Consider the following 72,089-nt stretch of genomic DNA (forward strand, 5'->3'; position numbering starts at 1 on the left):
TTTCAGATCAAGATTAAAGCAATGTATTAATTTATACTAAATATTTAGTAAATCTATGTGAAGAGCATTAAATAACCTTCACATCTGTCTTATTTTTTTGTTCTTCTCCATGACACTCTTGACCCTTTCCACTCACCAGATAATAGTCAATATTACACACCCACAATAAGAAGTCCCATTAGGTCATGGTGACCCACTTCTTATAATTCTATGAATATCCTATGAATAGGAAAATCAGACCTTTCTTCTAGTTGCATAAATATGTTTATTTATTGTCCCTGATGCTACTGCCTAAAATAGGCTCCCAGTCCAGTGTACAAATGGAGGCAATGCCTTTCCTAAACTGAACTGGCCACGTGGTGCTATGAAGTTCACAGCAGGTGACCACGGCTTCCCAAGATTGTTGATAAATATAAATCAAAATGAGACAAGTGATTAGTCAAAATAATTACTATGGAGTGTTACAATTATACTGACAGTAATAGCAACATGCTGTAATTACTACAGTGGCAATGGTATCATGGAAACCCTGTGATAGTGCTGACTATTCATTGAACATTTGGTATGTGCCAGGCCCTAGGCTAAATGTGTTTCGAGCAATATCTCACTGAATCCTCACCAAAACCTGATCACTCAATTGTGATGGAGAAGTAGGCAAATTGACATGAATTTTTAAGATAAAAATAAATTCAGGATGAAGTAAGCTACCTCAAATTCTTATTGGAAAAAAGAATTCCTTCTTCCCCATTCCCTCCCCCATCTACAGCACAATGAAGGCATAAAAAATGATGACTCACTCAACAATGTCTGAATGAAACTGATTGTATTAATCAGAAATGTAAGTGGTTAACTTTAAACGTCTGACTGCTTTTTCCAAGAAGCAAGTGGTATTGCCTTCATAATAGTCTATGATTGTTATGACTTAGTGTATTTATAAGATCACAATTCATGTCTAATAAGCAAGAATGAAACAAATCTGGAATATGTTTGCTCCAGTTTGTGTGCCTTAAAGAATGATTAAACTAGTTAATCCAAAAAATGTGATTTATCAAGACAGCGGAAGACAAACCACAGACTAAGAGAAAATATTTGCTAAAGACATGTCTAACAAAGACCCACTATCTAAAATACACAAAGCACTCTTAAAGATCACCAGTAAGAAAATAAACAACGCAATATTACAATAGGCAAAAGGCCAAGGCAGATGCTTCACCAAAGAAGATACACAGGTAGCAAATAAAGACATGAAAAGATGTTCCACATCTGAGGTCATTAGGAAATTGCAAATAAACACAGCAATGAAGTAACACTACACACCTATTAGCATGGCCAGACTCCAAACACTGACAACACCAAATGCTGACAAGGATGTGGAGCAACAGGAATTCTCATTCATTGCTGGTAAGGGTGCAAAATGGTACGACCACTTGGAAGACAGTTTGGTACTTTCTTGCAAAAGCAAACGTACTCCCAACACACGAACCAGCAATTTGCTCCTGGGTATTTACCCAAAGGAGTTGGAAATTTGTGTCCATACAAAAGCCTACACATGGATGTTTATAACAGCTTTATTCATAATCACATTTGTGTTCAAACTGTAGGAGATTTATAGATGTATACAAGAATGGGCACGGTATTAGTAATGTTTCTTAATCCGGGAATCTATGGCGAGCCCCTCTGGATTTAAAGTCATTAATTTCTATTATTGTCACAGTGCCTGACCATGAGCCCTTAATCTGATTATCTCTCCTGCTATTCTAACCAGAGCTGTTCCAGCACCGTCTTATAACAAGTGCAAACTAATACCTAATATAAAACAATACGAGCTAATGTAGAAAGTTCTTTAAGTTTATTGTGCTATTAAATAAACTATGAAGTGCTTCAGTTCTCGGTTAAGAAATCATGCTATTTGCTTTAGTGATTTTCTTTTCCTGAATTCAAATTATAGTATATTAATCCACAATCAACAGTATCAGGACAGCAGAAGGTACAAATAACACCCCAACAAGTCTTTAATTGGAAGGCTTCTGTCTGCATGGAGATTTTATTTCCATCTCATAGTAAGTATTTTCTAAGGAGGTCCCAAATTCAGAGCATCATTAAATTGGTTTTTGATAAATCACAATACGTAAGCTATGCTATCTAAGTATCAATACACTGAATCCTTTACTAAGCAGTTAATACATACAGTGTATTATAGTATCTTTAAGGTACAGAATGCAATCGAATCACCAGAAAGGTTCTACAATTTCCTAACTATAGGAAACCATTTCAGAAGTAAGTTTTAAGCTGTGAATAGAAAACAAGAAGAAAATCATGAATCGTCTTAAATAAGTAATGAACATTTTGTTTCTCTGGGAGGGAAAAATAATCCTTTTTTGGAAATGAACATAAAAAGATTGTGGATCACTTGTATTTAAAAAAAAAAAAAGCCTAGGGCAGTGATTCTTTCTTTTTATGGCTGTGGAAAGAATAACAACCCTGCAAACTACCCAACCCTCCCCGTTTCTACCACTAAATAAATTAAGAAACGAAAATAAAACAATTCTACCAGATCTGAGGGAGAATAAACTTTTAAGGAGATACCAAAAAAAATCAAGCAATTCACATTAAGAAATTATATGAGCTAGACACTGTACTAAATACTTTTTATACATTTTTCTATTTAATTCTTATATATTAACTATTTGAGTTAGATATTATCTATCAACCGTCATGGCATTGCAGTGCTTATGCATAAGTTACTGTTATTTTACTTAATAATGGCCCCAAAGTGCAAGAGTAGTGATGCTGGCAATGTGGAGATTCTATTACTGTGCCCCATTTATAACTTAAACTTTATCATATTTATGTGTGTAGCAAAAAATATAGTATAGATAGGGTTCGGCACATCATGTACATAGGCTTATATGTTGTTTTCAAGCATGCACTGGGGATCTTGGAAGTACCTCCTGCAGATAAGAGGGGGCTACTGTATTTATTAGTGAAAACACAAGAGAGTCATAGGATCAATTCAGGGGCCATAGCAGCCACATAACAGTGTTTTCAGAAAGAAGAACCATAGAAAAATGAAAGGGGCAGGAACTATAGGAATAATAGAAGAGAATTTTTCTCCATCAAGGAGAGACATATTTTTCAAATTAAAAGAGACTTCCAGATGTGTAGCAGAATACATGAAAAAATAACAAAATCTAGACAATTCATTGTGAAATTTCAGAAACCTAAGGACAAAGAAATACTAACAGACAAGGGAAAACAAGTCATTAACAAAGGAATAAAATTCAGACCAGCACTCGATTTTTCCTAAACAATATTATTCATGTGAAGACAATGGATATACTTCCGCCAAGTTTCTAAAGAAAAAATATTGATAATTCAACCTAGGATTCTGCACTCAGCCACTGAGGTTCCATCTAGATAATGCAGGATTATCTTCTCATCTCAAGATCCTCCACTTAATCACATCTACAAAAACCCTTTTTTTCAAATAGGTTCACATTTACAGGTTCCAGGGGTTAGGACCTGGTATCTTTGGAGTCACCATTCAGTGCATTATGTTCTGAAACCTTGCTCATTTTTGTTTATGAGCCCACTGAGCAAACGTGGGGTGGCTAGGAAAAGAGGCTGACTAATATCCATGGAACAAGTCACCCTGTCCTGTGTTTATTGAAAGCCTCTTCTACAGTGGTACCTTCGGTAAGCATTTACATGGAAATGGAGTAACGTCACACTCAGAGCTTCTCAGAACTTCTTGTCATCAGTCCTCAATTTTACTCCATACAGGTTCTTAAACATCTGGCCAAACCATTATCAATTACCCAAAAGCCAATGAAAATTCAGAACTCTGCTAATTTTTCCTTCTAGCAACAGTAGACAACCACGTGCACTGCCCCAGGCTCTTTTGTGGGGAGGATTTTCCTTTCACACATCTTTCAGAGCCACTCTAAGCAAAGCTGTAACACTACCACAGTCCATTTCCAGCTTGTGTTTGCATATTATGTGGAATAGCTTGCAAACCAGGCTCAATCATTTCCCTTTTCAGTTTCTCAGTCAGGGTTCCAGCATAAATTAGAATTTGTCCCAGATGGTTTAAATGAAGAGCCTTTAATAAAGAGATCACTTATAAAGGTGTAGGCAAGGTTGAAGGAGCAAAGGATGGTGAGGTACTTAGACACTAGCAAGAGTGTGATACTACCATCATCCCTAGAAGTGAAGAAACAAGAGAAGAAAACAGTGTTCCTGGAACTTAATGAGAATTGAAACTATAGGTAAGGGGGTGGGAGGGAATAGCTCAGTGGTAGAGGGCACGCTCAGCATGCACAAGGTCTTGGGTCCAATCTCCAGTCCCTCCATTGAAAAATAAATAAATAAACCTGATTACCTACCCTCCCAAATCTTCAGAAACAAAAACAAAAACCAAAACAAACTATAGGTGAGAGGCTTCCCTGTGGGGGCTGTGGTTGTGGAGGAAGCTAGCTGGGTCAGAGATGCAACACTGAAGCAGGGAGAGAGCATGGAACAGATGTTCTACCCACTCTGTTCGTCTACCTGTTGATCTTCTATTGACTGGACCCATCTGGAAGCCAAGTGGCAAAGGAACCAAGGTGATGCAGTGTCCATATGGGTCAGTATCCTTTCATAGGAACTTTCAAGAGGTCAAACCTATGGGTTGAGGAAAAGCGACAGTGCAGCAGGAGTGATGCAGTGGTCGTCTGAGGCACTGCCCGTGACACTTACCTGATGAAGGAATGCTGCTGTGTACGCCCTAGTTCATGACACGGTGAATCAGAGAACGCCCAGTCCATGACAGGCAGCTCAGCTTACATGACCATGTGATAGTCTGTGGTCAGATACACACATTTTTACCATGGTCCAGAAGCAGTCCAGTTATTTGGAGTTATTTGGAGAATAGGTCACGGCTTTGCTCTAAAATCCTAGAGGGCTGCCCTGTAATTCTAAATCAAGCCTTGTCAGAAGCCCCTACAGGATTGTTTTCTGTCAGATTCTTCAAGCATCATTTGATCTATTGGATTTTGAGGCTCAGATATCAAGAGTAACTTGCACTGCTGCAGTCCATAGTAGGAATGAAGCCATCTCTTACTCTGGTCCCATTCAGAACTGGCAGCCTTATGGGGTATTGATACATGGGTCAAAGCAGCACCCCCAAATGTATATATGTTGTTTCAAAAGTCCAGTGAGATTTACCAAGCTAAGAAATTCACCTGTTTAACAGTGATAGGTGACAAAGTATAGCAACTGTCTTTCACGGAGGAAGTAAAACCAACTGCTACAGACCACTGGACTATTATGTCCACCAAACTACTGATGTCATGGCCCTGGAAATTGCATGCTGTTTCTCCTCCCACTCTCAGGAATGCATGTCCTTTACCAAAGAGTCATGGTACTTGCTACCTCCTGCTTGCTACCTCTTACTAACCATATCCAATCAGCATGATCAACCAAAGCCAGGTCTTATGGCATGATGAGACAAACAAGGTTCCTAGATTATTACAGAATGCTGGATCATCGACATTGTCCTGAAGTTAAAACTGCGAAGGAATACAGGTGAACAAAACTACTCATGTTATCTCTTACTAGAGAGTTGAAGAAAAATGTTTAATGGATTGATAGCTAAATATCAGATGCCAAAATTATGTTGATTGGCTTCAGTTAATTGACTACATCTAGGACAGCCATTGCACTTGGAATCACGTGATTAAGTTAACGATAACCCACTGTCATTCTCCAAGACTCTCCAATTTCAGGTCAGGTCAAGTAGGAGAGTTAAATGGGTGTATGATAAGAATCATCACCCCTGAATCTTTCATGCCTTTGGTGCTGGTGTGAACCTCTTAACACCCAGAAACATGGCATTGCTTTTGGTCCACTGTTTCAAGAAAGAGGGGATATTTCAGGGGCTTGGACTTGGGCCTTTAATCCATATTAGCCCTCATTCTATGAGACAGGGAACCAATGTCAAGATTCAGCCAGATTATGTCTAATCCAGCTTATACATTCAGGAACCAGAGAGGCAGGTTTGGGGATCCCCTGGGCCCACTGAGGATGGACTCAGGCCAAAGGTGCGTTTATAGCCTGGCCTCCTTAAGTTCCCATTTCCACTGATGGCCACAGTAGCAATTTGGGTGCCCAATGGTCGGCATCAGCTCAGTGTCCTGGTAATCCCCCCAAAGTCTGCTTATTTCCTTTCCCTTTTGGTGAAAGCTAGGAGGATTTATAGTGTATCTTTGTGACAATGTCATAGGGAATTTTCTCAAGGGGACCCAACATTCCTTTCATTTAGGAAGCTCTGGGTCTATGAACTGACTCAGATATGAAAATTGGTGAGGGGCTGTGTCTCTCTATGGTGGTGATTCAAGCCATGCCTGTGTTCACTAACTTTAGAGTCAGGGATAGACATCAAGTAGGACTTTTGTAGGCTGCCTATCTAATTCAGTCCTAGGGACATTATAATAAATTAGCCACCCCCATAGACACTTATGGACAAAGCTCTTCTAATAACCACTCTGACTCGGTCTCCCATTCCTGTAACCATGTCCACTTTGTCTCTGGCATTTAAGTACTGGCGTTTGGCCCCTGGCCATCCGGAATACCATCATTCCCACTGAAGTGGGGAATGCATTTCAGAGATAGCATCCTCCCTCCCTCATCATCCTGGAGGGGATCAAAATATGTCACCCCAAAATATGCCACTTTGACATAAAGATTATCTTGACCTGAAGGCCACTGAGAAAAAGCAGACACAAGAAGAGCTCTCTGCCTTCCTTCCATCCATCTAAAAGCAGGGCACACATTTCCTTTATGAAGCTGTCCCCTGTTCTGCACCAGGAAAAGGAGAACAACCCTTATCACTGAAAACGGAAAAGGCACTGAGGTGAGTCTGCATAAACAAAACCTTGTGAAATTACCCTTGTCTACCACTAGATTCCCCCATATGTCTCCTAGTTACTTCCACACAATGTATCAGCCTAGAAGCCCAGACTCCCTTTCCTTTGTTGGGTCACTTCTCCACAATTTATTGTCTTTTGTTAATATGGTATATAAGCTCTCAAATCTAACCACTTCATTGGGTTTTTCACTTCTGTCCCATGAAGCATCTATGCATGTAAAATTAAAAACATTAATAGTAATAAAAGTTACAAACCTTTTCTCCTGTCAATCTGTCTTTTGTCAGTTTAATTTGCAGGTCTCAGGCACAAACCTAAGAGGGTAGAGGAAAAGTTTTCCTCCCTGCAATCCCCAGTCTTCAGGAAACAGCCCGCACAGAAATTTTCAAGGACCTATCACCAATGTACATTTACCAATGCATTTCTCTAATAGAGTGAGGTCAGTGGGCCACGCATGATAAACCGTTTCCAACATTCCTAACTCCTAACTCTCTAAGCCTTTGGATCCTCTCCTCCACACTACTGCAATGAATTTCAACCATATGTCTCATTTTGATGTAGGCCACTAATGATTCCAGGTTTTAGTTAAACAGTTGACAAATCATGACAGCTACTTCTCACGGTTGAGCTATGTCCTCAAATTATGAAGTTCTGGTTAAGTGCACTTATAGTAATAATTTCAGTCCAACCTAAAGGTATCTTTCTTTCTGCTTGCTTAGCACTCATAGAATCTATTCTTACACATTTCTACCGGGGAAAATGAGCTAAAGCTGATCGTTGTAGGCTCTCTCTCCCCAGGATAGGTTCTGCACTTGTCTCCCTGGGGCATGCTGTGATCTAATTCTCTGTACAGGTGTGATGACGTTGAAAGAGTAGCAAGCAGACACAAGGAAGATCGGCCTCCCTTTTGAAAGGTAACTAACTACCTTGGTTGAAGTCACGACAGGATCTCAAGCAATGAAGGACTAATACCTGACAAGGAAGACAGTGCTGCTTTTCTTGGCCAGAAATAGTCAATGGGGTTGAGAGATTCAGGCTCTCTCAGACTGATCCAAATCCATCCTAATGTCCTCATTCCAATTCTTTGGGTCCCACTCTTTCCCAATTAATGCCACAGCTTTCACTTACTGAGGGCTGGAAACTTCAGTTGTAACTCGGCAACCCATGTTGGATCAAACTTTGGATCTTGTTTTAAGATGTTTCAGATCTGTAGCTACAAGTTATAAGAGGGCCTCTCAGGGCAGCCAAGAATTTAAAACATGAGCTCATTTTCTTTCTGTAAGCTCTGCAGGGCAATCAGAAACAGGTTTCTCACTCAAGTCTTTATATTCCTCATTTCCAACACAATACCACAATGCAGCAGTCACGTGGTCTGCCAAAGGCTTGGCTTTCTATAATTATTTCATTCTTGGCAACCAAAGGTGAAAACAGCTATTGGCTATGTGGAAAACAGTATCTCGTTTCCCACTGGTCATGATGTTATCGCTGCCTGTAAACTCAACTAGGTCAGATAGCCAATTCCATAGTCTTATCTTTGATAGTCCATTTCCTGACTAAATTTTGGTGCTGAATACTTAACTAGGTAAGGTTCACTGCATGAAACAGATACCACTCAAGGTATTTCAAGCAAAAAGAGCTTTAATTCAAAGGATTCAATGCTTATAAGATTATTGATAGGTTGGAGGACTAAAAGTCAGGAAGCCACCAGCTAGTCCTAGACCTCAAATTCAGATGACCCCCATCTGCCGTGATTACTATCACCAACACCACTCCCTGCGTTCACAAAAACAATGCCAAGACAGCGAAACATGTAATTCAGCTGTTGCTAACACGTCTGTAAGGAGCCTGTTTATATAACTGCATTACTACAGAGGGATGGCATCCACCTCCCTTCTGCCTTCCAAAAATTTCATGAGTGCCTCACATGGACAAAACCTCAGTTTGTGAGGGAGTCTGAGAAACGTTAATTTTTTGTCCTCCAGACTGTAGTACCAGGAGAGGGAAGGAGGGAGAACATATCAAGGGGTTAGGAACGGCTTCACAGAGCCCATAAACACCCAGCACACTAACCTAAACATTCTGCGGGATTTCTGAAGTATACTTTGTAGGGCAGCCTCTAGGATGTAAACTCCAAATCTCAGCTCTAAGGATAAATTAGAAACGTGTTCCCCAAATTCATCTGGCTGCTCTTTTTGCCTAACAAGCTCCCATCCATCTTTTCTTTCTGGCAAAAAGACCCAACACCACTTTTACAAGGGCTGGCAGTAATAATTCAAACATAATGAAAACACGTAAATGTTGTTAAATAAATACAGCTTTGACGAGCAGTTATCTGTTCTTTCCTGATCATGTACCTTCTGTATTAAATTTTCACGACGAGAACTGAACTTGGAAAAGATCTGAAATTCAACCGTGTGTGTACAGCTCATATACCCTCACCACATAATCTGCTTATAAAAATGGGAGAGTTGTCCTTGATTCTCAGATTCAACGATGAAACTGGAACACAAGCCACATTCAAAGGTGAGGTGTGAATGTCCCTAACATAATGCTACCTACCGTGCAAGACTTCCCACCCTCTCATTACCAAACAGCTTGGCAATCGTGGTCATCACAATTCTTGAAAGACTGGTTCTCAGGATTGCTTCCTCACAGGGAGGAGAAACTCAACGGGGATGACAAAGAAGGGATTTCAACTGGATGCTTTCCTTTCTCCCTGTGATAAATTTAAAAAAAAAAAAATTCTAAACTGAGGGAAAGGAGCCCCCTGGCTTCTCTAAAATTGCAGAGAAGGGGTTCCGGGATAACGCAGAGGCGGGCAGAGTGTTTGCAACAGGCACGTAGACCAACAGATACTCTTTACAGCCCACCGCCTTGTATATTAGGTGGGATGCCCAACCATTTCAAGATGCTACCTTTTTAGAAATGGCTGTACTTTCTAAACCTTCCAAGATGTTTTCGTTTTAGAATCGCTTTTGATTTGGACATATTCTTTGTGCAGATGTTCAGTTACAACATGGCCTTCTGATAGGTGCATTCGAATATTATAATTAGGTAGACAGATATCAAGGGGTGTGTTTCAGCGTGCGTTTATTCTTAAAGGAGAAGCTACATTAAGGACACATTCTTGGGGTAAAATCTCACCTAGGAGAATGGGAAAAATAAAAAAATTCCAGTTGCGTTTCAATGTAAGACCAGATAGATCTCCAAGGAATAAAGAGATGAAGGAAAATGTGTTCACACGTGGACACAGAAACATGTCTTTATGTGGTAAAATGAAAAAAATGAAGGAAAAAAGGGACCTAAGTTCTGGGCATTTTTTAAAACAGGTAGGAAAAAAGTTTTATTTCTCAAAGGATACAGCAAAACTCAGACCTATAAGTCTAAAAGAACACCAAGAGATAACTCAGATCACCCTTGCTCACCTAAAATTCCTGTTAATTAACCATCACCTAAACACAGCTATTACCACCTCTCCATACATCACAATGCTCTTTTAGTGATGTATTCTAGAATCTCAGTCTTCATCTGGTGTTTGTTCTTTATGTCAGTTGTAATTTTTAATTTAGACTTCTATATGCCCTTCAGGAATGTATCCATGTAAAATCCTCCTGTTTTAAAAACTTAAAAAAAAAAAAAAAGCTGTGCCTATCAATTCACAGCTGCACCTTCCCCCTGTAATTTATATCAGGAAAACCAACTTCTACTTGTAGGATTTGGAGGGTTTTCAAACAAGGGATCTGTTTCCACTTCTCTCCCGGGCGCAGATGTCCTCTACCTAAGATACCAAAGATTAATTTAAGCGTGGATTCTCAAATAAACTATCAAGGACTTGTGTTCCATGGTTACCTGTCAAAACTGCTTGCATGCCAAGTGGCAGGTGACCAGTCTCCTCCAGCAGGTCTATGGTTGCTGCTCAGAGGCTGTGCTCCTGGGCACGTAGTTTGGCATCTCGGTGCCTCCCAGCTCTGCAACCCTATTTATCATCCAGCAGGACGCTAAGTCTTCGTCACCCAGGTCTGTACTGAGCATGCCTCTTCACATCCTCTACATCCGTAGTCGTCTTTTTCTCAGGAAGGACGGCATTATGAACACGACGGGCCGAGATTAAGGCTCTAACAAGGGAAGAGCTGAGAGACTGTGACCAGCTCAGCGTGATGTAGCACTGAAATGAAGGTGAGAGTCCAAAGTTCTGTCCTAACAGTCAACACGTGATGCCTGTCTTGTCAAACGGATATGATGGCAAAAATCACCTCCACCTCTGGGTTCTCCTTCTTACTCATGGGGTTACATGGAGCAAACCTGGAAATTAAAATATTTCTAATAGACAACAAAACACGGCTGGATTCCATGCTCTAAAATGTGAAGATAATAATCCATATGAAAATGTTTTTTGAATGCATACAGAGTGTGTGTGTGGAAAGAGAGAAAGACAACGAATAAATTAACAATGCTAAAACTGAAACTAGTCACTGGTCAGCGTCCACCAGCAAAGCAGAGCCAGGAGTAACAGAGAAAAGGGGGAAACAAAAAAGAGCGACAGAAGGGAGACCCAAATAAATAAATAAATAATGTAGATGGGGGGGGGGGGAAGAGTGACAGTTACTGATTCTACAAGAAAATGCACTGCTCCACGCCTCAGCTATGGCTAGTCACTGCAAATATTTAACAAATTCCCTGCTTTCTATGTAAGAAGACATTTCTTTAGTGACAAAGTTTTGCCAAAAGAGGCTGCAGTCCTCCTGTACTGATTTTTATGTATGAGGCATGTGTATTCAGTGTGATGATACAGAAATTACCAAAGTTGACAGAAAAGGCTGTATTTACCACATCTTAAAATCATCTTTGGTCAAGAAACTTAAAGTATAGTAAGGACTGAAGGATTTAAGTATCAGAACACGAGAGCTCCCCAACTTTATTTTTGGAATCAAAACAGCACAGCATTAAAAAGTGCTAAAATTTACATTTGAAATGACAAATGTAAGAATAAATCAGAAGAAAATGATATGTTTTATGCCTTGATCCAATAGTTCTTCCAAAGGCAACTAATTTTTAAATTTAATATTCCCATAAGAAAATAAGCTTTTTACCAGCAATTGTTGACATCCAGGTTCTAGTTTCATTTCTTTTCTACTTTAGAAATTGGCAGCAGGGAAGAATTTAAACAATCGAATCAAATAAACATCTAGTAGATAATTTACATGATAACAAACTGATTAACCAAAAAAAAAAATCATTTTTTCCCACAGTTGTAGTATATTTATTGTGCTGAAATCAGGTAGCAGGGAATGAACACCTCTGGGGAACCAGTACAGAATGTTTACAAAGATTTACAAACCTCTGGTCATTACACACTGAGCAGCAAAAACAAAGGTGTCGAATCCACTTAGGCCAAACTCTTACATGTGTTGCAAATTTTCTGTAATTCTCATAACCGCATGCCTTTGGGGAAAAGTGTAATTTTAATGCACAATAAACAGTTTATAGTTTACAAAATATTCTGAGATAGCCTGCACAAACAGCATTACATCCTGCACATGCAGTTTTGACATCTTAAAGATACTTAGAAACATTCATGCTTTTTGGAGGGGTCACATTTTCCCTTTCTCTAATGATTCCTGGGCAATACCCACTAGCAATGTGACCTACTTAATAAGACACTGTACAAGTTCTCTTCCCTAGCGGATTTCCAGTAGTTTTTTTATATTACATAAAATACTTCATTTGGAAACAGCAAATTTCATTTGTTGGTTCTGGCTACTCTCACTTTTATTCATTTTATGTCAGCAATTAACACCTTGTAACAATCAAGCACTGAATTGATCAAGCTTTAGCACCAAGGAGTCAAGAATATTGTACCAAAATGGGTTTACACTTCATATCTAGTTAAAAATAAAACCTTGTAACTTTGTCACAAGGAAAATATCACTCCAAAATTAAATACATTGAAAGAGAAGGATAGTTTCACAGAAAATCTTGGTATATGCTATTAGTTAAAAAAAGAAAAAAGTTAGTGAATTCAAAAGCTAATATTAAAATTTACAGTAGAGGACTCCTTGATTTTTTTCATTAAAATTTATTTAATTTTAAATGTTCTTTCCAACAGAAGAGGTAGGTATATTTCCACATATGAAAAATCGGTAACAGCCACAAATCAAAACAAGGAAAGCCTGATAAGAAATCAACATACTCTTCTAAAAGCCCATAAATGTAACTATTTTATGATGTTACTAATAAAGACATGAGTTGTTTCATTTCCAATCAGACAATAATCTTAATTTTCATAATATATTTCTGGTAGTAACAGGAGTATTGAAAGGCTGCCTTCTCATCACAAAAATTGTTTCCCACAGTGATTTGCGCTGCAAGTCATGGTGACCTCTGAGTCGCCAGACAGGATTTTACTGTAATTCGTATTTTCACCAACACCATCATCATCAAGCCTCTAAGAATCTACAGAAATCATCAGATTTTTAAAATTTAATAACAACCAAAAGGGTATCTTCGGACTAGAGGTGGAGCGATTTGACCATTCCAGTCAGCAAATGAATTCAAATGTGCACATTTCCAGCTCGGGACCAGAAAATGGAAGGTCACTGATTTTCGTCAGTAGGTAATAAGTAATTTAGCAACCAAAAAAAAAAAAAAAATGCATAAAGACCGTGTTTCTGTGATCATCGGATTGAAGAACGAAGGTACCTGAAAAGTCTCATGCGTTAGACAAACACATGTGAACAGAGGGAGGGCCTCTAAAGTCATGTAATGATTGCTTTGGTCTGACAACATCAAGGCTAATAAAAAAAAAATGTTTAAAATAAAAACTTCATAAATAAAACATCTGGATGTTGTATTTAACACTTTACTCAATCTAAAGGTTACTAATACATAGAGCACATTTGTCTTCTCCCCAAAACCCCAAACCCTCATTTGCTGCTCTTTTCCCTGAAATCCTGTATGAAATGGGAGCTTCCTCATTGTCAGCAACCGTTAAGGCCCAGTTCAGTTTACTCTCCTTTCGCTTTTCCGTTTTTCTGCTTTGTTCCGTTTTCCAGCCCTAGGTGCTTGTCTGACTTGCTCACACCGTTTGCTGAGACGCCGTTCACGGCCGGTTTTCCAGGCTTCGCGTTCTTGGGCTCTTTGTAGGTCCGTACATAGAAGTTGAGGAAGAGGAGGATGAAGCTGATGGCGTAGGCGATGAGCGCCCAGTGCATCCACTTGGGGAAGGGGCAGTCCGTGTAGAGGGACAGCGCTGTGTGCCCGATGGTCACGTGGAACTGAACCTGAAAAACAAGGCAACGCGGCGACGTTGGCGCGGGCGGGCGGCACGCAGCCTGCCCCCGCCTGGGGGCCTTCCACCCGCCGGGCCGGGCCCCTCCGTCCTCTGGCTCCTCCTCGCTCAGGCCGCCGCCCAAACGCCGTGTCCTCAGCCAGGGCTTCCCAGCGACTGGGACTCAGGTGCCTCCACCCAATGGGCCCATCAATGCCGGGAACCAGAGGGTCTTGTTTTGGGTGGGTCTTTTCCTTCACAGGAATGATCACTTTTGCTTCTGTTGACTTCTGGGCTGTCCAGCTCTCACCCGGGTACCGCCCCTGAGGGCAGAGCTCTGCGTGGCACCCAGGACCCCCGAGTCCTTGGCACTGTGTCTGGGCCCAGTGAATTATTTTTTGGATAATGTTGAATGATGTTATCTAATGAGAGGGACTATCAGTGGCCTAAGAAAGTAAAGTAATAGCACTGTAGGCTGTTCAGTGTTTGTTTTCCTCCCATATTTTAGACTGATTTTTCTCCACAAAGTTGTCAGCAAGCTGGTACACATACTTGTAGAAATCAGTTCATCAAAATGGTTCATTATTTGTCCTTACAGAATGGCAGACAGGAAGGTAAATATGCATCTGAATTAACACCTTCCTTTAAAAACTAAGATTTTGGGTAAAATTTAGTAGATATTTGATAGTAAGTGTAAAAAGAGAGAATCACTTTCAACTTTAAGAGTGTTTAAAAGGAGAAAAGCCAAAATTAAGATACTTTTAATTAAGATGAGGCAAATCAATGTAAATAATGATCTATCAATAAATGAATGGTTCTCAATGTAAGAATTATGAATTCCATGGTATTAACAAGGGTTAACTTTTTACAAGATTAACTCACATGATGAACTGTTGTGAGAATATCTGGCTTGGAAATACACCACCCTTCACAAAATTAACACCCTATTTGGAACAGGCAATTGTGTCTTCTCTTTTAAGGATAGCATGATCAATATTAATTATTATATTAAATATTAAAATATATACAATTATATTTATAATACAAATAAATGTTATAATTACAATAATTAAAATAATTTATTCCATCGTAAGCCCAAAATTTCTATGAGAGTAAAAAACTTTTCAAGTTTTCCATGGCAAAACCCAGATTTCATGAACTACTGATTTCACAATGATTCTTAAAACCTGCATGCCCAAAAAAAGGGTGTGTGCAGGGGTGTGACTGAGCACAGCAGGGCTCTGGGGAAGTCCGGGGCAGGCTCCAGCAACACACATACAAAGAGTTCACGGGATTTGTCTCATCTCCTCATTTTCTCAGTACCATTGCCTAATTACTAAGAGAAATGAATTACACCGTCTGTATAAACAGCTTACACAAAAAGTGGAGGAAGCTTCCTGTAGCACTGTAGTTCCAGGTGCCTCCTTCACACCCAGCATTCCCCAAAAGTTGTGCTTCCTGTTTGGCTAGCCAGCTGTTTGGCAACTTAAAGCAGAGATGAATAGTATTTCCAAATGTGATTTCACTGATAAAATTATGTACATGCTATGATTAAAGCAAATTATAATCAATTCCAAGGCTTGAAGAATAGCCACCAGGTTGGTTTGCGATTTCCAGTTTGGTGACCGGGCTAGCGCTTAGGTCTGAATGCTACACTGACACACCCAGATGCTACAAGAAGTCCTACTAGGCGTATGTGCTGAAAATCATCTGCTCTGAAGACTGGCATTTGAAAATGCTGAGCTCTGCTCTCTAAGGACTGTGTGTTAGAGAATTAGGGGTTCTCTAGTCCTTGTTCCCTTCCTTGACCCCACCCCTTCCTTGGCTCCGTGCCTTCCTTACAATCTTTAGATTCTAAATGTATGGGATCTACTAACAAGGATGAAAAATGGAACAGAAAACAGAAAATTTAAGCAAGGGCAGGATGAAGAGAGGTAATATTTTTAAGTGAAAAAGAAAAAACGTAGGGGAGCACGTACAGCTCAGTGGTAGAGTGCTTAGCATGCATGAGGTCCTGGGTCCAATCCCCAGTACCTCCATTAAATCAATGAACGAACGAATGAATGAATGAAGAAATACATACATACCTCATTGTCTCCCCCCTAAAAATTTTTTTAAAAATTAAATTAAAAAAAAGAAAGAAGTTAGATTTCTTTTCTAATCATAAATGAGTCTGTGTACTTTGTGGTGTGCTTAGATCTTAACTCACCCATTTCACAGATATTTTTAAGGACTAGTTCTCTTACAGAGACAAGAGCTGCATCTGGTCTTTTAAGGACATGTAAAAAGCAAGTGGCCGTGACCACTAGGTCTACGAACAGGTCGCTCAGAGCCAAACAGCCTCAATTCCTACAGCTGGAGCACAGAGGAAATTGACTTTGTAACAGAAAATTGTCAAAAAAGACTCAGCACTTTACAATCAATCAGACTCAAACAATTTCAGTGTTTCACCAGAAAAACTTTAGAAGCATTTAACTCACCAGCTGCAACATGGTCAGGTATCGTTTCCACCAAAGATACTTCTGAATCCACGGGCCAAAGGCAGTCAACCCATAGTATGAATACATAATCACATGGATGAAGGAATTCAGCTGGGCTCCGAAAAATGCTTTAGAAAAACAGAGGTAATTACAAGACACAGAAACCTTTATTAGGGAATAAACCACTTAGACATAAAGTAAGTGAATCTCCGTTATTTTCCAACATTTAATTTGAGTACAGATTAGGAGTAAGACTTGTAAAATAGTTCTAATGGAAAAGCCTTCTCTTCAGAACATGCTGAGTAATTTCAAAGTTTAGACTCAGGCTTTCACCGTATAAATAAAACGGGTGTTCTTCAAACGCAAAGGACTTTCAGAGTGGCAGGTTTTCAAATGGGCTACTCCAGTGGCGTTAAGTAGACGCTAATGTAGAACTATTGCTAAAGTACTTTTCCTTCTGTTTCTTGGCGGGGGGAAAGTCACGGTACACATAATTGTTTAAGCAGATTTGTAAATGTCTTATTACTGCCTTTAGATGTGATGAAATACGTATCTTCAAGACACTATTTCTCTCTCATGTTTCTAAATAGTTTAAAGAGAAAGTAGTAGGGTGACTGTACTATAGTGACTTGTACCCTGGGTCCCCATTAGAGGAACGGTCTGTTTCCAGCTCAGTGATGGAAACCATCTCCAATCTGCAGGCATCTGCAAAGCTGGAGGCAGACCTTGGCCAAACTGTGAATTCGGATCCTCTTCAACATTTAGAAGGCTACATACAGCCTCCTCTGAGTAAGAACCAGCAGGTTCCCTTGGGCCTGAGAGCAGGAGTGGGCTCTGTGCTTGGACTTGCTTCTGACTGAGCAGTCATATCCTGGCATTCTCTGGATCAGAACCACTAGAACTGCTCCCCATCAAAATTATTATCTGCTACATTTAGGATTAGTTTATGCTTCTCTCTGGGGTAAATCTTTAGGTATGAAAGTCGTCACAGATAAAAAGCTAAATCTTTACTTTCTTTAAATTTCTTTAAAATGGAATTAACAAAGAAAATGATTAACTATGCAAGTAAGTTAAATTATAGACCAAGTCAAATTCTCACTACTTTCTACCTGACACATTTACGTAATTTAATACATGCGGATGTGTTCCTGAAAATACTCACCCTGTCCCCCTGCGACCCACTTAATTCCAATCCACCACAATGTAAACATTGTACAGTGATGATATACGTGAAGGAAAGAGACTTGGTTGTTTTTCTTCCTCAGGATGAAAAACACTGTGTCCAAATACTCAATTCCCTTAGATATGAAGTACCACCACAGAGCAGCAGCTATCTGCAAAAAAGAAAGGAAAAGCGGTTATAAACACAGCAATGACACAATCACATGGCTTCCTACACATTGTAAGTAAGTCCTTATTCATCTTCGTTGCACAAAAGGTACGGGCTACTGTTTGTTTGGATTTGGTTTTATGCTTTTGAAAAACCTAGGCATCTCTTCATGGGGAAAAAAATGGGAAAGAATCTAAATCTGTATCTGTGTAGTGCCAAAGATTCAGAGAAAATTTTCAGTCTGTCCCACAGCTGAATGTCACGAGTACCACGCTGCTGGATGCAGAGCTGTCAACGCTTTCACCCTGACTATGATCTTCCTTTTGGTAGAGAAACGGAGATACTTACTCTGTAAAGGTATTTCAGTGGCCCATGCTTAGCCTGTGTCCTAACTCAGATGTCCTTTCAAGTGTGATTGTATAGCAACTGGTCTCTCTCACTTTAACACGTGCAACAAAGTAAGATCTCATCACAGTAGTTGGTGTTAAGCAGTAACATCTTTCAAATGATAAATTGAAACAAAAACAAACAAACAAAAACAACAAATATTTCCTAGGTCACAAATATAATCCTGCTTACATGAGTCTTTTCTTTTCCTAGGCTCTAATTAAGACGCCAGATGGTGCAGAAAGATTACATTACATGCTGAGATTAAGGATCCAAGGATCCAGTAAGAGGTGACCTCTGTATATATGGTTTAAAATGTATTACAAGAATCTTACTATACTAGTAACCTAAACTCAGCTTTTTTCCTGTCAAGTATTCTCTATGACGCGTGCCCTGCATACACACAGCAAAGGCAGCAGGACCTGACTGCGGTCTGTTCATAAAGCCGTGTGCGTCTGGCTGTGACAGATGCCTTCACAGCCGGCCCCAGGGCTTGCAGAGCTGAGAGAGCCCTTCCTCATTTTATACCTGCATCCTCTGGGGGTCACAGGCTACTGTTTGTTTGGATTTGGTTTTATGCTTTTGAAAAACAAAATGACAATTTTAAAGTGTGGGCAAGGAGGAAAGAGAAAAGCCAAAGAAGCAATAATGTCTTGTATTTTCAAGTGGAGAATTATTTACTGTATTTGCATGAGTCGTAATACTGTTGAAAGTTGGTTGAAAATAGGCTTGGAATGGTTAACTACTTACACCAACACTGTATTTAATATTCACTACTATGCTCACACTTTAAAAGAAAGGACAAACTGGTACGGTAAACTTTATGTGGAAGGTGACAGATAACGTCCTAATTTTCCCCTCATCTGGGCCTCTAAATTAGCCACGATTCATGAATAGTCGTAAATAATCCTTCTCTAAAAAGAAGTCTGTGAACTGAATAGCTACATCAAAATGAGAAGAGACACTTCTTGGTGCACAGCAATGAACACAAAAATGAGTCTCTTGGTAAAACACTCACCCTACCACATCTAACATTAGGAGAAGAGAGAGGGAGGGAATTTTCAAATGCAATCTGTTGCTGACTCTCTGGCTCCTTCCCCTCCTAGATGACAGTCTCACCATAGCTAATTTTTAAAGAACTGACTGTTTATGTATGTCAGGAGGGTAGGTTCACAATGACCAGAGTGGTGTTTTTCAACCTTTAACCTAAAACTGTAAGTATCTTGTTTGGTCAAGGGGGGTTTTCTATGAGCACACCACTTAGGAAGCAAGTCCAGCCCTCTTCCTTTTCCCTCCCCCGAGCCAAGCAACAGCAGAGTCAGTGCTTCGGGGAGAAGGTGCTCTAGCAAGATGGTTATCCCAGCCAACAAATCTAAATAAAGGAGCCCCCTTGTTCTCTCTCTGTCACACCCCGGGTCTTATCTTCTTGTTAACCATTTGTTGCACACAACCAGCGTCTGCCTCTCCTGCCTTCACTAGAATGTCAGCCCCACAAAGGCAGGGATCCTGTCTGCCTTTCCACCTGGGTCCCCAGTGGCCTTCACGCCACCTGCACGGAGCGGATGTTCAATCCACTTTTGTTGAGTGGATAAAACCAACATGACAACCAAAGGGGTGATTTTTCATTAGTGCATTAAGTCTCATAACAGGGAAATGAAGACATGGAACATTAGTACTATGATCAGTACGTTAAAGCAATGTGGTCTTGGGTCTTGATGAATATTGGTATTATATATTGCAACCCAAATGCTGAAGAGCTGTTTTGTTTTTAAAGGAAGCTACTACACATTATTTTATTACTACATCTATTACAGGTAGCATAAAACATATATACATATATAACATATTATATATGTCACATTATATGTTATGTGTATATAACATATTATATATTACATTATGTTACCTATATGTTAATGTAATCTTTAATATAAACCATAGTACACAAGAGGAGTTCAATACTTAACAAAGTAAGATAATTTATTGTTTCTTCACTTGAATAAAATGGTAATTTTACTGATGTAGGTGACTGCAAAGGGAAATATGATAACATTGTATTACTAGTCTATTTTTCTGCAAATATAATAAAAATTGAGTTTATACCTATATAAGTTGTGCTCTGCTTAATTTACTAAACATTACATTGTGTATAAAATGTTTGTTTTCCTTAGACTTTCTTAACAAATGAATTAGACTTTAAGAGTTTCTATTCTTGACCAAAAAACCAAAAATCTAAAATACATCCTTATACTAAACATGGAACTTCTTTTTTTTTTTTTTGAATACTACATTTTAGTAACCCAACATATATTCACCCTCACATCACCAAATGAGAGAAGATTCTGGAGGTATGAAAACAAATTTTCAATTATGTGCTTTTAAAGAAAAGCATAACTTCATTGACTCAAAACAATCCAATACACTCTTACCACTATATTAAAGCATGTTTCTTCACAGACTAGGGACTACCAAATTACACCAACTTCTATGGATTAATAGTATTTTTAACGTACTTACCCTGACTTCATTAACATCATCAGAATAATCCACACCCTGGCAAACATAGCTATATCCTGCATTATACGATCCCATGAATAACTGGAAAAAGGGAACAATATTTGGAGGAAAGTTTTAGTAGGTATAGCATTTTAAAAGACTAAGTACAATATGCAACCTTTCAAAATATTTTTAAAAGCAATATTGTCTAAAAAATTTCAAATGCATTAAATATTTAATATGTTGGAATATCTAAAATTTCCTGTCAATTTATTTTAAAATTGAAATCTAAATTTAAAATGACGTAGCATTTGGACTGAGACAGAGACTCTATCTCATAGTATTAAGAGAAGTTGTGAGTAACCGTGTCACAGATCCAAGAGTTACACTGATTTCTATTCTTGAATCAGAGTGGTTTGCATCTAACAAATTAGGTAAAAGTATCCAAATAAATTATTTTTTTTAATGAAGCTGAGATTCTATAGGCTAAGTTTTCAATTAAAGAAAGATTTTTTAAAAGGAGCATAACTGTTTATCCTCCCAGCATCACCAGCCCAGTTCTCTGGGTTCACACAGAACTTTAATGAAGAGTCTCTGGGGAAACAAATTCCTTTCACTCTGACAACTTAAAAAATGGCTGTGTTAGGATATTCTTTCCAAACGTCATGGAGAATTTGCTGGTGCTCAGAAAAGTACACGATGATTAGCAGCCAAACTTGCATAACAGTTAATTCATTTTAGTTCCAACCTAAAATACAATTACATCATGTAATAGGATTTAAACTTGAAATCGGTATTTTACATTTGCGTATTTTCATCACTTACCAAACCTGAAACTGCTGAATAGTAATTATAAATAAAATAGCTACAACTATTTACTAAGTGCTTAATATGTTCCAAACACTATGCAATAATTATCTCACTTATCTCTGATACCCTAGAAGGTAAGTATTTTGTCTATTTTACTGATGGGAAAAATGAGGGTCAGAAAAGTTAAATAACTTCCAATGTCAGAAAAGCCAATGTGGGTTATTTCAGAATCTAATCTGTCTGCTACAAAATTGCATTTAAAACAACTGTCCTATCCTTGATGTATGATTCATATTATTGTCATCCAAAAATGAAAACTGTTAATAATATAAAATTTATTCTTAGAGGAGCTAACAGCTATCTTAGGGTACAATATTACAATGATAGTTTTATACATTTTCATTTTTTAATTTCCAATAACCTGAGGGAATTATAAAGTGACTTTAGTAAACCTACCTCTCTGAAGATAAAAAGGTTAAGCAAAACCATCCCAAAATTATAGATAATGAGCACTAAACGCATCTGAAAAGGTTCTCTGTCCTTCATCCATTTTGGACCCAGCCACACGAACAGGAGGTAAAGAGTGCTTATACAAAGTGTAGGCAAGGGAGACTGCATCAGAGGCCAATTTTCCACGCGTTTATCTACCGAAAGACAATAAAATTCATTAAATAATAAATGTTTTATACAATGAATTTATTACAAGGTATAACATTTCAACTTAAGTTTTCCTAATTTGACCAAATGCAGATCCCTGTCCTTAGAGTCCCAACAAACACACATGACATAAAAACCAAGGAGACAAGACCACTTCCGGGCAGTAGCTTTTGAAAATGAAGTTTCATTACCAGAGGCACACAATACGTTTTACAGAGAGCCTAGAGCACAAGGAGAAGAAACAGGGCTCCTAAAACTACAGAACAGGCTTGGGATGAAAAGAGAAGCAAAGATTTCACAGACAGAAAATAAATACTTTAAGGGGAAACTAGACTTCAACATCGAATGTGAAATTGATCTGTGCAGTCAGGAAGCTGCTCCCTCCTCTGCCGAAAACAGGAAAAGCTTGGTAAGCTAAAGAGGTCTGGAGCAACAGAAGCCATTCCCTGGAATGTTTCTGGATACTGAAGAGAAGAGTATAGTATGTACTAAGCTGGAGATTAACTTAGAGATCATGCCAGTTCTGTAATTCATTTAAACAGCAACCACCACACTCAAGACATATTTCTAACTTTTTCCTTGAGAACATGAGTCTATTTTTTCCCCACGAATATGACCAACTTAAGTGCTTTTCTCTAAGGCTATAAATCATTGACCTTACATGTGTGTACATGTAAGTATCTATGAAATGTGACACATTATTTCATTTAAAATGAATCAACTGCCGTTAATAGTCAAACATGTAAGCCTGGATCAAGTTTATAAAAGAGTTTTGCCACAAGTAAAACACTTCCGAGAGAAGCATGAAAATGAAATATGAGGCTGACAAAAATTAACTTTCCAATACATTATAAAAAGCACTGAAGTTAATTTTGGTATTTCTAAAAGCTCATCAGCATTTTAAAGGTTGTGAATCTAATGTCTATGTAAATAATGTAGTTTATTTTTGGTAAAACAAAACATTTCTATGTTCTATTTTCAAGAAAATAGTATTTTTTAATAGTAGAAAAAAATTTAACTTCCATCCAGTTCCTGAAAGCTAGCCTAAATGAATTTAACTTAATTGCTCATTACAATGTCCCCCTATTTAAACTGTCAGTTTTATTAAAACTACCTATGCAAAATAGTTCTGGATAAGTTAATTATGTTTCAAAATAGTTTACTTAGACATAGTCTGTTTCTATATACTGTCAACAGAAAATAAGATACAAGAAATAAAACAGAAGTACAAAAATATTTAATCACATAGCTTCCAAAGTCAGGAAGTGACATAACAACTATGGTTTTGCTTTGTTTGGTTTGGTCTTTTCAGTGAATACTGGGGATTGAACCCAGGACCTTGAGCACGCTAAGCATGCTCTGTACCACTGAGCTCTACCCTCCCTACCATTACTATGGTTTTTATGAGAGAAGAGTTGTTAGAAGGGTGGGAGAGTGACTTGAAAGAAAAACACATATAAGAAAAACAACAACAAAAAACCCCAGAAAAACTGATCTTACTTCATAGTTTACAGAGAAGGTCTACCATCTACCTATTCAAGGTTCTGTCATTCAAATCAAAACATATTCCAGAACTAAAAATAAACTACAAGTCTTAAAAGACAGGAGAGACAGTAATCTTCCTAGGAGGAGGGAGTGACTTAGAGATGGGGGCCGACTTCTGTTGAAGGTCCCACCAATGGTTGCTCACTTTTCTTTAATGTTGTTATAATATCCTTCTGTGACTATATCTTTCTATGCTGAAAGTCTCTTTAAAATATGGGGTATTCATCTACTTAGAGCTTTGTTTTTCTATATTATAGGAAAAAAAAAAAAAACACACAAACCCTCTAAATCCTAGGAGCCCGGCTCTACTTCAGGTCACCAGGAAAAGCGCTGCCAGGGTGACCCACCCCGGGCCACAAACCAGAGGGCAGATGCTGCTTTTCCCATGAGATGGACACAAAGAGCGAAAGGCCTCTGCTGTGAGATGATCTATGCAACAGAGAACAGAAGACAATTCATCTGTAAGGAGATTCTAATTTCTAACATCACGGGCCAGTTCTTACCCTCACACACACAGAACTCCCACTGACTTCAAAGGAAGTTCTGAGCAGCAAGCAGGAAAGAATTAGAGAAATGGGTCCAAAGTTTCCCCCAAATCAAAGAGATAGAAATGTTCCTTCTTTTTAATGCACAGTGAAACCTGTACCATTCTCTCACTCAGTGGAGATACTGAAAAAGAGAACTAACAAAGAAGGGAGAGAAAGACCCAGAAGGTCTAAGACTAAATACTGACAGAAGCCAACAGACGAGAGAAGAGGTGGCGGGAGCAGGTGAGGAGTAATGGGGAGGGGGGGTTGGAGGAGTCCGGGAGACTCCATCGGGGACCAGGCAGGCGGAGGTCAAACACTGGCTCTGCCACACAGTCTGTCCTCGCCCTCTTCACCTAGAACACCCAACGGAGAGCAGGGGCACGAAGCACCTGGGGGCATCTTTAAAATGCAAGTTCTGACTCAGCCCGTCAGGGTACTGCCCGTTTTTAGGAAGATTCTGCACTTTCTAGGCAGTTCCAGCTAATGTCATGCCAATATTTCATGCACCATCTGTGAGTATCAGGAAACTAGGTGAAGTCTTAGGATTTTATTTTTTTAACCTCTGAAAACTGTTACTTTTAAAAATAACAGGAAGAAGAATGGAATTTAAGGTGAGGAAAGCAGGCCCAAGGCAGTGTGTGCTGCCCAGGGGGCCCATTTCTCATGGGCAGAGAGCCCGTGCAGACATTTTCCTGTCACTGCACACATCACACTGTCCTGTGACTGCACGCGTCGCACTGTCCTGTGACAGCTTTAACTGCATTCCCCGAGGGCAGAGGCGGGTGTTGCATTCTGGTTATTATTACAAGGCCTGTCATGGTGCCTACACATTTATTTGATGAATAAGTGAGGAGTAGACAATTTTTTTTCATATGGGTCCTTTATTCTCAAGCCCTTCAGTGAAATCCAACGGTACATTCACTGACAGTCCAGGTGTCTTCAGTGTCCAGCATCCCCTACCCTCAGCTCTTCCCGAGCCTCCCGCACGCTGGCCCATCACTCTAACCCAGAGTCCACCACACTTCATGCTGGGGTGTGGTGGGTGCTCATGTGCCCCTGGAGCCTGACGTCTTTCCTTCATGGCTCCCCCCAGGGGGAAAACACAAAGCCCTCACTCCTTTCCCCGACCATGCAAGCCGTGCACTCAGCCACCACTTAGCAGAGCCCTATTTCCAGCCTATGAAGGGCCACATTTCACACAGTGTCCTTCTCAAACTGGCCCCACAGCTCACGAGGACCAGAAGGCACTCAAAAATTCCTCCTCCAATGACCATTATTAGGGAAGGTATAGTAACAGTCAGCAATCTGAATCACAGCATAACAGCAGCTTCCACTTACATTTGCAAATGATAACATTTGCATGAAATTTCTCCATGTCTTTGCAGTTATTTGTGTCTTTCTGAACCGATGTGCATTAATGTTTTTTTAGTACTGTCTGCCAAGACATCCCACACTTCTTCTATATGTTCTCTTTCCCACTAAAGAGAAAGACTGAGTACGTCACAATATCAAACAATGATACAAAAATTCACCATTGGTAACAGTCCCAAGTCTTGAACCAAAAGCAAATGATGGGGGATGAGAGCAGTAAAGAAAAAGCATGAATACTGAAGCTTTAACTATTTATATAAATAATGAATTATTTTATATAAAGTAATGAGTTATCCAGCTTTTCATTAACTCAAATGTATATGTTGCCTTTCTTCTAAGAAAGATGGGTGGATTCCCTTACTTTTTTTCACTTTTTTCCCCCAGTTTTATTGAGAAATAATTGACACACATCCCTAAGTTTAAGGCGTACAGCGTGATGGTTTGATTTACATGTACTGTGAAATGATGACCACAGTAGGTTCAGTTAACATCACCTTCTCATACAGATAAAATAAAAGAAAAAAAGGAAAAAAACTTATCCTTGTGATGAGTGCTCTTGGATTTACTCTCTTAACAGCTTTCCTATATGTCATACGGTGGTATGATGATGTGCATCGTACCCCTAGTACTTACTTATCTTAAAGCTGGAAGTCTGTACCTTTTGACCACCTTCCTCCGATGCTCTGTCCCACAGCCCACCGCCTCTGGTAACAAGTCTGACCTCTCTTTCTGAGTTTGGTGTGTGTTTGTTGTTTTTTTTTTTTTCTTAATAACCTTTTGAAGGTAAACTACATCTCTATTTATTTGAGTTACACTGAATTCAAATACAGATTACGCATATTAGAGTAAAAGAGGATACATATCATATCTGGTATGCTGTCAACACCTCTATCCCTACACAGTTAGGGTGGGATTCCATGCCATGAATTTATTAGAAAAAGAAAAAAAGAGAAAAATTCTATTGAAACCCTATCCCTTCTGCCACCGCTGAAGTCAATCCTGTCATCAAGGAATACCGAGATTCAAATATGTTTTATGTAACATTCTTGGGAATTCTCTCTTTGAAAAGCTTTCTTTCTGGGGAGAGGGGAGCAGGGTCAATATGGCACAAATATAAATTGGACTCTAGTTGACCTGTTTTATTTTTATATTTTATATTATTAATGTTTATTAACATGTTTATGCCCTTCTGTCTTAATGATTTTGTTCTTATTTTGAACCTATTTATTAACAATTTTAAGTCTTTCATGTTGTGTGTAAACGCTGACCTAAACTAGATTTGTAGAATTTTAGACTTAGAAATGATCCCTTCATCTTGGGAATGAGATGCACAGAGGTCAGAGACTTGCTGGAGCAGGGGGAGCCTCCGGCATCCTGACAGCTGCTCCAGGACCACTCAGTCACCACAGCCGCTAACTTTAGGGGAGAAATTTCCCTGTCAATTTCTTCCTAAATTATAGGTGCAAAAAATACTTTCAGATAGAACTGTGACCATCGATCATGTGCCTTCAAGGAAAAGAAAAGAGAGACCTTCTTTGAAGGAAGAAGGACAAGAGATAAACAAACCAAGGGTCACGCTGTCTCAGGTGCTGCATCCGGCAGACCTGGTCTGGGACCACGATGCTCTGGAAGACAAGACACAGAGACCAGTGGCAAAGAACCAAGGATGTCCAGCCTGGCAAAAAGAAGGAGGCCTCATCTAATACTGACAGACCCAGTGAGAGATCAGATTTATGCTCTATTTCCAGAGAACCAATGAGAAGAGTTCTAGAGAAATACATTATACCTAAATTCAGAAAGTTTCTAACCATTAGGTCTTTCTTTAAGTAGAAAAGCTTTCTCCTTTGGTTATGAGTTTTCTATCCTAGTTTTAAATTAAACTTAAGCAAACCTAAGGCTAAATATTACAGTAAATCAAGTTCAGGTGCAAGAAATTTTAATAATCAGAATTACTAAGACATATTACCTTAACGTTCCAGACCTTTAAGGGTTAACTCTTTCTCAGGAAATGGTTTCCATTTAGAACATTTTGACTGTTGCATAAAGTTCAGGCCAAGAGGGACTAATTTATTTACAAACATTAGTTTGGTCAGCAATCAAACAATTGTATCTACATTATAAAAGGCCATGTAATGGTTACACAACTGGATGTGTTTGTCAAAACTCACAACCTGTTCATTAAAAAGTTTTTTTTTTATTCTGTGTAAATTATACTTGTATAAAAAAAATGGGAGGAAAAATGGTCCATCTTAAGTGGGGCTTCCCTTGAACATCCTCCACCAACAGTTTTTTATTCTTAACATGATTTGCCTCTTAAAACCACACAGCACAGTGGACAGAACAGACTTTCAACTAGGCCCCTCGATCCCTTTTGCACTGAGTGATCTGGGGCAGGTTATTTATTCCCTGACCTCTCAAAACTCATTATCTAATAGATAAGACAGACATGAAAAATCAATTACTTTGCAGGATGATGAGGACAAAGTCAGAGGCCAGCCTAAGGACAGTGGAAGGACAGGAGAGAGGGGACAAGGCGAACTTCAAGAGCAGACATTGAAACTGTTCCTTGAAGAAAAGAAGAGCAATTTGCCGAGCAGACAAGGAGGGAGGAAGGCCTTCCTGTGGAGAGAACCATATGTATGAAGAGCCCCAAAGCAAGAAATAAAACACGGATTTTGTAAATTAAGCAGGCCTGAGGTAGAGGATATATACAAGGAAAGACAGCAGGAGATGATTAGAGATTTATAGGTCAGATTGGACCTGGGGAAAATCTCGCAAACGATGCTGAAGAGGCTGGAAATTACCCTATAGATAATTGGGAGATACTTAACTGGTTAGAAAGAGGAGATCACATTTGGCTTTTAACAGATCATGATGGAGGGAGTGAGAGACGGACTAAAGGCTATGTCAAGAGGCAGGGAAACCAGCTGGGTCAGTGGTTCTCAACCTGTCTGTTGCTAGGCTGATTACCTAAGACTCATCTGCTTGTTAAAAATATAGATTCCCAGGCCCCACCCCAGATCTACTGAATTAAAATCTCTGGGTGGGGCCCAGAGCTATGCTCTCCAAGTTGCCCTGGTGATGCCGATGAGCAGCCAGCCTTGCCTGGAGACCGGCCACTATAATGCAAGAATGATGGGAACCTGGATTCAGGGAGCTGCCCTGGGGATGGAAGAGATGGGCAGAAGTGGAAGTCATGAGAGTAAAATCTACAGATGGCTGAAGTGGATGTGAGATGTGAAGAGGATAAGAAAAGTTCAGGATGACTCGCAGATTTCTGGCGTAGCTGGAGACACAGATGGTAAAGTCATGGATCCGGAACTGGGCATCCAAGAAGAGAGCAGATCTGGAAGGAGATGATCAAGTGAGTTTTGAAACAACTTGTGTTTGAAGCCCTCGAGGGACACCGAGGTGGGGGTATCCTGTTGGCAATGGAACTGCAGATGACTGAGTCACTGGCAAGGGAAATCACACCAGAATTTCAGATCATGAAGGAAAGAGCACACAGAAGGAGAGAATAAAATGAACAAGACTGAACCCTGGGGAACACTTAAGGGAAGGGTGGGATCAACGGCAGCGAAGCAACCAGAGAGGAAGGAAGAGAAAAGAGAAAATGACGTTGTAAAGACCAAGATGCTTCTGAAATGATGCAGCAGGCAATGGACTATATTGATGGAGAATCGACTGTTCTTTTCTGTTCTTTTTACTGAGGAACTAGTAACCATCTCACAGCCTTGATGTGTGGTAGTTAAATGGGAAAGTTCCAGCATACAAGGATGATACATCCACCTTCACACTGTACCCCACTCCCCCTTCACGCCACAGCTCCACACAGGTGTGTCTCACGTCAGATATAACCTACACCCCTCCCACTAAAAGTTAAGCACTTGGATGTCTTCCGGATCTTTTCTTCCCGATCCAGAGGCATTCTCTAGGTTCTGAATATGAACACTGAACATCTCAAGTCGGACTAGCAGCCCCAGAACCCAGCTTCCTCAACAACCAGCTGGGTAAGCCAAGCACGGCGCCTGGTCTCTCTGGCCCTGCGGATGATAACAGGCTGTCAAGAGGAAGAAGACACTATGTGCTCAGTGTCTGACACAGAATAAGAGCTTGATAAATGTCGCCATTGTCATTACTACTGACAGCAACCAAACTCCTGAATCCTCCTCTCTCCCAAGGGAAGAGTTAAACCAGATTAAAGAAAAATTATCATGAGTAATTTTAGAAGAGTTTAAACTGAGAAGACAGCACATCTTGTAATTTACTTAGGAGAGCAAATACATAACAAGTCTAACCCTAAATTTTGAATTATTTGGAGAGGTTTTTTGTTGTTGTCGTTGTTTAAAAAAAACTTTTTAAAGAAAATGTAAACCAGATTTTTAACAAATAAAATATTTTTAATCCAACAGTTTTGACATAACCCAAGTCCTTAGAAACTTCTACTTACATACAAACAACTGTAATTAATTCTTACAACAAACTATCACTGTGTATATTAAAGCAACTTCCTTTAAAATCTCTGACAGGCCTCCTCTTTCTTTGAGAGGCTTTTTTCTTTTAAAGCTTTTTAGAATTCAGGGTTTGCATCAGCCAGAATGAACTTTCTTCCCCAGGTATTCTAAGCTGGTCATTATCTCCCAAAAGAAATATTAGCAAAAAATTTAATTTTTAGAACATCCAAATTCCTAGAATTAACAAGAAAGAGCCCAAGATTACAGAAGGAAATGATCCTAGTTGGGTGACGACTTTGGGACGTCCATGAAGCAGAGGGAGTGCACAGCATGGGGCAAGGGACAGGACCTGAATTCAGGACGACTGGACATCAGCTCTGCAGATCATTTTCTAGCCCTGTGACTGTGAACCTGAAGCTTTCTGCACCACAATTTCTTCCTATGTAAAAATAAAAAGGTGGTTTTAATAAGATTGCCCAAATCACAGAGTTGCTTGATTTGGGCCTCTCCAACATTAACTCCTTCTGCATTTAAAAATACTAAATATGTATTTCTTCTGAAACTTTTAAAGCACACCGTGATTACTTCTCTCATGTCATGCAACTGTCCTGTCACTTCTGCTTAATCGTGTCCCACACTAGACGGGGAAGGGGTTACACCTGTGTTCTCTATGTCACAGAGGCTCCCACAGTGGGAGCACCCAGCAGATGGCTGAGGACTAAGTGCACTGAATGAAGGCCACAAAGTATCTAGAAGATAAATACTGTTATTATGGCTACTGCTACCATGAGAATAGACATTCAAGACATTTCTAAATCGCCTTTTTGATTCAGGTAAAATCAGCAACAGTGACTAATTAATATTGTTCTACAAGAAATATAAAGTCCCTGTTGGGGTTAAAAAACAATGAATTGTTCTATAAAAATCCATGCCATTGTTTAGTTTTCATTCTTTTTTTTTTTAATTGAAGTATAATCAGTTACAATGTGTTCATTTCTGGTGTGCAGCATAAGGTTTCCTTCATACGTCTACATGTATACATTCTTTTTCATATTCTTTTTCATTATAGGTTCCACAATATATTGAATATAGTTCCCTGTGCTATAATGAAAAAACTGGCTTATCTATTTTATATACAGTAGTTAGTTACCTGCAAATCTCCAACTCCTAATTGCATTGTTTGGCTTTCTTAAATAAACTTTAAACTCAATAGCTTATGAACATTTAAAAGTTCTCCTTTTTCAATCATAATACACAGTAGCAGATTATCAGAAACATTAGGAAAACTCCACTCCCATGCTAGTCAAAGTGTGGTCCATACCACACCAGCAGAAAAGCACCTCTTGGAAGCTTACTAGAAACACAGAATCTCAGGCCTTTCTCCACACCTATTAAGCCAGAATCTGCATTTTAATTAGATTCCCAGGTGATTTACACATTCAAGTCCAAGAAGAACTTCTTTAGTCTACTCAGAAATGTGGGCTGACTTTATATAATACATAATCAAGTCATGTAAGTTCAATTTATTTGTTCCTAGAGCCTACCTGAATAAGTCAGCCACTTCTTTCTCTTCTAACAACATCTACATCTATTTAACCTGTCATAAACAAAAGAAAAACACAAGTCCAGTAACCAACGAGAAATTCTGAGTAGCTTCACCAGGATATTCAAGACAAGAAACATGTACTACGCTATTCTCTACAACTATTCACTCCTCTTTAACAAGTTAGAACCAACAGTTGCAAATCAACTTCATTTTTTTTTTTATACCTGATGGCTAATCACTATATTCAGGTGATACTGTTATAAGTCCATTTGCCTTTACTGGCTACACAAAAATAACGGTTATTCCCAGTCACACTGTATACTAAAAGCCCCCCAAAGGGAAACTGGGTCTCTTCCATAGGGAGTTAGTCACTGTCTTCCTCCATTTACTATAAGTATCAGGAGGGCCAGGGCTACAGCCCTTGTTCCTTGGTGTATCTCTGTAACAATGCCTTCAAACATCTGTTAAAAGAAATTTTTAAGGAAAAAAATGTAGGTAACAGTTGTCAAGAAGAGTTTGAAGGGGGAGGATATAGCTCAGTAGCAGAATTCGTGCTTAGCATGCATGAGGTCCTGGGTTCCATTAAAATAAATAACTAAACCTAATCACCCCCCACCGCAATACATAAATAAGTATTTTTAAAAAGAAGAGTTTGGGAAAGATCTTATCTCTGTGACAAAGATAAACTAAATAGCACTGTAAGGCCTCTTCCAGGTTCTAGTCTAAAATGTGATGCTTAACATATTCTCCAAGCCAAGTAAGAGCTTGGGTACCAGTGAGGTGGAACAGGCAGACTCAGAGGAGAAAGGACCTGCATACAACTGGATAAAGGGGACAGGTGACGATCGGAGATGTACTCTAGAAATGACACAGGTTCTGAAGGTGGTGGAGGAATGAGGGGTCGGTTTCCTGCTGAATCAGGGTGATGAGGAAGGGGATGTCTGCTTTAACCCTCTACAGACTCAGGAGAAAGGATGATGGTTTGAATTTGGAGAAGTGCCTGGATGAATGGAAAGAGAGGGCAGTTCTTGCAGAATTCAGAGGTGAACCAGGCAGAGGCTGCACTGAAAAAGACCAGAAGGTCAGAGTGTGATGGGCAGGCAGGAGGGAGTGGAGGTCTGCACCAGTAAGGCCGGGGTCAGCTCCAGGGTCTGAGGGTCTGAAGGAGCAGATGGCCAGCATACAGTTTTATGGACTCAAATATGTAACAGTCACCTAAGAGCCTGAAAGAATGGAGAGAGAAGTTAAAAAGCAGAGAAAAAAAGAATTCTTGTGGGGGAGGGTACAGCTCAGTGGTAGAGAGCACACTTAGCCTGCAGGAGGTCCTGGGTTCAAACCAGTAGCTCCATGAAATAAGTGATTAAACCTAATTATCCCTTCTGCCAAAAAAATTAAATATATATATATATATTTAAACCAAAAAAAAAAATTTTTTTTTAATTCTGGTTCTAAGTTTACCTGAACAGAGATCACAATAAAGGTAGAAAGTGAGAGAAATTATAAAATGTCCCACAGAGAGCAGATTAATAGGGATGGAGCCAGAAACTTACAAAGGAGAAAAGACAATGCACAGATGATGTGGGTGAATCAATGTGCGATACAAGCTGAAGACTGATTACTCCGAGGTTTAATTTGGGAGGCTTAGTGCTCGATGGATAAGATTCAGAAAGTCAGCTCACTGACTTGGAAACTGGGGAGAGTAACAGTACTCAACCCAAAGGAACATGAGGATTAAATGTGGCAACACATACAAAGCTCTGGACACAGTGCCTGGCATTTAGTAAGCATTCAATAAATACTCTCTATTAAGACTGGGCAATAAAACAGTATTTGCTGGATGAACAGGGAGGCTGCACCGCTTTATGAAAAGGTCCCTGATGTGAGACAGTGAAAGATCCGGATTCAATCCCAGCTCTGTTACTTTCCAGCTGTACAGTTTTAAGTCGATTTCTTCATCACAGAATGATGGCTAACTAATACTTACCTTATAAGGACACGAAAGACATTAAATAATACAAGTTGTATAAAATTCATACCACAGCATTTTATAGCTCATAATGGTCCTACACTAGAAATTCAATAAACAGCAGTGAGTTTTATACCATGTGCTCTGTATTCACGGTTTAAAAAAATAACATATTCATAAAAGCCAGTGGGGGGGGATGTACAGCATTAAGAGGTCAGGGGGTGGGGTGGATGTGTATGTGTGTGTGTGTGTGTGTGTGTGTGTGTGTGTGCGCGTGCGTGTGTAATATATATATATTTTTAACCATGAATTTAGATATTATCTGCACATGGTGAAACTCACAGCTATTCACTGAGCTACGTACAAGTTCACTGCGGACATAAAATGCTATAATGGGCATTTCATATACTTTATGTTATTTAATGTTCAGAGCATCCCTATACAGTACGTATGAAGAAGAAATAGACAACTACATCTATTTGATAGGGAAGAATGATGCCTTGCACACAGGAAGCCAAGGCAGAATGCAGATAAGTGGTTTCCTTCTCACCTCACCTTCACATTTTGCTGTGCTTCTCAGAAAAAAGTAGTCATAAAACCTCCTCCCTGTGCTAAACTAGGGGTTCAAAGCCCAAACATCCCCCTTGGTGCTGCCAATGTTCTTAAGGCTTTAAGAAAATTGAAATGGTGTTTCCCTTTAGCAAAAAAAGATTGAAGACACTACTGGAGTATCTATGTGTGTTTTAACGGGAACTTTGGCCAGAACCTTCTCTTGCTAACAGTCTATAAGCTGATAACCATGGTCGGTCCTGAATTAATTCCTTTTCACTAATGAACAATAGTTTTCAGTTCCTGTATTATAAAATTTGTCTAACACTTTCATAATTCACTTTGAAAGTACTTTTTTATGGTTCTAGCTAGTCCATAACATGGAAGTCAACTTCATCTTCTCAGGCTAAATGCTACTTTTTATATTTTAGCTATATATTCACACATATGCTATAAATATGTAAATTTACATAAATAATTAACACTTTTAGTTTAATCTCAGACAAAAACCTTATACTACCATTAACATTTCAGATGCTTTTCTTTAGATTACCCCTGGTGGTATTATGACTTTGTTCAGATTTAGTATTTTAAATAGTGATACTATGTTGATGAGAAAGCAGTATATGATAAGGTTAAAATAAGAGAAGATACACAGGTCAAAGGACTTCGCTTTGGTGTGATGGAAGACCAGAGCACTGGGCTAAGAGACAAAACCACCTGCTTAGACCCACTTCCACTACAGTGTTCATCTGCAAATTATTTAACTTCTCTGACTCTCAGGGAATTTAAAACATACGGAAATGTCACCGCTAGCCAGGCCTATTTTCCTGAGCTGTTGTAAGGTTCTTGGTAATACTGTAGAGCAAAACACAAAGGCAAGGTTGTCATCCTTGTTACTTGCTACCTTCTAGCCATTTAGGTATTTTTTTAAAGCAACAGCTCTGCATTCTCTTTATAAAGCCATTTTATGATGAGCTGAAAAAAATAATAGAAGAATCCACTGCTGAATTCTTCAATAGCACTTCACACTGAAGAAAGATCATTTCTAGAGATGCTATATTAATTTTAGAATATATGAAATTCTTTCTTTAATTGTAGTTTAAAAAAACCCACATAAACCTTACTATCTTAACCACTTTAAAGGGTACATTTCATTAGTGTTACCTCACTGGTGTCATCTACATTCACACGCCTGTGCAACCAACCTCCAGAACTTTCTCATCTTGCAAAACTGAAACTCTGTATCCATTAAACAACCCTCTAGCTCCCCCTCTTCCCAACCCCTGGCAACCACCACTCTACTTTCTGTTTCTATGAATCTGACCTCATGAAAGTGAAATCCCCAGGATCTGTCTCTTTGTGACTGGCTTATTTTACTTAGCATAATGTCCTCAAGGTCCATCGATGTTGCAGCTTATGTCAGCATTTCCTTCCGTTTCAAGGTTGAATAATATTCCACTGTCTGTATATATCACGTTTTGTTTATCCACTCAGTCACCAGTGGATACTTGGGTTGCTTCCACCTCTTGGCTATTGTGCACAGTGCTGTTATGAACATGGGTGTGCAAATATACACGAAATTCTTCAACAATACATATCCGTGCCTAAGTTTTCATTTGATAAACAAATAAAAATGAAAACAGAGAAGCTAACTCCTTCAAACACTCCAGTTCAAAATTACAGATGGCTTTATGGGATCACACCTAACTGAACAACGGATTCCTTCAGTGGATTAATGCATTTGCGTTTCAAATTCCAAGACATATTCTAATTAAAATGTGATCACAAATAAAATATTGTATTGAGGTATTTGTTTAAGGATGACAATATTCCATGGAGAAAAATACATGACAAAAGTAAGATTTCTTTTTAGTTAATAGTTTGGTTAAGGAACATACTTCACCAAAACCATTTAATTTCCTCTGTTTTCCCCATATGCTAAGACCTACACATTTGTAGCAATTTTACAAAAATTTTAAGCCATACTTTCAAATTTAAATTAGAAGTGCTCAAAGATAAAGTGCTTATAATTGAAAATCTTTTGTAATGATGTATGATAAAATTTGCATGTTCCATGGAAAAAGCAGAAAATAAGATTAAATCTAGACTATCTAAGCCATTGCTTTAAGAGATATTATGAGGATTCAATAAAATGGCCTTAAGATAACATGTAGTTTCAAACCTTCTCATTATACAGGTAGAAACATGAGCCCCAAGAATCAGGAATAACTTGCCCAAGACCACATAAAAAACTATCCTCAGAATAATAAGCTTATTCTTTAATGTTATTACTATTATTTTTGACAAAATAGTTGGCTCAGGGTTGTTCAGGAATGTCTAGATAATTAAATAGGTACAGTATTATATAGCAACAAACAAAGTGCTATGTCAAAATAGAGGCTTACATATCTGTATCCCTTTGTTTTTCTATTCCTTTACCTATTTCTTACAGAGCCGATAAGAGAAAGTAAAAAGGACTAAATATGAATATGTTATTTTTACGATTTGGGCAGCACTAATAACAGCCTTGTTGGAGAAGATCAGAATTATTTCATAGAATGAGATTTTAAAATTACTTATCAATATCTGTCTTATTGAAATTGCTTTAGCTATTTAAAGAATTTTTAACAGTTGCATCTATAGCCAGAATTTAAGAGCCAGATGACACCTCAGAGATTGCCTAATTCAACTCAAATTGACAGATGAAAAAAGTTGAGTTGGAAAAGCAAAAGGAATTCCCCCAAACTCTCACAGCTAATTAGCGATAGACCCTGAGACTAAAGCCTCCTTGGTCATCTAAATCCCAGTCCATCTCTGAACCACGCTGCCTCCTCGCGTCCACACACCTCACAGTGCTTCTGCACAGACGATGGAGTGAGAGGAAGAATCACATCTGATTTTACATCTCCTGAAAGTAAGTATTTTGGGCTAGCAGATGATTTAGCAGTTTGATTCCTTCATCAGATTTTGTCAACATCAACTGAATTGATGACTTACATGATAAAAACCATTTTTAAAACTTTCTATAATTTACTGTGGCCCAAACCCTGATTAGTGTCAGGGAATCAGAATATATCACTATTTGAAATTATGCTAGATTAAGGGGATTATCTCAAATCAACAAAGGTAAGGGTACTCCCTAGTGCTGGGGAGAAAAACACAAAGAAGTGAAAAAATGGGTAACAGTGAAGGTTAAAACAGCCCAGGACAACAGAGTGCCAGGAGGAATGGCACGAGAGCTACACAAATAATCGCTAAGGGCTTTGGGATTAGATGGAGTAATGACCGCTCGGAGTTCCATGGCCAAGAAAGGCTTCCTGTGGGTGGGAGACAGATCAGGCTCCGGGGAAGGGCATGTGGGGCGGTAGACGGGGGAAAGGGCAGGAAAGGCAAGGGGTACAGCGTGATAAGAAACATCAAGGTGGACGTGCACACGTTTTACTCGAGGGTGAGTTCTCCAAGTTGGCTGGAGCTGTGGGTCTGTGGGCAGGGAAAGACTCACGGACCAGGTTAGAAAGGAAAGCTGGAAACCTGGTTTTGAAAGGCTGTAAATTTCTTCCCTTCTCTTTTCTCAAAGTCAAAACCCTTATGATTTTTTTTTTTAACATATATTCTAACACATTCTCACTGTAGGGGAAAATAAAACAGTGGCACGTTAATTTAACAGGAACAATGTCCTGATAATGAAAAAGAAAAAAAAGAGCCATCGAATGTAAGAAAAGACAGATTCTGTTACCTAACTCTTCTCTATATGCTAATATAGGTCTAATTCAAAATAAGTGACTCAGTAAATCTAAAATCATACTTAGGCTAATAATATTAAATCATTCACTAATGATAGTACCATATGACTTGAGAAAAAATAAAATGTTGGATTTTAAAAGGATGAACAACTTCTTGTGACCCTTAAGATCACAAAAGCACTGTCTAATATAACTATCTATGTAATGCTTAAAACCTGTCTCCCTAAGCCAAAGAAGCTAGCTGTATAAACTGTGTCCTGACACCAGTTTCAGAATTTGCACTGCTTCCCCCCCCTGGAATTCCACGTGGATTGGCTCTTTTGCTGGGGAAGGGACCAGAGCATCAAAGTCCCAGGATTCTACCCCTAAAACCAGTGGTGAAGGAAAAAGCAACAAGGATCAAACAAGCAAACAAACTCCTAAAATAGCCTTTGGGGACCTCTCGGACTGCTTCTGGGGCGTTAGGAGAGAAAGGGAAGTGTAGGACCTCCCTGGGAACACTAGCTAAGGGAGACCCCATGTTAGAAGATGGAAACATTCCATGTATTTGTCTTTCATTAACTATCTAGAATTTAGTATGTCTTTTCTCAAAGAAACACTAAAAATGGTAAGTGGGTCTCCAGCCCTAGGCCAGACAAAACCTATTTAGACAATAACGTAGGTTAAAAATACACATTAACTGTGACAAATAATAAAACTAACACAAATATGAGACAATGTTTGAGACACGTGCTCCTCCGGGGCCTAGCCATCCCTGGCTCAGATCTGCTTTCCCTCCAACCTGTTTCCCTCAGCCACTCTCCCCTCTGAGTGAGATGGCCGCACTCTGTCTATGGGGTGTGTATCTACTTTTACCTTAACCTGAGCACCCAACCCCACACCTCGTGGCCTTTCTCTTGCCTTCTGAAACACCCTACACTCTATGGAGTACGTATCTCTCTAAATAAATCGACCTTTACTTCAAAAAAACCTAAAAAAACAAAACAAATTCCCTCCCACGAGCCCCCAGTTTCAGCAAACCAAGCTGATGTACTGACCCTTAGACATCTTTCCAGTTTTCATGGCTTTTTAGTTATAACACCCCTTTCCTTAGTCCACCTATCAAATGCTCTCCAACTGTATCTGCATCAACTCCACACAGTGAAACAGCTAAAATATTCTAAAAACAGAACCTGTATATCCTCCTCACAAGTCAAGATCGTGGTTTAAGTAGAAGCGTAGACGGGAAGAGTAGAGAAGGACTTTTCTGACCTTCCCGAGGCCCCAGCAAGGCCTGGCTCTGACAGACCACGCTGCCTTCAGACGGTGACACCCAGGAAGGTGGAAATGGCCATGACCCCCTAGACTTCATAAGCGGCATGGGGCAGAGACTGGATGTCCTCATTCACTCCCCAAAGCCCTAGAACTTTTCCTGTACGTGGCAGGTGATGAGATAGGAACGAATGATTATACAAGCCTCGCTTCCAAATTTCATCATCACCTGACAGGAGTCCTCCCTCCTCCTGCACCAGGCAGTGCCTTCTCCCTTCTGCCCCTCCAAAGGAAGTTTAAGGCCAGCTGGACTGGCCTTTCATACCCTAACTTCAGTTCCCAAGTAGACATAAATTTTTCACCCAAGCATGGGGTGCTATATCCATGAACAGAAAGCAATGCCAACACCCCCCCAACACACGCATGTACATCCATACTCTGTGAACAACGGATGTTTAAAAACACATGGTGAAAAAGAAATATGGTAGCTCAAGAGACATCTGGCCTTACTGTGGGCACACTGGCTATTAACTTTGTGGGACGTTTCTATGCTAAATGTCACTTATACAAAATGCTACTAATAAGCATTTATTAAAGCAATAAATGCAATGGATAGTGTAAGTAATTTGGGGATATTAAGGCTCATCCAGTTCTTAAATTTTGCATAAAACGTTTCTTGATTAGAGATATTCTTTGAGCCTAGGATCCCAGTTCTAGTAATTTTAATGTACTCATAAAGTAAAAGAATAGAAAACAACACAGTGACAGCAGAGTACTTCATGCCACCAACTGGTATAAAAAAAAGCCCTGGATCAGTCTCTCTGTTCCTATATATTATAGACCAAGATTCACTGAGTTGTTCAAAATATTTAAAAATATAATAGAGGGAAGGGCAAAATTATTTTTGTGGTTTTTCTAAAAGTACAGCTCTTTCAAAGTTTCAATTCCAATGTATGAAGTGTTAATGATATAGTAAAAGTAACATTTTCTGTGTCAATACACTGTGGGCCATATTCCGTATTTGCTAGATATGTGTCTTTGAAAAGCCCAGTTTTTCATACATTGCTTTGGATATGTTTTATTAAATAGCACCATTTGATACAACAGCACAAAATGATATTTTTCCAGAAACGTTCCTAGGACAAAAGTCTTTTGGATTATCAGGTAAACTCTACAAATTTGTAACTATTCCTGTTACAACAATCAAAGTGGGTACTAGTTAGGCTGAATTCACACTTTACACTAACTTGACACTTAGGCAGAAACCTCGGTGGGGAGAAAGACACATTTAACGAATTAATCAAACAGTTAGAAAGAAGCACAGAACTACAGTCTGGGGATGAAAGCATTCAAGGGCACAGAGCCTTGCTCATTTCCTGTTCTCCCTGAATAGTCTGTATCCTTTCACCATACTCATCACTATTTCTCAAGATCATCTTTCCCTCTACCCATTTTTATTTTCCCCTTTTCAAATGCCTGATTCATTAACTCTGCCTTCAGTCTTATCTAATAAGCTACCTTTCTCCTAGGAAACTCCTTCACCCAGATGTTCGTGAAATTATAGCAAGATCCTCTTGGAATCGGAGCAGTGTGAACTGAGTCAAAGGGAAGGAACCCTGAGAGAAGCAGGCAGAAGGGGGTGGGGGTGAGAGGGCAAAAGGAAATGGGGCATCACAGGGTTCCTCCTTTGCCCAGCAGCAAGGCAGAACAGACTATCTCCCCCTAAGCCTCTGAGTTGGTTAAGAAACACCATCTACCCACACTTGGTAGCTCATTACAGAACAGAGGGAAGCGGTCTCGGGTTTCGTAAGTGGATAGCCAGAGCCTGGGCATGAATACTTTCCCTCCAACCTGCTAGTGAGAGGTCACTTGTCACTTGTGTTCCTGTGGCTACTCTCACTTCTCAGGCTGGGCCCACAGTATGATTTTATATGCTCTTCACAGGCCAGCAGACAGCTTTCACATGGGGCACCCATAAGAAGTTTGCTATTTCATTTGTTTGTTTTTTTTTTTTTTTTTTACACAAGCACCATAAAAAGGAATTAAGCTTTCCAGAAAGGTGTATTCTATCTTTGCTCTCAATTGTTCTCTCTGAGACTCCAGAGGTGGGAAGGCTCTGAGGGAGGAAGGGAAGGCAGGAATGAGAATTCCTGGGTGTGGCTGGCTATATAGAGATTGGAGGACCTTGACAATGCCTAAACTCTAAAACATGCAAAATGTAACCATCTGCCAAAGAGATGCCTGATGCTCAGCTCCGTGCAATTGTGTAATTGGAAACCCTGATGCAATATTTAAATAATCAAAATCACAGATGAAGGGAAGGGCACATCTTTCCCAGTTTTTGTAGGTACAGCATAAGCTCAGTGTACACTACACGCAAGAAAGACTTGAAAAGGAAAGATTCCATTAAAAACTGCCTTTTAACCATTTTCAATCACCACGCGGCTAGTTAAATAGCTTATTTCTTAGTGTCAAACTCGAGATCTTCTGAAAAAAGAAACACTTAAAGAAGTGAAACCCTAATCAATGTCAAAGAATCATTCTGCCTCACACAGAAATAATTCCAGCACACATTTTTCCCACAATAGATATCCCATGTATTGTACAGTATCCATGCTGTAACCACTGGCCCATTTACTCTAACAACAAACACCAAGTTAGAGGAATGCATTTCCATTTCCAGGGAAGGAAGGGACAGTCAGAACACGTCATGTTATCTCCTCCACTGCTGGGATGCAGGGCAATGCTACAAAAGGACTAGAAAACGTGAAATCACAAGATCGTTTCTAAAATCCTATTAGCCTGTAAAAACTTTACAAACTTTCAAACCAAACGTATCTGAAGCAAATGAAGAAAATGCACGGTATAACATAAAAACAACATAATATCACAACTCTTTTTCCGGGAAGGGCTGCATAACTCCGCTAACTGACGATCCCTGTCAAACCGCAACAGCTAAAGCGAAGAGTTTGCCGATTTAAGAAAATTGTATACATGCAGGCTTCCGGGACAACCTCTAGGTGCTGCTGTAGAGACCCCCTTCCTAAAGATTTCCTACTTCTTTCCCAGTGTTTTAGCCTTTCTCCCTCCCCTTGACCGCGCTGCACTGCGCAAAGCCATTATTACAGACAATCACTTCAAACATATTTGCTGTTGAAAGAGCCTCAGAAACTAACCTTCTGCAAGGTTCAAGGGGCCAATAATGGCTTTTTACTTTTCGTTCCAAATGACACTACAGATGGACGAGCTAGACAAGAAAATACTAGCAGGTGTGTCAAAGCAACCAGGAGGCCAAAGAAGCAAAAGGACAGCTATCACCAGGCCCTCTCCCCTTCCCCAGCCACCTCACCCTCTGGAATATTACTAAATGTTAAAACCGACCCCAGTGCGTAAGTTAGAGCTGTCAGAGGAGCTCGGGAGATGTGGGACTACAGGGTGGGGCGGGCCTGGGACGAGCCCGTAGCCGCACAGGCTCCGTCTGAAATGACAGTCCTGCATCCGAGAACCTGACGAGAGATGGTGGAAGCTCAGAGGAAAACCGTGCCAGCGTCGGGGGGAGGGGGAAGCCATAACGTTCGGATCAGATTAACCAGTGCCCGACCGCGGTCCCTGCGCCCGGCTGCTCCTCTGATCCGCAGCATCCCAACAGCCGCAGGGGGCGGAGGGCCGCCGGGCCGGGCGCTCCGAGGCCAGGGTTGGTGTCTCCCGTGGGGCCGGGCGAGGATGGGGAGCCAGCGGCTTTACCTGTGATGGACCAGGTCCAGCGGTAGAACTCCACCGTGTCGTTGAGCGCCGTGGACACCACGTTCAGGACACTGCCAGGCTCCGCGTCCAGGAGCCCCATCGCGGCGGTAAGCGGGCGCCGGGGGCGTTGGGAGGAGAAAGGGGAGACCCCCGCGGAAGGGTTGACCTCGGAGGCGACGGCCGACGGAGCGAGCGGCAGCCGGGGACCCCTCTAACGGCGGCGGCCCAGCTGCGCCTTCTCCTCCTCCTCGGGGCGCCGCGGCGGCGGAGATACGGCGGCGGCTGCGGCGGCGGCGTCGATGAGCCGGGCGGAGGAGAAGGTACCGTCAACGCTCCCAGGAGGAGGAGGAAGAGAAGAAGGAGGAGGAGGAGGTTGAGTAGGAGGAGAAGATCCCGCCGTGAGCGCCGGGCGCTGCACCAGTCTGCCGCCGCGCGCCGCCGCCGCTCCAATCTCCTCGGCCCGCGTCACGTGGCCACGCGCGGGGCGGAGGGGCTGGCGCGCCCCTCCCTCCTCCCGCCCGCGCGCGGGTACTCTTGCGCAGGGATGCTGCGGCGGGGGGCCGGCGGGGGCCAGGGCCGCGCAGGCGCGCATCGCGCCGCACCCCTCGTCCTGACCCCTTCCGGGAGCGCGGGAGCTGGCACCGCGGCCTCTCCTTGCCACCTCCCCGCACGGGTCTCCCTATGCCTCTTCCCCGCCTCCCTCTTCTTTCAGGCCCTTGCGGAGGAGTCCGTCGCCTTCCCACAGGTGACCTCGCAACCGCCCAGGATGCGTCTTAGGAAACAGGACAGGGAAGAATGGACGTTTTGTGGACAAGGATGGAGTGGGCGAGATGCTTTGGTCCTTACCTGTCATTCACTTCGATTTCCCTTGCTTTCTGTTTCCTTCACCTCCGCCAGCACAGGCTTGTTACCATGACACGGGAGACACACAAGGTATCCCTCTAAATTAGTGAAGGGATATTCGTCTTCCAAGCTACAGTGATGGAGAATGGATTTGGGAATCTACTTGTTAACAAATTAATAAATAATTTGAATGAATGCTTGCATGTGTTTGGTAGACCCTTTTTAATATACATGGAATAATCAAAGCAATGTGATTGTTAAATGAGGTTATAATAATTAAATGACGTCATTAGGAGTTCAGAGAAGAGGGAGGACAGAGAGAGCCCTTACAGTTAGAGAAGTCCACTTGGACCCAAAGAATCTAGAAAACAATCTAGGCGAAAGAGAGAAAAGTAGTTTTTCATTTAAAACAATTGTCTAGATAATAATTAGAAGATAATGGAAGGCAACAAGATAATCTTACTCCTGAAGAGTGAACCCCTGAAAAGTAGCAAAAACTACACTACATACAGTTCATAATTTGATAGGTTCTGACATTGAACAAGCCTTTGAGAATAATCCAAAAACCTTTTCACCTACTTGTTATTTAAGCATGTCACCTACTTTTTCTGTAACCTTTTCTCCAATTGTTGGTTTAGGATGCTCCATTTAAAGGCCACTGAGTGCAGTGTTGATTGCTTCTGCTCTTTGATACTGTTAAAATAATGTGAATACTATCTTTTCTCACAGTTACTTGATTTATTTATTTTCGAATTGACACCTTATATGTTCTTTGACTTTATAGTGGAAGTATTTTGGAGGCTAAAAATTATTTTTGGTTCCTCAGTGGTATAAATAATAATTTTAAAATATTTATGATGATGTCAAAATTATAACTTTTTTTTCAGAACATGCTAAGGACTATTATAAGTGGCAGGCACTTTAGGGAAAGAAGAAGTAATTAAAAGTAACTGATTTATTGCATCACTCAAGCAACCACAGCCTTCATTAAATACTCTATGCTTAAGATTAATCAAATAGAATGTAATTTATCAAATGTATTTACCAGATTAAAGTTTTTGGATTAAAATTATGGTTCCTCACATGTCAACCCTAAGTTATGTGTATTAGTCAGATTCTAGTGGCTATTAACTATATAAAAAAATCCAGTCACATCTCTATATTTGGAAAGTGGATAAAGATCAGTCTACTCATGTACTTTGATGGTCTAGCAAGGTTCAGATTAGTTTGGACTTCATCTAGAAAATTAATTACTATTTGTATATTGTGAGATCATGGATGCTTTCTATGGAGAACAGATTCCCCACCCTCACTTCCATTCACATGCTCAGAACATCAGCATCTTTACTTGTTTAATAAAGTGTGAAATTCTTAAAACCATTTCAAATAGCATTTCCCCAGCTTCTCTTTTATAGTGAGGCCAGTTTAAGTCCCTCTATTCACTAGGGGGCACTTGTCACATATAAGAAAATCCTAGACAGGCGATGACTCCTCCACACCCTACCTAGTAGAGGAGTCTATTTGTTATGAACTGTCCAGACACACACCAAGAACCAGAGTTCTAGAACTTACCAGCTTTGGAGCCCTATTACTCAGCAATGGAAGCTGACAGGCCAGTACGCAATTCACAAGTGGTTTACAAGCACCATTGTCTGAGAACAAAAGCCTACCTACTCTGTGCAAAGGAAAGGAGACTTGCATGTCCACTCACCTAGAATGACAGCCACCTAACCAAGATCTTGGTGGCATTGTGGCAGAACAAAGTCAAATACAAGCACCTATAGTATCTGCAAAATTTTCAAAACAGAGAGTTCTTTGTGAGGGATTGAATATAAATACAACACAATTACAAAAACTAAGGGAGAGGATGTGATTATCATAAATATGTTTTTATATAAAATAGCAAAATATTTTAAATGACTTACAGCCCATACAGAATTGACAGCATAAATAGACCTATCCATTTTTCCTCTAGTGTTTCCACCTTCCCATGTTGTCAGTATTGGTGGCAACTTGTGCTTTCAAAGAAAGATGACCCCAGGAATCTGTTGAATCAGGAGTGAAAAGAGGTGGTCTGATAAAGAAGAGCTATAGAAAGACCCTAAATCTTACAGAAGTAAATTTTGCCAAGTGGATAATACAGAGAATGGAGAAAATCAATGGTAATACTATTTGCTGTCTATTAGTTCTGGTCTTTTGTTTTATTCCACTCCCCCTACTACACAAAGAAAAAAACACATAGTACCCATGACAATACAGGTTCTTAACTAATTTAGAATTATAATTTTTGCCTTAAGTCATCTTTCATTTACAAAATTTTAAGATGTTTACTTTTTTGTTAACTTTCATACAGTTATTTTTATTATATTACATGGATATAGATGCTCCTGATAATTCATGAGTATTGAAAAAGTAACAGACAATACAGTGAAGTGAAAAGCCCCCATTATCTTATCTATCATTGTTAATAGAAATCATTTTTCCAGATTTTTACACACCTGTATAAGCTCTTTTTTCTTTACACAAATGGTTATTTATTAGTCAATAATCTCCCTTTTAAAAAATGTAACAAAAGTTCAGGAGCACTTTTCAATGTAAAAATATCAACTCCTTAATATTCCATTATATGATATACCATAATTTATTTAGCCATTAGAATTAGATTGCTTCCAGTTTGAGCTATTATATCAATTTGACTATTAGTGTCCTTGTATATACAATTTTGTGAATTTTCCTAATTATTTTCTTAGCATAAATTTCTCCGAGGGAAATTCCTGGATCAGGGAGTTTTAATTTAGAAATTTTGATACATGATGACTGATTATTCTCCAGAAATGTATCAATTCACAATTCTACCAAAAGTTATTAAATTGTGCTGATTTCCCCACACCCAATTCTTCTTACTGAATTTAATTATGCTCTGTAATCATTACCAATCTGATAGCCAAAGAATGACATTTATTGTTGCTTAACGGTTTATCTTGCTTATTGGCATTTCAGCTTCTTTCTTTTGGGAATTGCCAGTTTGTATTCCTTGCCCACTTTCTAATAGTTGTGTCTATTTTTCATACTGACTTATAAGAGATTTTATGTAATAAAATAATTAAAAGTTTGCTATATATGTTGCAAATGTATTTCCCCAGTTTATTTGTGTTTCACTGGATTTATTACAACAATTTTTAACTGGACATATTGGAGGCCAGGGAAAAATTAGGCTCACCTATCACCACCTCCACCAGAATTACGTCTCAGAATAGTCTTTTCAAACTATGTAATGTCTGGCAGTTCTGATCTACCCTTCTGAGAGCACATGCTACTCCCTTCCCAAGAATCTCATCTACAATTATCTTGTATTGGATATTCGCTATTTTGAGGTCCCTAGTATGTACACCCAGTCTATACTCTTTCTCTTTAATAAGTCAGTGCTATTGGTCCAGTCTCTCTGCACATAGCCAAACTTCAAGTCCATGTAGCCACACTTCAAGTTGCATGTTCAAGGGTGTACGGTTAAGAGTGCCAAACCATGGTGGTGGGTATAGTTCAAGTGGTAGAGTGCATGCTTAGCATGCACAAGGTCCTGAGTTCAGTCCCCAGTACCTCCTCTAAAAAGTAAGTAAATAAATAAACCTAATTCCCTGTCCCCCTCCCTATAAAAAAAAAAAAAGACCAAATCATGGTATTGCTGCCAGTTTTGCCTGGCTTGGTTACACCCAGAAAAGTTCTATCACTCTCAACTGAATAACTCTGGGTTTCCAGTTCCTTCATTTACTATATCTTATAATATCTTCATCTTCACCAATCATACAAACCTTGACCAAGAAACCTGATAACAAATGGGAAGTGATAAGGAGAAAGCCTCCATCCTGCTCTTCTCTCCCCGTGACTAAAAGTCAGTCTGGTTTCATCGTAGAAGACAAAAGGAGCGCCTGAGAGTAAACTAATTCACCCTGACCAAGAAAGAAACTGGCTGTATTTCAAGGACTTAGTATAAAAAACCTGACTCTTGGTTCCAGGTCAGCATTTAGCTGACTCCATCCATATTAGCCATCCTGATAATCTGGGGGTGCCTTCAGGAAAATAGCTATATGTGATTGAATTTAAAGAAAATTGCTAGTAGCGAACTGCAGTGTTGTGGCCCTGAGGCTGTGCAGTGGGACACTCACAAGAGATGAACCCCCACAACAGAAGTGCATGACCTCCCTCAGACCTTGGAGAAGCAGCCTTTGCCCTGAAGAATCCATAAACAAAACCAAAAGGCAACAGCTGAGGGGAAGTATTGGCTTCTACACCATCAATTATATCTGGTCCCTCTTCCTCATTCTTTTTCATCAGCTCCTCTTCTTTCTGACCTTTGAATGTTAAGGTTCTTTCTGGTTGCTTTATAGGCTTTTCTTTTTCTTATATTATACCAGCCACCTAAATTATGTGATCCATTCTCATGGCATTGGTAGCCATCTGTTTATAGCTCCCAAATGTGTATCTTCAGCTTAGAACCTTTCTTCAAGCTTATCTATCTCACGGCTTGTGTAGTATTTTCTTTTTGATGTGCCTCAGGCATCTAAAACTCACCCTATCAGAACCTGTTCCCCTCAACATCCGTTCTTCCTCCTATTCCTCCATTACTACGTATGCCCAGAGTAATCTCTGACACTTTACTCTCCCTTACCTCCCACATCCAATCCATGACCAACTCCTATCAATTCCACTGCAAAACATACCTTGACTCCTTCCTCTTCCTTCAGCTCACTTTAACCTAAGCCTCTGTCACCTCCTCCTCATTTTAATCACCTCAATCAGAGGATGACTGACTACTCTTCAGAAAGGTATCAATTCACAGTTCCACCAAAAACCAATTAAACTGTGCTCATTTCCTCACACACCCCATTCTTCTTAGTCAATTCAGTTATGCTCTGTAATCATTTCCAATCTGATAGACAAATAATGATATTTATTGTTGCTTAATGGTTTATCAACAGAAACTTACCTGGTCTCTCTGCATCTGTTTCTTACCTTCTTCTCACATAGCAGTTTAAGTACTCTTTTAAAATTGCACATCGGATCATGGCACTTCTCAACTTAAAACCCCTTGATGCTTTCACTGCTCTCAGGAAGCTCCAAAGCCTCCACATGTGCCCCTGTCCACCACTCCCTTGCCACTTCTGCCTTTGCTGACCAGTGAAGCTATTCTGGATGTTTTTTGGTTTCTCCAAAGAGCCAGCCACTCCCTGCCTTCAGGCTTTGGCACAGGATTTTTTTCCTTTCTTGGGATGCTTCCCCACAACCTTCTATTAGAACTAACTCCCACCTTACCATTAATACACCACTTCCTTGGAGACGTTCTTCCTGATTCCCATAATTAGGTTGGATCCCTGTTTTATGCACCTTCATGATATCTTGTACTTTTCTATCATACTATTTGTATCATTAACTATTATGTCTGAATATATACTATAGAAAAAATCCAAATAAGAGTTCCTGAAACATAATAGGAGTTTTTTCTTCTGATTTACTTGAAGTTAGAGGTAGACAGATCAAAGCTAGTAGAGAGAAAAGGGTCAGTAAAAGGTAAGCACCTTATAACAACTTCAAAATACATAAAGCAATTTTTTACAGACTAAAGAGAAAGCCAAACAAGTTAAAAATTATTAGTGAATTTAATACCCTTATCTTACAGTTGATAGAATAAATGTGTAAAAATATAGATTTTTATCACAGTGTAAACCATTTGACCTGGTTGAGGTTTATAGTATACTATATCAAATTACTATAGAATACACATTCTTTTTAGTGCACACATAATATTCACAAAGCTCTATCAGTTTTCTGGACCATCAAATAATCAGTAAATTTCAGAGAATTGAAATAATATACACTGTGTTCTCTGGCCTCAGAGAATTAAATGAAAAAAAAATCAATAAAAATCAAATATCCATAAAATTACCAAATACTTGTGTGTTGAACAACATGATTTTAAACGATAACACAAGTCAAAAAAGAACTCAAAGTAGAAATTATAAAATATCTCAAGTCAAATAATAATTAAAACATAACAAGGGGGCAGGTATAGCTCAGTGGTAGAATGCATGCTTAGCATGCACAAGGTCCTAGGTTCAATCCCCAGTACCTCCATTTAAATAAATAAATAAATAAATAAATAAATAAATAAATAAATAAATAAATAAATAAATCCTAATTATTCCCCCAAGACAAAACAAGACAAACATAACATGCTAAAATGTGTGGAAGGCAGCTAAAGCAGCCTTTAGAGGAAAATACGTAACTTAAAATACTTTTATTAGAAAAAAGAAAGATTTACAATCAATGTTCTAAGTTTCTAACTTAAAGAACTGGAGAAAAAAGTAAAATAAAAATAAGCAAAAGAAATAAAATAAGATAACAGCTTAAAAGGAAATAGAAACAATCGAGAAAATCAGCACAGCCAGTGGTAATTCTTTGAAAAGTTTAAGAAAATTGATAAATCTGGAGTTAGTTAATCAAAAAAGTAGAGAATGAAAGAAGGATATTATCACAGGACCTATAGTCAGTAAAAAGTTAATAGGTTAATATAATGAATAACTTTATGCTATAAGAGTTGATAAATTGGATAAAGTTGACTATATCCTTGAAAAACATAACTTATCAAAGTCAAAACAAGAAGAAATATAAAATTTAAATAGCCTTAAAACTATGAAGGAAATTAAGTTTATAATTTAAAAATGTCCCAACAAAAAGTTCCAGGTCTAGAGAGTATCACTGCCAAATTGTATGAAACATTTAAGGTTGAAATAATACCAATCTTACACAATTCATTTTGTAATGTCAGCATAACTCTCTGATATCAAAATCTAACTTGGACTTGTCAGAAATGAAATTTACTGGTCAAAATTCCTGAAGAACATAGGTGTAAAAGTCTTTTTAAAATTGATCAAATCAGGAAATATCATGCTCCCTGATTTCAGACTACAAAACTATAACCAAAATAGTATGGTACTGGCACAAAAACATACACGTTGATCGATGAAACAGAATAGAGAGCCTAGAAATGAGCCTGTGAACCCATGCTTATATGGTCAATTAATCTACAACAAAGGAGGCAAGCATATACAATGGGGGAAAAGACAGGCTCTTCAATAAATGGTATTGTGAAAACTGGACAGCTACATGCAGAAGATTCAAACTGGAATACTTCCCATACCATATACAAAAATAAAATGGATTTAAGACTTAGATGTAAGACCTGAAACCACAAAAATTCCAGAAGAAAACATAGGCAATATGCTCTTTGATATTAGTCTTAGCAATATTTTTTTAGATCTATCTCCTCAGGCAAGGGCAACAAAAGCAAAAATAAACAAATGGGACTACATCAATCTAAAAAGCTTTTGCACAGTAAAGGAAACTATCAACAAAATTAAAAGGCAACCTTTTGAATGGGGGAAGGCATTTGCAAATGATATATCGGAGATAAGAAGTTAATATTCAAAATATACAAAGAACTCGTGCAACTCAATAGCAAAAAACAAACAACCTGATTTAAAAATGGGTGGAGGACCTGAATAGACATTTTTTGGAAGAAGACATACAGGTGGCCAATAGGTACATGAAAAGATTCTCAACATCACAATCATCAGAAAAATGCAGATGAAAACCATAATGAAATATCACCGCATACCTGCCAGAATGGCTGTTATCAAAAAGACAAGAAATGACAGGTGTTGGTGAGGATGTGGGAACCATCTTGTACTATTCTTGAGAATGTAAATTGGTGCAGCCACTATGGAAAACAGTGTGGAGATTTTTCAAAAACTTAAAAATAGAACTACTGTACAATCCAGTAATTACACTTCTGGGTATTAATCTAAAGAAAACAAAAACACTCAGCCAAAAAAGATATATGTTCCCCTATGTTCCTTACAGCATTATATATAATAGCCAAGATATGGAAGCAACACAAGTGCCCACCAAAAGATGAATGGATAAAGGGGATGTGATACACACACACACACACACACACATATATTATACATATGATATATATAATAAGATGTGATATATATACTACTCAGCCATGACAAAGAATGCACTCTTGTCATTTGCAACAACATGGATAGACCTCTAGGTAAGTGAAAGAAGTTAGAGAAAGAAAAATATTGTATGATTTCATTTATATATGGAATATAAGCAACAAAATAAATGAATAAACATAACAAAACAGGAATAGAGTTTCACAGATACAGAGAACAAACAGGTGGTTGCCAGAGGGAAGGGGGGTACAGGGAAGAGAAAAATAGGTGAGGGAGATTAAGAGGCACAAACTTCTGGTTACAAAATAAATAAGTCACAGGGATGAAATATACAGCATAGGGATTATAGTCAATTAATATTGTAATAATTATGTATGGTGACAGATGGTAACTAGATTTAATCATAGTGATCATTTGCATATAGAAATATTGAACCACTATGTTGTACACCTGTAACTAATACAGTGATGTAGGTCAATTATACTTCAATTTTTTAAAAAAAAGACAGAATAGCTAACAATACTGATAAAGAACAAAATTGGAGAATTTACACAACTTGATTTCAGGACTTACTATAAAGCTACAGTAATCAAGACAGTGTGGTATTGGGGAAAGAATGGACACACAGATCAATAAAAAAAAATAGAGAACCCATAAATAGATGCACACATATATAGTCAACTGATCTTTAACAGAGAAACAAAGACAATTCAGTGGAAAAGGGATACTCTTTTCAACAAACCATGCTGGAAAAATTGTATGTCCGTACACAAAACAAAACAAAAACCTAGACAGAGACCATGTATATTTCACCAGAATTAATTCAAATTGGATCATAGACCTAACTGTAAAATCAAAATAATAAAACTTCTGGATGAAAACATAGGATAAATCTAGGTTACCTTGGTTCTGGTGATGCGTTTTTAGACACAACACCAGAGTTGCAATCATGAAAAAAAAATTGATGTCATTAAAATTTAAAACTTCTGCTCTGTTAAAGACTGTTTAGAAATGTTGGAGAAAATATTTGCAAAACATTCATCTGATAGAGGACTTGTATCCAAAACATGTAAAGAAGTCTTAATACTCAACAATAATAAAACAAACAATTCAGTTTTAAAATAAGCAAAAGATCTGGACACCAGGTGAAAGAAAATATACAGCTGGCAAATAAACATGTGGGAGGCTCAGTGTCATTTGCCATTAGAGAAGTGCAGTTTGTACTGGTGTCTCTGACTCCAATCTATTACCACCGTATGGCTTACTCTAGCCTCCTTTTTCCTTGCTTACTGTAAACATCCACTCCAACAGTGAGAAATCTGGCTCACACCGTTTGCGATCCATTTACTTAATCATTCAATTCCAGCATACACATAGAACAATAGCAGAATTGTTGACTTGTCCTCCCTTGGGAAACAACTCTATCAACTAGAGCACATTGTCTACATGCAGTTCCTTTTGCCTTCAGTCTTAACAGACTCTACTCACTTCCAAATCTACCTAGATCAGCAACTTTCATCCTGATCTTCTTCAGTGAGGTCGTCCATCCATTTTGTTATAATACAATTAAATTCTCTTGTTACAGTCTGTATTCCATCCTAGGATATCTTCACCTTCTAAATGATTTTTAAAAATTTCATACTTCAAGATTCACCTTTGCTGTAAAGTTCTATGGATTGTGAGAAAGGCATAGTGATAGTTATCTACCCTTACAGTACCACACAGAATATTTACACTGCCCTACAAAATTTCCTGTACTAAGTCTGTTCAACCCCTTCCCATCTCCCTGAGCCCCTGGAAACCACTGATAATTTTTGCTTTCTCTAGAATTTTGCCTTTCCAGAAATGTCAAGTAATTGGAATTATGTAGTACATAGCCCTTTGGGGCTAGTTTCTTTCACTTAGCAGAAGTAAGACAGAAGTATGATGGGGTGTAAGGGAAACAAGAGGGTCTCTTAACTCAGACTGGGAATGTCAGTGGCTTACTAGAAAAGGTAATGGTTAAGATTTATGCCATGAGTAAATGTTAACTAACTCGTGTGTTCATTCAACATTCATTGAGTTTCTACTATGTTTATCAGGCACTATCCTGTCATTTTTTGAGACTCAAATTACGAGTGATTTCTGCATCACACTTCCGCCTTCCATAACTTTTATTTTTCCTTTAAATCATTTGACATCAGTCAATTTCATATCTGGAGCCAACAGGCATTCTTCAAAGAAAAATGTCTCTGTAAATTGGAGAGTGTTGTCCTTGCCAGAGCATATAAAGAATTAAATTGCAGGGGTTTGGCAGTGAGTAGCATCTAAGTACTACTAAGATTATTCCTAGCCATAAAGTCAAGTTAGAAAGTGAAAGAAATATTATGCTTTCATGCCTTACTGTGAAGATCATTTTACCAAGAAACTAAATCAAGTCTATAATTAATAAGGTCAATGTGGCAGAGCTAATTCAACTGATTTGCAAACTCACAAATTTTAACTGCCAAAGGTGAATTAGATTCAGCAACATTTCTTGTATTACTAGCAAGATTTGGTCCAGAATAATACAAAAGATTTCCAAATAAAATGATATAAGAATAGATAAACAAGTTTATACTGTAAAGCACAGGGAAATATATACAAGATCTTGTGGTAGCTTACGGGGAAAAAAAGAGTATGAAAATGAATATATGTATATTTATGTATGACTGAAAAATTGTGCTATGTGCCAGAAATTGACATAGCATTATAAACCAACTACAACTCAATAAAAAAAGAATTTACACATCAAAAAAATTAAATTACAAAAAGAACTCTAAGAAATACGAAAATGAATATATGTATGTATGTGCATGACTTGGACATTGTGTTGTACACCAGAGATTAACACATTGTAATTGACTGTACTTCAATTTAAAAAAAAAAAAGAACTCTAAAAAAAAAAAAACAATGATATAGGAATTAAGGTTGGGCACAAAATCTTCAAAACTGTGAAATAACTGGCTTGGTAAATTTTTGCTGGTATGCATTTATTTATTTATTTTTGATCTAGAATAAATAATATGACCAAAGGAAAGCAACATACTTTGAGGAGCACATTTTGTTAGATCCTAACTAGTAGGTTGCTTCTTTTGCTGATAGAATTTTCCTTTGGCACTTTTTCTGCAACAGATCATCTATTTTAAGAGCGATTAGGAAGACGGATAGTGTATTACAATGGACAGTATCCTGGTCCAGGAATCACTAGGCCTCAGTTCTATTTTTATTTCTGGCCCTGTGGTGTATGGGCATGCGCAAGTTATTAGTCTCTTTAAGGCTTTCCTTATCTGATAAATGAAGATAATGTATTTCATATCTTCTTCATATAATTGTTGTGTGGGTCAAATGAGATAATAATCATTAAAAGGACAAAGCATAGCACTTTTATTACCACTAAAATTGCTTCAAATAAATTTACTTTAAAGAGAATAAGTTCTTCCATGGAAATTGAAAAGATTTTTTAAAACCCATTGTAATATATCTCTCTTCATTAATATTTGAATTAAGTAACCATCTATAATGTTTTAAAATTTACTTTGTATGTGCAGAAAAAGTAAATAACCATTGCTAGCTATTTCTTCCCATGGGGAAAATTATAGTCCTCTAGACAGTCTATAATATACTTTCATATTGAAAAAAACTGCCTCCTATACCAAGAAATAATATTAAAAGTCTCCACTGTCCTGATAATCATTTGGCAAAAATAAAGAAGCCAAAAGAACCATGACGGTGGTTATTTATAATGCACCAAGCTTTACTAATTTACTAGATAGGAAATAGTAGATTATAACGTGTGATGAATATTTATAAAAACCTATTCACTAATTAATACTTAAGCATTTTATCCAAAATTCTGTAGCATTACTGATGTAAATGAGCAGACATGTCCTCTTAGTTGGAATGTAGGGGCTAAAGAGTAAAGCTGAATAAAAACAAATTCAGTAACAAGGGCTTAACTTCCAGAATATATAAACAGCTCAAACAAGTTGATAGCAAAAAAATAAATAACCAACCCAATCAAAAAATGGTCAGACGACCTAAACAGACATTTCTCCAATGAAGAAACACAGATGGCCTATTGGCACACAAAAAGATGCTCAATATTGCTAGTTATCAGAGAAATGCAAATCAAAAATACAATGAGGAATCACCTCCACCTCACACCAGTCAGAATGGCCATCATTAAAAAGTCCACAAATGATAAATGCTGGAGAGGGTGTGGAGAAAAAGGAACCCTCCTGCACTGTTGATGGGAATGTAAATTGCTGCAACCACTGTTGAAAACAGTATGGAGATTCCTTAAAAGATTGAAAGTAGAGTTACCATATGATCTAGCAATCCCACTCCTGGGCATATATAAAGAGAAAACTCAAATTCGCAAAGATACGTGCACCCCAATGTTTATAGCAGCACTATTTACAATAGACAAGATACGGAAACAACCTAAATGTGGATGATTGGATAAAGAAGTTGTGGTCTATACATACAATAGAATACTACTTCGGACATAAAAAAGAATGAAATAATGTCACTTGTAGCAACATGAATGGACCTAGAGATTATCATACTAAGTGAAGTAAATCAGAGAAAGACAAATATCATATCACGTATATGTGGAATCTAAAAAAAAAAAAAAAGACACAAATAAACTTATTTATAAAACAGAGATAGATTCACAGACATAGAAAACAAACTTCTAGTTACCAAAGTGGAAAGATAGGGGGAGGGATAAATTAGGAGTTTGGGATTAGCAGATACAAAGATATATAAAATAGCTAAACAAGATCCTACTGAGCAGCACAGGGAACTATATTCAGTAGTTTGTAATAACCTATAATGAGAAAGAATATATATATATATATATATATATATATATATATATATATATATACGTATAACTGAATCACTATGCTGTACACCAGAAACTAACACAACATTGTAAATCAACTATACTTCAATTTTTTAAAAAGTCTGTAGGAATAAGAAGGAAAAAAAATTGTGACAGCAAAACAACTAGAACCAAGTAATGATTGCTCAAAATGTGTAAATTCTGAAATATCCTTTATACATCCTGACTGAATATGGATATTATAGCATCTGTTCTCCTGGATATCACGCAGCAGAAATGGTGAGTATCCAGTAAAACTGCAGTTGAGTAGTAAGAAAAAAAGAAGCGAATGCCACCGTCACCACTACTTTGGTATTTCTAATGTAGTGCTTCCTATCCCACAGGCTTCAAATTAAATTACATATGATAAGATATGAGTGGAAGTAGCTTGCATCAGACTTTACATTTTATTGCAAAATAAAATTTCTGTGACTTTCATAAAAGTAATGTAAATGAGGTGTATATTTGTGTCTTCTGACACAAATGCTCACCAATGAATGTAGAAGGAGTGAGAGGAGTAGAAAAGCCATGACTTTCCAGCCACCATAGTAATAATTGCTTCTGGCTAGAATCATCCATGAAGGCTAAAGTTATTGATTGAAGGATTGTTAAGGAACAAGGTAGTCACCTAATCTGAAACATCACATCACAGATCACATTAAGTACAAAGGGGAAAAGGAAGTTTTTCAGGGAAAACTGACAGCACCTTAACAAAATGATTATGTTAACGTGACCAATAATGGGACAGAAGACATCATCTGATTGAGTCATAAATTGAAATGTGGGTGAAAGTTTTGGGAGTTTGAGCAAAATGGACTGACAGCAAGTATTTCTGGGAGATTGTGTGTCCTCTCAGAAAACTGGCATTCATACGGAAACAGTTCTCAGCAGCTGGAGGAGCAGCAGCAGAACATAGCTGTGTGGGGCTAGTAGCAAGAACCTCGTGGGGCTCCGGGGCCAATTCAAACATCTCTGTCTCATTCAGTCCAGAGCCAGTGCCCTGCTCCAAGTGCTCATCCTTCACACCTACCATCAAGAGCTCACTGAGGACTTCCTTCCTGGTGGCTTTGAACGACATCTTTTAACCAAGAAATGTATCCTAGGACAACGTTTCTCAAACTTTAATGAGCACACAAGCCCCTGGGGATCTTGTTAAATTGCAGATTCCAACTCAGTTACATCTTGTCTGGTGCCTAAGATAGTGCATTTCTAACAAGTTCCCGAAGCTGTAGGTAATGCTGATGCTGTTAGTCTGCAGACCACACTTTTGAAGGTCCATTTCTGCCCACCACCCCAACAAAGCAATTACCAGTAATGATAAAACAGTCCTGATTTAGCCAACTTTTATCAACTGGCATGAAATTAAAATCAATCTGGCTAAAAGACTTGCACTCAGGTTTTCCTGAATAGCATTTTCACTGTACAACAAAATTAAACCTATTTTATGCTTGTCACTAATGAATATGTATATAATTCTGTAACAGTCTGCTGTGTGGCTAATCATTTCTTCAAATTAGATTGTAGATTTCATTTTGAAAATGGCAGATGGTGGAAAACATTAACATTCTAAATTCTCTTAAGACCTATCTGGACCACTTAGCATAGAGCAAAATTTGGGCTTGTTATGCTAAAATACTAATTTGGGGATTTACTTTTCGTTTGAGCCGGGGTTTGTAAGCTGCTTGCTCTTGGGCCCAGTTCAGCCTATTGATGTGTTTTGTGTGGCAAATGTAGTTGTTGCTTTTTGTTGTTGTTCGTTTGTTTTTTGACACAGTATTGTAAAATTAGGACTTCATCCATAAAAATAGTTTTAAAATATTAGCCTTCCCTTGATCTGTTGACATGCTTAATTTTCTTTACCAAATAAAAAAATTTAAAAGCACTAAAACATTTGATTCTCCATAGAACTGTAATGATTGTATTGTTAAATTAATTGATTATAGTCAATGAAACCCAGAAGCAGAGGAACATAAGAAAAGAAATAGCAATGCTGTTTTGAAAAAAAATCTGTGAATTCAATGAAACACAAAATGGTACTGATAATAAATGGAAAATAATATAAGTAAATGCAAATACTAACTGTGGAAAATAAAATCCTTACATTGGGGTGGATGATCTCTTTAATTGACAAAATATGCTCCCATTTTAATAATTATTGAAGAAAACTGTATATTACAATTGTCAATGATCTTGGGGTAGAGGGTTAAGTTAATGCCCTGCCAGTATCCATGGCCGTGTGGATTCCCTTCCAAATTGACTCTGGATTTGGCCGATGGAGACATCAGCAAACATGATACAAACAGATGCTTGATTAACGTTTGTATCTTGAGGCTTCAGAGCACCAAGACACCCAATTTACTGAAATGCCACAAATATCTCTAACTGCCAAATCAGAATAATAATAATAATAATCACGAAAAGAATCTGCATCTTTGTATCCAGGTATTTGGCTCCCTAGGAAAAATGAGATTAGCAACGCTTACTGGAGTATGTGCGTTTCCAGTCATCACAGTCAGCCAACCATAGCCAGGCACTCTTGCTCTTAGACCTGGTCTTGACACTCACAGAATTCTTAGAATGCTACTATGGTCACACGAAGATGAAAAGCCACATGTAAAGAAAGGCCAGCCATCTCAGCTTTCAGATGAGCTCCAGAGCCCAGCCCCAAGCCTGTGGACTCAAGGAATGTGGCTGCATATATGAACCCAGAGACCAAAAGATTTCTTCCACCTCCTTGTTCTTTCTCATTCACAGGTTAACTGAGTCACTTATATGGAACCAACTTGTTCATTAAAGTATTCTTAATAAACTTACATGGAACAAACCTACAAATTAAAATATTCTTAATAAATAAAACATTGCTGGATTCCATATTCTAAAATATAGACCTAATTAAATGTATTAAAATTGTTTGAATGCCCAGAGAGTGTGGAGAAAGAGGATAAATAAATGAATAATGTTAAAGTCAAAATGTAGTCTATCACATCAAGATTTTAAAAACAAGGAGCTAAAAAAATAATGATTCTTCATGGTGAAAGCAACTTGTAAATTGCACGATATTTTGATAATTTTAAAACTGAGAATAGTGAAAGCTGGAACCTAAAAAGAGAGATACAAAGATGATTTTACATGTCTTTCTTTTTAAATTTAAAAATAATTTCTTTCAGGTGTTGCTAGATTTCAAGTTTTGATCGATTTTACAAAAGGTACATGAACAGGATTTATAAACAATATTTTGGTTAGATAAAACACATACATTTTATATGCAAGAGATACCAACATTATAACTACAGATAACATTTTTCTACCAGTTTGGAACATATCAACTTTGTAAAATGTTACATATTTGGGTTTGGGGTTTTGGCTTTCTTAAAAGACATTTCTCTCGGCGAGCTGGCTGAGGTTAAATGTTAGAGAAGTAAATCAACTTGCCCAGAGTCACAGCTGCGTAGTGGCTTAGATAAGATGAAAGTAAAGATTTCTAACCACTAGTCTGACATATATAATCTTTCCATTTTACCAGTCCACTACCTTCTTTTACCCTGTTCCTGAATATTCTACAATGTATGCTGTTTTCACAGGGGAGTGTGGTTTCAATTTTAGTTGGAAAAAGTGAAGGATGATTGCTAACTAGTGCCAAAACAATAACCCCCGTTGACTCATTCATATATCAATTCATTTATTCAGTATTCACTCAGTAGCTTCCGTTACATTAGGCCCTGTTCTAGCTTCTAGGGACATAGCAGTGAACAAGTTGGGCAATCATTCTCATTGTTGTGGAGAATTTTAGTGGACAATATGAAAAACTAAATAAGTAAAATCTACAGTATTTCAGGTGATGATAAGTGCTACGGAGAAAAATGACACAGAGCAGGCAAATAGTACAGGACTTGGGGTGAAGGTGGGACATTTGGTGGTTCCGTTCAAAATATGATGCTCAGAAAAGGCGTTATGAAGAAAGTGACCTTTGAAGAAAGAGTTAAAGGAAATGTGAGAGTCATAAACGCCAAGGGTTTAATTAGCTCTGCTTTCTCCTCAAGTTGTTCCAGTGGTAGCTAACACAAGACCTGGAACCTGAATCAACGGTTGTTTACTGAGAGACTGCAAATTTCCCATAATCTGACTGTTCTGTTTTACCACTGTAACAAACTTACTTGTGGTCCATGTTCTGTAATTTATGTATATTTTAAACAAAGAATAAAAGCAATGCAATATAACCCTGTTCACCGTGGAGTTTATACACATATGTGCCTATGGTAAGGGATGTACATGTGTGTGAGAGAGAGATTGGGGGATGGTGAGGGAGGTTGGCTCAGTGTCATTGTTATGCATCTGTTAAAAGGTAGATGTCCTCTCTTCCATCCCTGCATTTTTCATGTTTAATCTTGAAATTGGAGCCAGTGCTTCGAGAAGCATTAACATAGGAAAAAAATATGTACCAGTGAGTATTCTCATGCCAAACACTTCAATAAACTCTCAACTTGCTGAGAAACCATTGTGATCCTAGATTGACAGCCCTGGGCAGCCTGGCCTGTCTCCATCCCTTCCTGTTCTGATGTACCGCTGGAGAGCCTGGCTAACTCTAGGGCTGCCCTGATCCACCTCCTCCTTCAACCCAGGGCAAGAACAGCTCCTCCCCAAGGCTTCAATTTTTATTAACACACTAGCAAATAAGTTTATTAACAAACACATTGGATCTCTACTCAATGTCTGGTGCTCAGGGCTGCACACTGTGATCTAACGCTAAACATCTACTGTTGTTCCTAACCCCATTTGGGCCCTAAGGAAATGCTTCTCCAAACTTACTCTATGCCCTTTGAAACAAAAGGCACCTGCACCCCTGTACGGTTTGTGGGTTGTGGGACTGTCAACACTGGAGATGAACGCTGCTTCAGTGAATTAGAGTGGTGGATGTGTTTAGGTTAGAGAAAGACAAATTAATTAATATGTCAAGACTTCCCCTAACTTCATTCCCAGTAGTGTGGAGCATCCATTTTTGTGCTTTTCTTTATGTTTCAATTTGTGGATTCGAAGGCTGTCAGAATTAATATGGTGTTTGTAAAAATTTGCATGGCTCTCCAATATGGTAGCCTTTGCCACCAGTGGATTTGAGGCACCTAGGGGAATAGGGAAATGTAGCCACCCCAGCTGAGTCATGCTATAAGTGTAACATACACACCAAATTTTGAACACTCAGTATGAAACAAAGAATGCAAAAGACCTTATTAATTATTGTTATATTGATTATATGTGGGCATGATATTTTAATATTGTGGATTCAGTAAAATACATTATTAAAATTAATTTTAACTATTTGAAAGTTTACTTTTTAATTTTTCTAACGTAGGAAAATTTTTCATGTGAAGAATTTAAAGTTCTGCATGTGGCTTGCACTATATTTCTATTGGACTGTGCTGATCTAGACATTATCTGCATAAAGCGTGATAATGATTCTTTGTATTAACAATTAAGTGGGCATTCAATGTTAGAATCTTTTTAAGTTTTTAAAAAATTATTGACATATGACATTATATTAGTTCTGGGTGTACAACATAATTATTTGATAATTGTATATATCGTGAAATGATCACCACAATAAGTCTAGTTAACGTCCATCACCACAGTTACAATATATGTTCTTGGGAGGAGAACTTTTGAGATCTACTCTCCTAGCAACTTTCAAATATACAACACAGTATTGTTAACTATAAGACAGTGCCGTACATCACATCCTCGTGACTTACTTATTTTATAACTGCAAATTTGTACCTTTTGACCCCCTTCACCCATTTCGCCCATCCCCAGACCTCACCTCTGGCACTACCAATCTGTTCTCTTTACATATGAGTTCCATGGTTTTGGATTTTTTTTTTTAATTCCATATATAAGTGAGATCATAAGGTATCTGCTTTTCTCCTTCTGACCGATTTCACTTAGCATAATGCCCTCAAAGTCCCTGGATGGATGGTTTCATTTTTATGAAAGTGTCTAATAAGATTCCATTAAATTTTTAAACAATGAATTAAAAAATGAACATTAAGTAATTTGAGTACAATTTTTCGTATGCATTAACTAGAATTTGTATTTTGACATTTAATTTTAACTTATTTGAGTATTTTAGAAGAAGATAACTTTTTGGAAAAATATATGTAAAATAATTTAAAATTTTATATTTGTTTTAATTTTTGCTAAAAATATGTTTACATTTTGTACCCTATGATTACAGTTGCAAATAATTTTTAATCATTTAGCTCTTTACTGTCAATAGAGCACAAACTATGTAAAAATCTTAATTAGAGCATTATAATGAGTGATCTTTTTCCAAAGAAAATAAGAAAAAATAAATCCATGGCATGAATCAACTCATAAATAATTTATCAATTATATACTTCTATGTTATTATTCATCTAAACATCTCTCGTCCATCAACAAAAATCCTTAAAATGTAGAGTAATAATTAAATTCAAATGTCTTTTATATTTTGCCAGCTATCAGTAACAAACAGCCACAGCTTTAAACACGTGTTTTACCTTTTTTCATAATGGACAGACACACTGCTATTGTGGTCCAAGGAGAGAACACATTTCATCTTACAGCTTGTCAGCCTGACCTACAACATTTAAACATTTAGACATCTGATATGTGGGTCTCTAATTTTACTCTTGCTCTGGGCCTTTTTGGATCATAAGGGGACCTAGGGTAACCAGAAAGTTCTAGGTCAAGCAGGGTGTTCTCCATGGAACCACATCACTTGTGGACTTTCCACAAGTTCTTGGGATCCTTTAGCACTGACATTTATATGGCCTCCTAAGGCCTGTGTGACCCAAACAGAGTCTCTAGTCTAACTCATCTGACATTTACTCCTGAGCCTGGAGGGAAAGGGATGGACCTAGGAAACAGGTGGGGAAGACAATGAACGTGACCATGTCTTTGCACATGTGCTTTCCTACCTCTGCCCTTTCCAGAGTAAGTTAAATAGCCTGGTTGAAATTTGCTGAGACAGGTTGAAATCAAACTCAAAGCTTCTGCAATGCATGCAGTATCATAACAGATGTGGTGCCAACTGTTGGTAGAAACTGGGTCAAAGGGTGGAGCAGGTGGAAGTGATGCTCTTCAGTTGGGACACTCAGCCACCTGCCAACTGAACTGTGACTGAAGAGTAAGGCTCTTGGGGAACCCAAAGGACAGCTGTTTTAAGCTGAGCTGTTTTAAGTTGATTCACGTGTTATTTTAACAGTACGCAGAAAGGGACCACCACAAACTGCACTGATCCGATATGGATAAGTACTGTGAATTACATCTATCCATGGATAAGCTTTACTCAACTCTGGAAATTAATGGCTGTTTTCAGTGATGGAAACTGTGGAACTTTGAATGATCATTCCATCAGAAATAAAAATAGATGGGGAAGCAAAAGCCCAGAGTTCTTGTCCCAGTTTTGCTATTTACCAGATTATAAACAAGGGCAAGTCACCAAACTGGTCAAGGCTTCAATCTCCTGCCTGTCAAATGATAGGGGAAAAAAAAATTCTGCTGCCTGTTTCTTAAACTGATATGAGGATTAAATGAGACCATTTAAGTGAAAGCACCTATAAAATTGTAATATTATTTACAAATAAAAAAGTTACCATTTTTGTTTCACTTGGTATTTCCTCCGGGAAGTTAGGACTGATTGCTATTATCATCATTATCATTACATATTGGTATAGGTTTATTTGATGTGATTATGTAGTAAGATATATTTCTTTCCCAAATGACAACAATTCAGAATTGTAAATTACCATCTATTAAATATCCAAACTTCATTAATGTACTATTCAGAGAAACATCCTTTCATCAATTTCACTCACTAATACAAGGGTACTATGTTATGTTTTCCCCTTGCAGTTCCCATTTCTCTTTCCTTCTTTTCGCATTTTTAAAAAAAATCAGATGATTTGTTTTCCGTAAGATACCTATGTTGTCAAAATCAACATGGCCATTTTATCAGTGATTGCTTTTCTTCCTCCTCTCTCTCCTTTCTGCACTCATCTGCAGAATTGATGGGGAAAGCGCTTCTTACCGTTCTCATCTTGATTCTTTTGAGAGGAAAGGGGACTTTGTTGCTCCTTTCATCCGCCCTGAGGCATCTGTGGGTTCCGTTCTGACAGAACCAGTCCAGCGGCTGGACACACCCTTGTGCAACCTTGCCCTATCGGGTAAAGCAGGGAGTAAGCCTCTGACAGGTGTCGCTGTCACCATCCTGGGTGACGATGGTGCAAGTGGGACTTTAATCAGGCTGGTGTGCACACATGGTTGTGCAAGAGGCTGTGCGTGGGTGACTTCATCCTCGCTCCAAGGGAATGCCTGGCTGCATCTAGGTGCTCAAAGTGAGTCAAATCCTTCAGAAGCTTTGAAATAAAAAAGAACAATATGAAAATGCTAGGACAGTGCTCCTAACTAAAAAAATGCACATTTAATTACGTAAGAGGGGCTATATTAGAAATATGTATTAGAATAAAATAATTATTAGAATATTAGAATAAATGTGTTTTCTTAGAATAAAGTAATGTATTACATTTTTCTCTTCACTAACTGAGGAAAGGTGTGGATCTACTTTTATGTATTCAGATAAGTTAATTCAGGCCCCTCAGAGGGGATGCAATTAGAAGATAATTTTAAACACTGTAAATAAATAAATTGGAAATGACTTTAACCATTCCATGCCTTATAGTTAATCTGCAGAATTTTAGAATTTCAGAATACTGCTTATGATGTTAATTATCATGGCGCTGTGTTACAAAGTTGACTGTATGTGTTTTAGTTGTTATAAATGTTCTCTAGGAAGTCTTGTTGATGGCTTTTTTGGAATTATTCATTCTAAATAGGTGATCAGTCCCTTAGTATATCCTAGTTTCAGAGGCAAGAGGTAACTTGATCCCAAGAAGATCTGGCTTCTTTCTGAGGGTGCTTAGAAGCCCGTAACTTCTGCATGGATACCATCAGCCCTGCTGATGATTCCAGGGCCCCAAATGTAAACCAAAGCAGCAGATCCTCTGGAAATGTCCTAGCACTTCAATGGTAACTACTGTGAGCAAATGGTTGATGACTGGGGCCCTCAAGAATCTTAGGGATACTCAAGACACAATGTGCAGCCTTGTGTGGGTGGAGCTCCAACTATTACTGAATTTCTTACTGGCCCATATAGGAACGGGGCATGGAGTTGGATTTCAAGTGATTTAGAGATTATAACCAATTATGATAATTCTTGACTTCTGAAGTCGTGACCTGAGCTTCTGCTATTCCTTTGTTATGGCTTTTAACATACTTACTCACAAACTGAACAAGGGACTAGAGAGAATTAACTATTAATTCTGGGTTGGACAAGAGATTAGTCTTGTGCTGATGATCTTAGGATAGTTAGAATAGTGCATAACAGCACCCTTCGATTTTATCCATTGTCCTTTAATTGTGGAAACTGGGTAACAAAGTGTAAAAACTACACTTTATTTAGAAAAAGCACCATAATTCCAAAGCAACAAATAAAGTAATTATTTTAATACTGTGTATATAATTTCAGTCAACATGCTTACATATGAACAGGTAACCTACACCCCTAGTTTGAGGAGTAACATGGAGGAATTTCAGCAGAATTGATCAAAGCCCGAATTCCTCCCTGCCCTTTGGTAGAATATCCTGTGTGATGATTGGCCTCCGTGTTCCCTTTGGTGGCCTTGAAATTGCTCTTGCTGCCACCTTGTGGCTTCTGTTGCTGCTGGTTGCCTTTACTGACGAGGGTGTGGCTTTGTGTGATTTGAAGATTTTCTTGTGCATCAGGATCACGAACCTGGGGTGCAGATCACGCAGGTTCAGTCCTGTCAGGAGCCCATCTGGGCATTTCAGGCCTACTTTCCCGGGGCCTGAAGGGCCTGTAGGAAAGAATGAAAGCTTTGTCTCCTGCTTACATTACTAGGCATTCTGGGTAAATTGTGAGATAACTCTGAAAGAAGTCAATGCAGGAGGGCTATAGAGCCTCCTGGGAGAGAACACATCACCAGAAGGGAGGAGGCACAGAATGAGCTCCCCAGTACCAAACCCTTAGTCATGAGAGGAGAAAAGAGATCCTGAGTATGTATAGCTTTGTGACTGTCACATCTGTCCCTAGCTCAGTCCCACACATTTATAACTGGGTCCTAGACCAAGAGTAAAATAAGTAAAAATTGAAAGAGCATTCACTGAGCATCAGGGCACACACACACACACACACACACACACACACACACACACACAGAGCATTGTTTTTGATCCCTCAGACTGAAAGTTACAAAGGAGAGATAGAAAATCCCAGGTTGCCACAGATCGCCAAGTTTTGGTGTTGCAAACTTTTAAGGACCTCACAGAGTGTTGCAAAGTGCTTTGTGCTCAGTAGATTAACAAGGTTTTCTAAAGATTCAGATGTTTGGAGGGAACAGGATGTTAGAGAGAAAAATGTGACCCTTGGAGGAGAAACATCGTCTCCAGTAAGGCTAGGTTTGTTTCTGATCACAAGTAAGACAACCCCTGTGACTTTTGGAAATGCCAAAAGGATCATCTTGGGGGCTGAGGACCAGCATTATATGGCTAGGGGTGATAAGTCCTGAAATCTGAGTGGTTTTCAGGTGACCCTGAAGGCACCCACCAGCTGGTGAGTTCTCTCCAGAGCTAGTGTTGGCTCACACACCCACAGGTGGAAGATGCTGCTATAGATAAATTATTACCTGTTCAAAATGGTTTAACCTCTTAGGTTTTTAAAAAAATTTTAAAGTATAGTCAATTTACAATATTGTGTTAGTTTCTGGTGTACAGCATAGTGATTCAGTTATACATATATATATATATATATATTCCTTTTCATATTCTTTTCCAATATAGGTTATTACAAGATATTAAATACAGTTCCCTGGGCTATACAATAGGACCTTGTTGTTTATCTCTTTTATATACAGCAGTTAGTATCTGCAAATCCCAAACTCCAAATTTATCCTTTCCCACCCTCCTTCCCCTCTGGTAACCATAAGTTTGTTTTCTACGTGAGTCTGTTTCTGTTTTATAAACGAGTTCATTTGTCTGACTTATTTTTTTGTTTGTTTAGATTCCATGGATGAGTGATGTTATATGGTATTTTTCTTTCTCTTTCTGGCTTACTTCACTTGGAATAATAATTTCTAAGTCCATCCACATTGCTGCAAATTAGCCTCTTAGGTTTTTTTAATGGTGCCCCCGGACTTACCATTTTTCTCTCATTTTTATGCAGCACATACTCATTAAAGTATATCCTCTGCGGGTGGAGATATAGTAGTGAGCAAGATGTATTTTGGTCCAATTTTGGTCCAATTATTATAGATCTCATAGCCTGGTGAGCAAGACAGATGAACAAATTCATTTATTTATTTATTCAACAATTTTTAATAACGACCTACAATATGCTACATACAATTCAATGGCACAACAATGAACAAGTAAGCAGGGAAGAGTCTTTGTCTCAAGGTGCTTACTTGGTAGGAGGAGACAGGTAATAAACACAAAGAGAAATAAATGAACAGGATAACTACAGAGAATGGTAAGTATTGTAAAAGGAATGAGCATGAAGAGGGTAGAGCTCAGTGGTACAGCATGTGCTTAGCAAGCACGAGGTCCTGGGTTCAGTCCCTAGTACCTCCATTAACACATAAAAATAAAAATAAATAAAAAGAATGAGCATGGTGATGTAACGAAAAAAAAAACTGAAAGGTCTCATTGAAGAGGTGATATTTGAACTGAGACCTAAAAGAGCCAACCACTGAAGCTCTGAAGATCTGTGTTCCAGGCAGAAACAACAATAACAGGCAGGACCCTTAAGCCAGACATATCTTGGTGTGCTCAAGGAACTGAGTGGAGGCCAGTGAGCTGGAGAGCTTAGTGAGAGATGAGATGTGTGGATAATCAGACAGGGCCACATCACTAGGACTTTTGAGGCTTTGGTAAGGAGCACGGCTTCCCATCTAAGATACTAGGAAGGCCAGGAATGTTATAAGCAGAACGTAGAAATCTAGTAACATGTGCTGAGATAGTTCATTTCTATTTTCTAACAGCACTCTCCCCTAATTCCCAACAAATTTCAATTCTTTCAAGCTGGTTCTGAGAAAATGTCAAATGGTGCTACTCAGTGACCTGCCACAAAGCTCACTATTCACACTAATACATGATTCCTCTGCTCTGACTCAAATATTTCAATTCCTGCCTACTTGAGGGGCCATAAGATGGGACACTCCCTGAGACATTGTAGTGGCTTTGGTTTCCTCCTCTCTGCTGGAGGATATCCATACCAAGACTAAATATCTAGCAACTGCTTCTTCAAGGACATCCATAGAGGTCAAAATTCTACTGGTCTACCTTTCACATTAGAACAGCCCTATTTTGAGGAATTTGGCAAACATACACACACAACCCCTGATTTAATAGAGTCTCAGTAATAATAATGCAACAGGAAAATGGCAGTGACGTCTTGCAAATCAAATAGGATCCCAAGAAGGGTGGTTTAAGCAGACAATGGAGGACAACCCTCTGTAGTAACTACATGTTCTTCTACATAAGCACATGTGAAAGACTCAAGAGACTCTCAGAAATACTGGAGGAATGTGCATTTTTCCAAGAAAGGGAAGGCTGCACTAGCCATTGGAAGAGTGAGTCACAGGCTAAAAGATGGAACACCACCCCATCTTCAAAATGTCCTCTAAACATTTTCAAAATACCTGGAGCTTCTGGATGAGATTAATCATTTGTGTTTAATTTGCTTTCATCCATTCGCCCACCATTAAAGAAATAGATATTTGTTTACATTGTTTGATATGAATATATATTAGTCACTACATACTATGTATATATATATATCATAATTGTTATGGGTTGAATGCTTGTGCTACCCCAAAATTCAAATGTTGAAATCCTAACCCCTGATATAATGTGTCCTTATAAGAAGAGGCATCAGAGATCTTTCTCTCATTTCCCTCCCCAGGCACAGAAGACGGTGTGAGGACGCACTGACAAAATGCCATCTGCAAGTCGAGGAGAGAGGCCTCATCGGAAACGAGCCCTGCCAGCACCTTGATCTTGGTTTTCCAGCCTCTGGAGCTGTGGAAAAATAAATTTCTGTTGTTTAAGCCACTCAGTCTATGGTATTTTTTTAATAGCAGCCCAGGCAGATTAATACCGATTTTAGGAATGTGAAGGAGGATGCTGATGTAACAAGCACCTAAAAATGTGGAAATGGCTTTGATGGGTCAAGGCTAGAAGAGCTTTGAGGTGCATGCTAGAAAAATCCTAAATTGCCTTGAAGGTGTTGTTGGTAGAAATATGAGTGTTATAAATTTGGGAGTTTGAGATTTGCAAAGGTTAACCACTATATATAAAAATAGATAAAAAAACAAATTTCTTCTGTAGAGCACAGGGAACTATATTCAATATCTTATAATAACCTTTAATGAAAAAGAATATGAAAATGAATATATGTATGTATGTGTATGACTGGGACATTGGGCTGTACACCAGAAATTAACACATTGTAATTGACTATACATCAATTAAAAAAAGAATTAAAAAAAAAGAAATATGAGTGTTACAGGTGATTGTTGGTGAGAGCTCAGAAAGAAAAGAGGAAACAATCAGAGACTAAAGGCAGTGAAGGTATAGCTGGTTTCTCCTTATTGCTTACAGTTAAATGCAAGAGGAGAGAATGCACTGAGGGAATTATTAAGCAAAAAGGAATCAGAACTTGAAGATCTGGGAAATTCTCTGCCTATCCATACTGCAGAGATATGAGAAAGCAGGCTCTGAAGAGAACATCACATAATTAGCTTGACAATCTCTCTATATAAAGATTACCCACAGATTTAATCAGCCATCTCGGTTGCAGCTAGGAATAACGGTGAGATTATACCAGCAGAAACATTGCCAGCTGAGGCAGAAACAGAGAAAAAGGGATGGGCTAAAGGAAGGCTGTCAGACTCGCAGGATTCTACAGGACAAAAAGTAGAGCTATTCTGCCGGGAACGTGTGTTATCCTTCAAGAAAAGGGATGACCCAATCAGAGATTATCATCAGGCTGCCACTCCCACCACCCTGACCTTGAACTTCCAGACTCCAGAACTGTGAGAAAACAAATCTCTGTTGTTTAAGCCACACAGTCTGTGGGATTTTGTGACAGCAGCCCTAGCTCACTAGTATACACCTCTACCCTGAAGACATTTCATCTGAAATTCTGATCACTTTAGGTACACCAAGAAGGGATAGCATCCTGGCTCTTAACAGCCTACATTGTGGGAGAGCATTTGACATGTTTATTTTCCTCTCTCTTTCTTGATTTACTTTCTCTTCTCCTCCTCAGATCAGTGACCCGAGGGGATGGAGAATGATGGCGGGGCTGTGTAGTTAGATTACTTATTCCAATGTTGAGGCAAATTATTCCAGTTAAATCCCATTTCTCCATCCTGAAGTTTTGACAGGGACATTTTAATTGCTAGTGACTCCCTAACTAGCTAAGCCTGTTCATAGATTTTGTGTTCAATCCACTGCTGTGATATGTGTCTGAAACAACTCTGGACCATCAGAGAGAAACAGTGCCTATTTTCACAGCTGTCCAGATACCTGTGATGGAGAATCTGGGACTGGACTGTAAAGCATTCCATCTAGACGTCCAGCAGATGCGCTCACTTCTAACAAGTTTCCACGCTGGATCTATGCCTAAGGATGCTTTCAATACATACCTGAGATCAGAGATCAAAGACCGTTTACCTTGGTAGTCAAAAACCCTTAAGTCTGTTTTCATAGACCTCTACCAAGTGAGGTCGATCTGGTTCTGTATTTAGTAGCATTAGCGGGTTTATTATTTTACATTCCTTTACTTTTATCCTACTTGTATCTTCATATTTCAAGTGGGTTTGTTGTAGGCGGCAGATAGTCGGGATTTGCTTCTTTATTCAATACAAAAATCTCTACCCTTTTCAGGAGTTGTTTTGATCATGAATACTTTATGTGATTATTGATATAATTGGATTTAATTCTACCATTTTCTTTTTCTTTTTTTTCTATTTTTTCAACTGCTCTTTTTCTTTCCTGACTTTCTGCTTCATTTTAGATTAAATGACTATTTTTATTTTCTCTTTTCTGTTGATTAGACATGACCTTTTGCTTTTATGTGTTTGCTTGCTTAATTTTATTTGTTTTTTAGCTTTTTACTGATTTTTAGAGTTATTTTTTTACTTTTTTTTAACCTCTTTAACGTTT

General features: G+C 38.6%; 1 protein-coding gene across 1 annotated transcript; it reads right to left on the reverse strand.

Moving 5' to 3' along the window:
• Positions 1 to 11,797: 11,797 nt before the first annotated feature.
• ELOVL4 (ELOVL fatty acid elongase 4) lies at positions 11,798 to 43,457 on the reverse strand. The gene is made up of 6 exons (XM_006182094.2): positions 43,035 to 43,457; positions 22,132 to 22,319; positions 20,887 to 20,967; positions 17,815 to 17,986; positions 16,653 to 16,780; positions 11,798 to 14,185 (listed from the first exon to the last, which is right to left on the reverse strand). Exons 1-6 carry the CDS (start codon positions 43,132 to 43,134, stop codon positions 13,910 to 13,912), a joined length of 945 nt encoding a protein of 314 aa, XP_006182156.1. The 5' UTR covers positions 43,135 to 43,457; the 3' UTR covers positions 11,798 to 13,909.
• Between the last annotated feature and the right edge of the window lie 28,632 nt (positions 43,458 to 72,089).

This window comes from Camelus ferus, chromosome 8 (genome assembly GCF_009834535.1).
Source record: "Camelus ferus isolate YT-003-E chromosome 8, BCGSAC_Cfer_1.0, whole genome shotgun sequence".
NCBI classification, from domain to species: Eukaryota; Metazoa; Chordata; class Mammalia; order Artiodactyla; family Camelidae; genus Camelus; species Camelus ferus.

Excerpts from the sequence above, each read along its gene's own strand:
- ELOVL4 (XM_006182094.2), bottom strand. The coding sequence starts at position 43,134 with ATGGGGCTCCTGGACGCGGAGCCTGGCAGTGTCCTGAACGTGGTGTCC. Across the intron at positions 17,987-20,886 it reads ATGATGTTAATGAAGTCAGG|ATAGCTGCTGCTCTGTGGTG; the intron begins GTAAGTACGTTA and ends TCTTTTTTGCAG. Across the intron at positions 14,186-16,652 it reads ACCTGACCATGTTGCAGCTG|GTTCAGTTCCACGTGACCAT; the intron begins GTGAGTTAAATG and ends CTTGTTTTTCAG.